Genomic DNA, 63275 nt, shown 5'->3' with positions numbered 1-63275 from the left:
AGGCAAAATACACCTTCAATAAGACAAAAAGGCCATCAATAGATTGGGAAAGGATCTTTACCTATCCTAAATCAGATAGGGGACTAATATCCAATATATAAAAAGAACTCAAGAAGGTGGACTCCAGAAAATAAAATAACCCCATTAACAAAATGAGGCTCAGAGCTAAACAAAGACTATCAAATGACTGAGAAGCACCTAAAAAAAAAACTGTTCAGCATCCTTAATCATCAGGGAAATGCAAATCAAAATAACCCTGAGATTCCATCTCACACCAGTCAGAATGGCTAAGATCAAAAATTCAGGTGACAGCAGATGCTGGCAAGGATATGGAGAAAGAGGAAGACTCCTCCATTGTTGGTGGGATTGCAAGCTTTTACAACCACTCTGGAAATTAGTCTGGCAGTTCCTCAGAAAATTGGACATAGTACTACCGGAGGATCCTGCAATACCTCTCCTGGGCATATATCCAGAAGATGTCCCAACCGGTAAGAAAGACACATGCTCCACTATGTTCATAGCAGCCTTATTTGTAATAGCCAGAAGCTGGAAAGAATCAAGGTGTCCTTCAACAGAGGAATGGATACAGAAATTGTGGTACATTTACACAATGGAGTACTACTCAGCTATTAAAAAGAATGAATTTATGAAATTCCTAGGAAAATGGATGGACCTGGAGGGCATCATCCTGAGTGAGGTGACCCAATCACAAAGGAACTCACACAAGATGTACTCACTGATAAGTGGATATTAGCCTAGAAACTTAGAATACCCAAGATACTAGATACAACTTGCAAAACACATGAAACTCAAGAAGAACAAAGACCAAAATGTGGACACTTGGCCCCTTCTTAGAACTGGGAACAAAACACCCATGGAAGGAGTTACAGAGACAAAGTTTGGAGCTGAGACGAAAGGATGGACCATCTAGAAACTGCCATACCCGGGGATCCATCTCATAATCAGCCTCCAAACGCTGACCCCATTGCATACATTAGCAAGATTTTGCTGAAAGGACCCAAATATAGCTGTCTCTTGTGAGGCTACTCCGGGGTCTAGCAAACACAGAAGTGGATGCTTACAGTCAGTTATTGGATGGATACCAATGGATGGGCCCCCAATGGAGGAGTGAGAGAATGTACCCAAGGAGCTAAAGGGGTCTGCAACCCCATAGGTGGAACAACAATATGAACTAACCAGTACCCCCCAGAGCTCATGTCTCTAGCTGCACATGTATCAGAAGTTGGTCTAGTTGGTCATCATTGGAAAGAGAGGCCCATTGGTCTTGCAAACTTTAGATGTTTCAGTACAGGGGAACTCCATGGCCAAGAAGTGGGAGTGGGTGGGTAGGGGAGAGGGGGGAGGGTATGGGGGACTTTTGGGATAGCATTGGAAATGTAAATGAGGAAAATACCTAATTAAAAAAATTTTTAAAAAGTGATATCATCACATTTCATCTGTAAACAACAGAGTATACATTCTTCTTAGCACTTCATGGTACATTCTCAAAAATCAACCATAGAATTTAACACAAAACAAACCTCAACACATACAAGAACACTGAATTAATCCTGTATATTCTGTCAGACCACCATGGACTTAGGTTGGTCTTTAATATCCACAAAAAGGAAATTAGTCTGAACAGGTTAGAGGGTGCGCCAGAGAACCGGACAGCTTCTGGGACAGGTAGAAGCACAGAGCCGCTGAGGCAGCACCCTTGGCGGGCCGCAGACAGCCGGCCACCGTCCGGACCAGAGGACAGGTGTCCGCCTGGCTTGGGAGGCAGCCTCAGCCTCAGCAGCAGCGGTCGCCATCTGGGTTCCGGGACTCAGCAGAACTTAGGAAATTAGTCTGAACAGGTTAGAGGGTGCGCCAGAGAACCAGACAGCTTCTGGGACAGGCAGAAGCACAGAGCCGCTGAGGCAGCACCCTTGGCGGGCCACAGACAGCCGGCCACCGTCCGGACCAGAGGACAGGTGTCTGCCTGGCTCGGGAGGCGGCCTCAGCCTCAGGAGCAGCGGTCGCCATCTTGGTTCCAGGACTCCCTGGAACTTAGGAATTTAGTCTGCACAGGTGAGAGTCTGCACCACAGAAGCTGACAGCTTCTGGAAACTGCCAAAGCAACACAGCCTCTGAGAAAGGCCCTGTTTTGGGACTTCCTCTTCGACCAGGAGGAGGTCCAAAAATAAGCGCACCTTCCCTGTAAGAGAGCTTGCCAGCAGAGACTGCTCTGAGCACTGAAACTCAGAGGAGAGAATCTGTCTCCCAGGTCTGCTGAGAGACGGTAACAGAATCACCAGAAGTACAATCTCTAAACAGAGTCAACTATAACTACTAACTCCAGAGATTACCAGATGGCGAAAGGTAAACGTAGGAATCCTACTAACAGGAACCAAGACCACTCACCATCATCAGAACCCAGCACTCCCACTTTGCCCAGTCCAGGGCACCCCAACACACCCGAAAAGCTAGACCTGGATTTAAAAGCATATCTCATGATGATGGTAGAGGACATCAAGAAGGACTTTAATAAATCACTTAAAGAAATACAGGAGAACACTGCTAAAGAGTTACAAGTCCTTAAAGAAAAACAGGAAAACACAATCAAACAGGTAGAAGTCCTTACAGAAAAAGAGGAAAAAACATACAAACAGGTGATGGAAATGAACAAAACCATACTAGACCTAAAAAGGGAAGTAGACACAATAAAGAAAACTCAAAGAGAGGCAACACTGGAGATAGAAACCCTAGGAAAGAAATCTGGAACCATAGATTTGAGCATCAGCAACAGAATACAAGAGATGGAAGAGAGAATCTCAGGTGCAGAAGATTCCATAGAGAACATAGGCACAACAATCAAAGAAAATGGAAAATGCAAAAAGATCCTAACTCAAAATATCCAGGAAGTCCAGGACACAATGAGAAGACCAAACCTACGGATAATAGGAGTGGATGAGAATGAAGATTTTCAACTCAAAGGACCAGAAAACATCTTCAACAAAATTATTGAAGAAAACTTCCCAAATATAAAGAAAGAGATACCTATGAACATACAAGAAGCCTACAGAACTCCAAATAGACTGGACCAGAAAAGAAATTCCTCCTGACACATAATAATCAGAACAACAAATGCACTAAATAAAGATAGAATACTAAAAGCAGTAAGGGAAAAAGGTCAAGTAACATACAAAGGCAAGCCTATCAGAATTACACCAGATTTTTCACCAGAGACTATGAAAACCAGAAGAGCCTGGACAGATGTTATACAGACACTAAGAGAACACAAATTCCATCCCAGGCTACTATACCCAGCCAAACTCTCAATTACCATAGATGGAGAAACCAAAGTATTCCACGACAAAACCAAATTCACACATTATCTCTCCACGAATCCAACCCTTCAAAGGTTAATAACAGAAAAAAACCAATACAAGAACAGGAACAATGCCCTAGAAAAAACAAGAAGGTAATCCCTCAACAAACCTAAAAGAAGACAGCCACAAGAACAGAATGCCAACTTTAACAACAAAAATAACAGGAAGCAACAATTACTTTTCCTTAATATCTCTTAACATCAATGGTCTCAACTCCCCAATAAAAAGACATAGACTAACAAACTGGCTACACAAACAAGACCCAACATTTTGCTGTTTACAGGAGACACATCTCAGAGAAAAAGATAGACACTACCTCAGAATAAAAGGCTGGAAAACAATTTTCCAAGCAAATGGTATGAAGAAACAAGCTGGAGTAGCCATCCTAATATCTGATAAGATTGACGTCCAACCCAAAGTCATCAAAAAAGACAAGGAGGGGCACTTCGTTCTCATCAAAGGTAAAATCCTCCAAGAGGAACTCTCAATTCTGAATATCTATGCTCCAAATACAAGGGCAGCCACATTCATTAAAGAAACTTTAGTAAAGCTCAAAGCACACATTGCACCTCACACAATAATATTGGGAGACTTCAACACACCACTTTCACCAATGGACAGATCATGGAAACAGAAACTAAACAGGGACACACTGAAACTAACAGAAGTGATGAAACAAATGGATCTGACAGATATCTACAGAACATTTTATCCTAAAACAAAAGGATATACCTTCTTCTCAGCACCTCATGATACCTTCTCCAAAATTGACCACATAATAGGTCACAAAACAGGCCTCAACAGATTCATAAATATTGAAATTGTCCCATGTATCCTATCAGATCACCATGCACTAAGGCTGATCTTCAATATCAAAAATAATAACAGAAAGCCAACACTCACGTGGAAACTGAACAACACTCTTCTCAATGATACCTTGGTCAAGGAAGGAATAAAGAAAGAAATTAAAGACTTTTTAGAGTTTAATGAAAATGAAGCCACAACGTACCCAAACCTTTGGGACACAATGAAAGCATTTCTAAGAGGGAAACTCATAGCTCTGAGTGCCTCCAAGAAGAAACGGGAGAGAGCACATACTAGCAGCTTGACAACAAATCTAAAAGCTCTAGAAATAAAGGAAGCAAATTCACCCAAGAGGAGTAGACGTCAGGAAATAATCAAACTCAGGGGTGAAATCAACCAAGTGGAAACAAGAAGAACTATTCAAAGAATTAACCAAACGAGGAGTTGGTTCTTTGAGAAAATCAACAAGATAGATAAACCCTTAGCTAGACTCACTAGAGGGCACAGAGACAAAATCCTAATTAACAAAATCAGAACTGAAAAGGGAGACATAACAACAGATCCTGAAGAAATCCAAAACACCATCAGATCCTTCTACAAAAGGCTATACTCAACAAAACTGGAAAACCTGGATGAAATGGACAAATTTCTGGACAGATACCAGGTACCAAAGTTGAATCAGGATCAAGTTGACCTTCTAAACAGTCCCATATCCCCTTAAGAAATAGAAGCAGTTATAAATAGTCTCCCAGCCAAAAAAAGCCCAGGACCAGACGGGTTTAGTGCAGAGTTCTATCAGACCTTCAAAGAAGATCTAATTCCAGTTCTGCACAAACTTTTTTACAAGATAGAAGTAGAAGGTACTCTACCCAACTCATTTTATGAAGCCACTATTACTCTGATACCTAAACCACAGAAAGATCCAACAAAGATAGAGAACTTCAGACCAATTTCTCTTATGAATATCGATGCAAAAATCCTCAATAAAATTCTCGCTAACCGAATCCAAGAACACATTAAAGCAATCATCCATCCTGACCAAGTAGGTTTTATTCCAGGGATGCAGGGATGGTTTAATATACGAAAATCCATCAATGTAATCCACTATATAAACAAACTCAAAGACAAAAACCACATGATCATCTCGTTAGATGCAGAAAAAGCATTTGACAAGATCCAACACCCATTCATGATAAAAGTTCTGGAAAGATCAGGAATTCAAGGCCCATACATGATAAAAGCAATCTACAGCAAACCAGTAGCCAACATCAAAGTAAATGGAGAGAAGCTGGAAGCAATCCCACTAAAATCAGGGACTAGACAAGGCTGCCCACTTTCTCCCTACCTTTTCAACATAGTACTTGAAGTATTAGCCAGAGAAATTCGACAACAAAAGGAGATCAAGGGGATACAAATTGGAAAGGAGGAAGTCAAAATATCACTTTTTGCAGATGATATGATAGTATATATAAGTGACCCTAAAAATTCTACCAGAGAACTCCTAAACCTGATAAACAGCTTCGGTGAAGTAGCTGGATATAAAATTAACTCAAACAAGTCAATGGCCTTTCTGTACATAAAGAATAAACAGGCTGAGAAAGAAATTAGGGAAACAACACCCTTCTCAATAGTCACAAATAATATAAAATATCTCGGCATGACTCTAACTAAGGAAGTGAAAGATCTGTATGATAAGAACTTCAAGTCTCTGAAGAAAGAAATTAAAGAAGATCTCAGAAGATGGAAAGATCTCCCATGCTCATGGATTGGCAGGATCAACATTGTAAAAATGGCTATCTTGCCAAAAGCAATCTACAGATTCAATGCAATCCCCATCAAAATTCCAACTCAATTCTTCAACGAATTAGAAGGAGCAATTTGCAAATTCATCTGGAATAACAAAAAACCTAGGATAGCAAAAACTCTTCTCAAGGATAAAAGAACCTGTGGTGGAATCACCATGCCTGACCTAAAGCTTTACTACAGAGCAATTGTGGTAAAAACTGCACGGTAGTAGTATAGAGACAGACAAGTAGACCAATGGAATAGAATTGAAGACCCAGAAATGAACCCACACACCTATGGTCACTTGATCTTCGACAAGGGAGCTAAAACCATCCAGTGGAAGAAAGACAGCATTTTCAACAATTGGTACTGGCACAACTGGTTGTTATCATGTAGAAGAATGTGAATCGATCCATACTTATCTCCTTGTACTAAGGTCAAATCTAAATGGATCAAAGAACTTCACATAAAACCAGAGACACTGAAACTTATAGAGGAGAAAGTGGGGAAAAGCCTTGAAGATATGGGCACAGGGGAAAAATTCCTGAACAGAACAGCAATGGCTTGTGCTGTAAGATCGAGAATTGACAAATGGGACCTAATGAAACTCCAAAGTTTCTGCAAGGCAAAAGACACCGTCAATAAGACAAAGAGACCACCAACAGTTTGGGAAAGGATCTTTACCTATCCTAAATCAGATAGGGGACTAATATCCAACATATATAAAGAACTCAAGAAGGTGGACTTCAGTAAATCAAATAAGCCCATTAAAAAATGGGGCTCAGAACTGAACAAAGAATTCTCACCTGAGGAATACCGAATGGCAGAGAAGCACCTGAAAAAATGTTCAACATCCTTAATCATCAGGGATATGCAAATCAAAACAACCCTGAGATTCCACCTCACACCAGTCAGAATGGCTAAGATCAAAAATTCAGGTGACAGCAGATGCTGGCGAGGATGTGGAGAAAGAGGAACACTCCTCCATTGTTGGTGGGATTGCAGGCTTTTACAACCACTCTGGAAATCCGTCTGTCGGTTCCTCAGAAAATTGGACATAGTACTACCGGAGGATCCAGAAATACCTCTCCTGGGCATATATCCAGAAGATGCCCCAACTGGTAAGAAGGACACATGCTCCACTATGTTCGTAGCAGCCTTATTTATAATAGCCAGAAGCTGGAAAGAACCCAGATGCCCCTCAACAGAGGAACGGATACAGAAAATGTGGTACATCTACACAATGGAGTACTTCTCAGCTATTAAAAAGAATGAATTTATGAAATTCCTAACCAAATGGATGGACCTTGAGGGCATCATCCTGAGTGAGGTAACACATTCACAAAAGAACTCACACAATATGTACTCACTGATAAGTGGATATTAGCCCAAAACCTAGTATACCCAAGATATAAGATACAATTTCCTAAACATATGATACTCAAGAAAAATGAAGACTGAAGTGTGGACACTATGCCCCTCCTTAGAAGTGGGAACAAAACACCCTTGGAAGGAGTTACAGAGACAAAGTTTGGAGCTGAGATGAAAGGATGGACCATGTAGAGACTGCCATATCCAGGGATCCACCCCATAATCAGCATCCAAACGCTGACACCATTGCATACACTAGCAAGATTTTATCGAAAGGACCCAGATGTAGCTGTCTCTTGTGAGACTATGCCGGGGCCTAGCAAACACAGAAGTGGATGCTCACAGTCAGCTAATGGATGGATCACAGGGCTCCCAATGGAGGAGCTAGAGAAAGTACCCAAGGAGCTAAAGGGATCTGCAACCCTATAGGTGGATCAACATTATGAACTAACCAGTACCCCGGAGCTCTTGACTCTAGCTGCATATGTATCAAAAGATGGCCTAGTCGGCCATCACTGGAAAGAGAGTCCCATTGGACACGCAAACTTTATATGCCCCAGAACAGGGGAATGCCAGGGCTAAAAAGGTGGAGTGGGCGGGTAGGGGAGTGGGGGTGGGTGGGTATGGGGGACTTTTGGTATAGCATTGGAAATGTAAATGAGCTAAATACCTAATAAAAAATGGAAAGAAGAAAAAAAAAAAAAGAAAGGCTTGAGAGAGTAAAACATAAAAAAAAAATATCCACAAAAAGAAGAGGAAACCAACACGCACATGGAACCTGAACAACTGTCTACTCAATGATAACTTTCTCAGGGAAGAAATAAAGAAACAAATTAAAGACTTCTTAGAATTTAATGAGAATGAAGGCACAACATATCCAAACTTGTGGGGCACAATGAAAGCAGTGAAAACAGGAAAACTCACAGCCCTGAGTGTCTTGATAAAAGAATAAACCAATTGAAGAGATTGTTGTACACTAGCAGTTTAAAAGCACATCTGAAAGCTCTGGAAAAAAAAAAGAAGAAAAATACACCCAAGAAGAGTAGAAGGCAGGAAATAATCAAACTCAGGGTTGAAATCTACCTAGTAGAAACAGAGAGAACTATACAAAGAATCAACAAAACTAGGATCTTGTCTTTGAGAAAATCAACAACATAGGAAAAACTTCACCAAACTAACTAGAGGGCACAGAAACAATATGCAAATTAACAAAATTAGAAATGAAAAGAGATACATAAAAACAGAAATAGGAAATTCAAAAACAATCTTATCCTACTACAAAAGTCTATATTCAACAGATTTTTCTAGAGCTAGTCCATGTACTAATTAAATCAGGATCAGATAAACCAACTATATAGTCCCTTAACCACTAAGGAAATAGAAGAAGTCATTAGAAGACTCCCAACCAAACAAAGCTCAGAGTCAGATGGTTTTAGAGCAGAATTCTATCAGAGCTTCAAAGAAGACCTAATATCAATACTTCTCAAACCATTCCACAAAATAGAAACAGAAGGAACACTACGCAATTCTTTCTATGAAGTAACAGTTACACTTATACCTAAACTACAAAAAGACCCAAAAAAGAAAGAGAACTTCAGACAAATTTACCATATGAGTATTGATGCAAAAATATGCAATAAAATTCTGGCAAACCAAATCCAAGAAAACATCAAAACAATTATTCACCATGATCAAGGTAACTTCATCCCAGGGATGCAGGGATGGTTGAATATAAGGAAATACAACAATGCAATCCATTATATAAAGAAACTCAAAGGAAAAAAAACACACACATGATCATCTCACATGATGCTGAAAAAGCCTTTGACAAAATGCAACACCCCTTCATACTAAAAATATTGGAGAGATTAGGAATTCAAGTTGCATCCCTAAATATAATAAGAGCAATATACAGCAAACGAGTAGGCAACATCAAACTAAATGGAGAGAAACTCAAAGCAATCCCATTAAAATTAGGGACAAGAGAAGGCTTCTAACTCTCTCCCTACCTATTCAATATAGCAGTAGAAGTGCTAGCCAGAGCAGTTAGAAAGCTAAAGATAAAAGGGATCAAAATCGGGAAGGAGGAAGTCAAGCTATCACTATTTGCACATGATATGCTAGTATACATAAGTGACCCCAAAAATTCTACCAGAGAGCTCCTGCTGTTGATAAACAACCCCAGCTACCTGACTGGATATAAAATCAACTCTAACAAATCAGTAGCATTCCTCAATTCAAAGAATAAATGGGCTGAGAAATAAGTTAGGGAAACAACACCATTCACAATTGACACAAATGATATAAAATATCTTGGTATGACTCTAACCAAGCAAGCGAAAGTTCTGTATGACATGAACTTCAAGTCCCTGAAGAAAGAAGTTGAAGAAGACCTCAGAAGATGGCAAAATCTCCCATGCTCATGGATTGGCAGTATTAATATAATAAAAATGGTCACCTTACCAAAAGCAATCTACAGATTTAATGCAATCCCCATCAAAACTCCAACACAGTTCTTCATAGAGTTTGAATGAACAATTCTCAAATTCATCTGGAATCACAAAAAACCCAGGATAGCAGAAAACTATTCTCAACAATAAAAGAACTTCTGGGACAATCACCATCCCTGAACTCAATAGATCAATAATGATAAAAACTGCAGGGTATTGGTACAGAAACACACAAGTAGATCAATAGAATAGAACTGAAGACCCAGAAATGAACCCACATACCTATGGTCACTCGATCTTTGACAAAGAGCTAAAATCATCCAGTGGAAAAAATACAGTATTTTCAACAAATTGGGCTGGTTCAACTGGGAGTCTGCATGTAGAAGAATGATCCATTCTTATCTCCTTGTGCAAAGCTCAAGTCTAAGTGGGTTAAGGACCGCCACATAAAATCAGATACACTGAAACTAATAGAAGAGAAAGTGGTGAAGAGCCTTGAACACATGGGCACAAGAGAAAAGTTTCTGAACAGAACACCGATGGCTTATGCCATCAACAATCGACAAATGGGACCTCATAAAGTGGAAAATCTTCTGTGAGTCAAAGGACATTATCAGTAGGACAAAAAGTCATAGATTGGGAAAAGATGTTTACCAACCCGACATTCAACAGAGGGCTAATATCCAAAATAGCCCTAGAACTCAAAAAAGAACTCAAGAAGTTTGACTCCAGAGAAACAGATAACCCTATTATAAATGGAGTCCAGAGCTGAACAGAGAATTCTCAACTGAGGAATCTTGAATGACTGAGAAGCACTTAAAGAAATGTTCAACATCTTTAGTCATCGAGGAAATGCAAATGCAAATGACCCTGAGATTCTTCCAAATACCAATAAGAATGGCTAATTTCAAAATGCAGGTGACAACAGATGCTGGTGAGAATGTGGAGAAAGAGGAACACTCCTCCATTGTCGGTGAGACTGCAAGCTGGCAAAGCCACTTTGGACATCAATCTGTCAGTTCCTGAGAAAATTGGAAATAGTTCTACATGATGACCCAGCTATACCAGTACTGGGCATATACCCCAAACTGCTCCAACATACAACAAGGACACATGCTCCACTATGTTTATAACAGCCCTATTTATAATATCCCGAAGCTGGAAACAACCCAGATGTCCCTCAACAGAAAAATGGATACAGAAAATGTGGTACATTTATACAGTGGTGTACTACTCAGTGATTAAAAACAATGACTTCACGGAATTCACAATCCAGTGGATGGAACTAGAAAATTTCATCCTGACTGAGGTAACCCAGACACAAAAGAACACATGTAGTATGTACTCAATGATAAGTGGTTATTATCCCCAAAACTCACAATTCCCATGATACAACCCACAAACCATATGGAGCTTAGGAGTAAGGAAGACCAGGGTGTGGGTGCATCAGTCCTGCACTGAGGAAGGAAACATGAGGATCACAGGAAGTGGAGGGATGGGGGATATGGGAAAGAAAGGGGCATGGGAGGAAATAAGAGGGGCAGTATCAGGTAATGGAGGAGATAGGAGAGAGGTAAAGAGTCAGGAAATAAAAAAAATATATATGAGTGTGGGGTTTGAGGAATTGCAAATAGCCACTGGAGGGTCCCAGATTCAAGGGAAACAAGAGGGTCCCATAACCCAGTGGGGGTGGCTTGAGCAGAGAAAAGGAGATAGAACCTGTAGAGACCACCTCCAGTGGATAGGCAAGAATTCTTAGTCCTGAAGATGGGGCCACACACCCATCTCAAAAATTTTAACCCAGAAATGTTCCTGTCCAAAGGAAGAACAGGGACAAAAAAATGGAGCAGAGACTGAAGGAAGGGCTGTCTAGGGACTGCCCCATCTGGGGATCATCCTGTCTGCAGACACCAAGCCCTATACTGCTGCTGTTGCCAAGAAGCACTTGCTGAAAGGAACCTTGTGTGGCTGCTCTTTGGGAGGTCCAGCCAGCAACTGACCAATGAAGATGTGGATGCCAACCATCAGACTGAGTTTAGGGACCCTGGTGGGAGAGCTGGTAGAGGGACTGAAGGAGCTGAGGGGGATTGCAACACCACATGAAGAACTACATCAGCTGGCTGGACCACCCAGGGATCCTAGGCACTAAGCTACTAACCAAGGAGAGTACAGGGAGGGATCCATGACTCCATATACATAGGTAGCAGAGCCTTGTCTGACATCAATGGGAGGTGAGATCCTTAGTCCTGTGGAGGTTTGATTCCCCAGCACAGGGGGATGCTGGATGGGTGGGGAGGGAGAGGGTAGGTCGTGGTGGAGCACCCTCATAGGGCAAAGGAGAGGGATGAGAGGAAGGTTGTGGAATAAAGGGCATGTGGAGGGGTAACCAGAAAGTGGGATATTATTTGAAATGTAAATGAATGGAATAATTCATAAAAATTTGCATACTATAATTAAAACAAATGTCTTTTCTAGTTTTTTTAAAAGAAAGAAATTAATCACCACCTTGATCACCAGTCTAGTTTTAGCAAGAAAGGCATGCCAGCTACTTCTAGTTGAGATAGTGTTGTTTTGTTCCCTGACCTCAAAAAAATCCTCACTCAGTGATCAAAAGTGTGCCTTCCTGAACTTTAAATTCTTCTCCAAGATTTTCTACATTAATCCACTAAACAAAACAAACAAACAAACAAAAACCCCTAGCAAACTAACTTTCATAACAATCTACAACTCTAAGTTCTTTCTGAGGGTGATGGTTGAATCATTAATCTGCTCCAGGTGCAATGATTAAAAAAGGCCAATCACAATTATTGTAAGTGACACTGACACTGCCAAGTGAGGGGCTAGAAATCCTCTTAGAATTTTCATACAACTCATAGGTTATGATAGATGTGATTATAATGATCACCATGAGGGCTACAAGCAGAGTGAAACTCCACAACAGCATGAGGTCCTTAGGAAACATAGTCCTCAGGGCTCTGCCTCTTAGAGGCACATACATTGTGCTTGTGCAAACCTGTGGGCTGCACTCCTTTAGTTCTAAAGCAGTTTTGCTGTTCCATTGACATGTCCCCTAGCAGAATAGAAATCTGCTCAATGCTGTGACTACATTTTCAGCAAGTGAAAATATAGGTACAGAAACCTGATGTTATAGGGAGCCCACCTAAAATGAACAGTTGATACAGTTTCTGGTCAATTGAAAGTCTTGATTCTAGCTGGCTACACTTAGGCTTTTGGTACCTACCTCCAGTCCTGATCATTTAGACCAAGAGGCTTTTAAAGGCTAAAACTATATCCTAGTATCTCACTCAGCATCTATATAAAGACGTTTGCAGAAGCAAGTAGTTGAACAGAACCCAAGATAAGTTAGCTGAGGTGTTTTAGCCTGAAGTCCTGAAATAGAGTTGGTAATTTTCCATAGCTTTCTTCACGAGAAGGAGATCAAATTCAAGTGAATCATAAAATGGCCTTATCAAGAATACAAGATGAAGAACCCTCTGCACTGGATTGCCCCCATCACTCTAAGGCATTCATTTAGTTGTACTTCCTATGAAAGGGAAACTCACTATTTGTGATTGCCATATTCCCCAGAATAATTACACATGCCTTTGTCACAAAGAGGCTCATGACACACCCCAGGTCCAGGAAAGAATCAAAGAGAAAGAAGAGGGTTTCTCATGGAGCTGAGTCCTGGTACACTGTACTTCTGCTAGCTCCAGAATGGGACCTGAGCTGCCCACAGAGACTGAGTCTGTCCTCATGGCCACTTCCACCAGAGCGCTGCACTGTACATATTCTCTCACTAAAGTGAGATGAGATTTGAATGCAACTGGGTGAAGAAGCAGCAACATCACCATTTCTCTTGTGTCAGCATACATGACTCACTGAAGAAAGCCATAACATTTTACAGAAGGTATGAGCTCTGTAGCCAGCAATACAACCTCCCCCCAGATGTGCAAATCCAGATAATAGGTAAAGCCTTTCCAAGAAACAGACAAATACTCAATTCCAAAGATGCAATGCCATGAAGCCGTTTATTTCATAACTGTCATTGCACATATGGATAAGATAAAGTGGGTCACAGGCAAACCATGTAGAGCGGTAAAATACTGACAGAAACACCTTTTCCTTAGGGAGAGGAGAACCTGCCAATGATCATAAAATCTTCGGTCATATGGGTAAAAATAAAGGGGTGGTCAGCACAGAAAGTGTGGGTAGTTGGTGATGCACCCATCATCACAATATCTGTGGCAGCTGCAACCTTTGTGCCCTTCTCAATCACTTCTATAAAGGCCTTATATATGACCTTGGACAGAAACAAGCCTTGCTTGGAAGATATTCCAGAAAAGTCTGCTCTGCCCTCCTCAAAGGCATCAGTCATGCCCATCTTGTAAAGAACATTGTTCATGTCATAGATCTCCTCCAGCTTAAAACGTGGGAGGAAAACCTCCACCTCTTCTTCATTCATCTTGTCCAGACTTGTCCACTCTACAAATTTCTCATAAGTCATTTTCTTTTCCAACTAGAAAAGAGTTCAAAAGTTTAGGACAGTTCTGTCATACACAGCATTCTGGAGATGACTGTGAATCTCTACAGTGCCCAGGGAAGTGTGACTTTAACTTAATTTGGTAATTGGGAAGGGCTGGGGAACAGCTCAGTGGTTATTGTTTGCCAAGCTTGCTCCAGGCCCTAGATTCCATCCCATCCACACAAATGAATATAAGATAACAACATGATCATGGGAGCCCAGGAGAGCTGCCCTGACAGAAACCCACTGCCATTCTTTCTCTCTTGAAGCTCTATCAAGGCCCCATGCTCCTTACCATTCTAAGTTCAACATGTTCATCTGGAAGCATGATGATCATGTTCAGCTTATTCCCAGCATAGGGAAGCAACAGAATCTTGGTGGATATCTCTTCTATATAGGTTATCTTAAAGGTAGACTTTTGAAACATCATTTGCACAGGTTTCACCACATTCTGTAACAGTAGATAAACACTAAGTTGGAAGACGACACAATTGGTAAATCCAACAGAAGAATAATGTCATGATCTCTGGGAGTACTTTTTTTAAAAAAATTTTACTTGTAGGACATTTTATCAGAACATGATCTCTAAATTTTTGAAAATGTTTGAACTTCACATGTCTTGATGAATATGAAGTGTACCTCTTTGTCTTTTTTGATAATTTAGGTAGAAATTCAATTTATTTGATATTAGAATGGCTACCTCAACATGTTTCTTGTGACCATTTGCTTGGAAAATTGTTTTCTAGCCTTTTACTCTGAGGTGGTGTCTGTCTTTGTCCATGAGATGGGTTTCCTGTATGCAGCAAAATGTTGGGTCCTGTTTATGTAGCCAGTCTGTTCTTTTCTGGTCTCATCTCTTTGGGTTCTGTAGGCTTCTTGTATGTTTATGTGTGTCTCTTTAGGTTACAGAAGTAACTTCTTCTTCAAGGATTGCCATGGGGGGAGGGGGGGCTTTGTCTTAAGGAGTCATGCCTAAATCTCCTGGAGAAGACCTGTCTTCCAGACCCTCTGTTGTTTTAGCATGTATTCAGAACCAAACTTGATTCCCCCCTTCCCAGGTTTAACCATCTCCTTCCTGCCTGATGCATAGGAAAAAAAAAAAACGGCCCAAGGACCACCATTCTCAATTCCTTGTGGTCCCCAGCAGCATCTCTGTACACAGGAGATAGAAAACCCCAGCAGTTTTCCCATCCCCCACTGTTTCTCATCCTGGGAATCATGGGTTGGGGACCCAATCTCAGATTGCATTCTACCTTCACTGAAGTACATGATAGCAGTGCTCTGGCATCCCACCTGCAAGGCAGGAATACAGAGGTCATCTGCTCATAACTGTTTTTCTAATAGGGTGAGAAAAGTTATTTTCCCTTCATATTGTTTTGTGGCAGCCTTCTGGAGACATGGTACTTCTAAAAGAGAGAGAAGACACAAGAGTGCCCTATTGGAAGACACTCTGAAAAGAAAGGTGTGTCCACTCTTGAAGTGAATTACTAGGAATGGGCTGCATTCAGGATCACAAGGAGCCTCATACAAATCTAGAGTTTACACTTCCATATCTCCAAAGTTCTATAAAAGACTGTTTAGAGGACACTACAGAGTTCTGACAACAGGTTTTCCTTTAATAACTACCATTGACAGCATAGCCCATGACAGAAGCAGGGCCAGCCTGATACCATGTACCCTGAATTCATCATTGCCAACTTTTGAAAGAAAAAAGGGAAGAGAGGGGCCCCCAGGCTGTAAGAGAGTCTTGGATGATAAGTTGCCCAGGAACATGGGAGGCACAGGTTCCGCAAGGAGACTCTTTATAGAAGCCAGTGTGAAAAGAGAACCTTGCCCAGTAGTATCCTTAGTTACTGCATTGTAGTTACCTTGCTGACTCTGAAAGGCATTTCCCTGGTGTCCTCTTTATTAAATGGCTTCTCCCAGTATCCTTTGAAGTAGAAGTCATTAACAAGGACCAGTCTAGTGTTTGAATTCACTGAACCTGGAGATAGCAGGTCTTTGATTTTTTCTAAAAAAAGAAATGAACAGAAACAACAATAAAAAAGTAATTAGATATGTGATGGTTTTAATGAGACTGGCCCACATAGATTCATAGATTTGAATGCTCAGTCGTCAGTTAAATTGTTTTGGAAGAACTAGTAGGTATAGCATTTTTTGGAGGAGGTGTATTGTTGGGGGTGGACATTAAGATTTAAAAACACACAGCAGGTTCACCTTGTCTCACTCACTGCCTGCTGCTTGTCAATCAAGATGTAAAGTTCTTAGCTACTAGTCCAGCACCATGTCTGACTGCTTCCTGGCATATTGATTATGATCTAAACATATAAGAACTATAAGCAAGCACCCAGTGTGATGCTTTCTTTTATAAAAGTTGCCTTGGTCATGGTATCTCTTCACAGCATTAGAACAGTAACAAAGAAAAGAACGAACCAAGTATCAAGCAGAGTAGGCTGATACATGCCAAGGAATCATCAGCAAGTTGTGCAACATCCTGCTCTGGTCAAGAGCATAGATAAGACCTTTCACTTCTCTCAATATAAAGGGACCCTTGTCTTTAAAGCAACAATACTGGCATCAACAACAAGAAAGCATGGGTTTGTGCCAGCATGGTCTACAGAGTGAATTTCAAGACTGCCAGGGCTACACAGAAAAATCCTGCAATAAGAAAAAGAGAGAGTTCTGATTCCTGATTTAGAGCTAAAGATGCAGATCAATGTTAGAGTACTTTACTCTGTGCTAGGCAAAATATTGCTTAGCATACTCAAATCTTTTGGTTCAGTATCAAGGCATGTCAAAAGAAGTCCAGATTTAAAGAACAAATGGTCATTAATGTTTACATTTGGGTCACATGTGAAGGAACTAACACAATGATTATTAAAAATAGACTAAAAAGCCAGGTACGGTGGCATGCACCTTTAATCCTAGGACTTGTGATACAGAGGCAGGCAAACCTCTGAGTTTGAGTTCAGCTTGTTCTACTTAGTGAGTTTCAGGACTGGGTATAGAGAGAGGCCCTGTCTCCAAAAACAAAAATAAAAAGAGGAGAGACAGGAATGGTTCGGCAAGTACAGTTGCTTGCTACCAAACCTGAAGAATTGAGTAGAATCCCTAGCAGCCAGTGGTAGAAAGAGAAAACCAACTCTTGTGTGTTGTCCTGACTATAGTTATGAATTGACATAAACAAACTTACAACCAACAAACAAACTAATGTACCACTTTTTAAAATGTATATTAACTGCTTAGAGGGATTGGGTGTGTCTCAGAGGCTGAGAAGATCCACTCAGCATTCTCAGGGTCCTGGATTCAAACCTCAGCACAAAAAAAAAAAAAAACCACACACACACACACACAAATAGAGTAACTCTGTGTTTACCGTCTGTGTTTTTGGTTACCCAGGTGTTGATGTGCTGTCGGGATTGCTCTGTATCACCCTTAAAGTCCAGTTCTTCTATCTCTGCTTTGTAGAACTTTTGGCTGGCATCTTTAAAAGACTGAAACATAGTAACATAATTACATGGTCATGAAAGTGTTTAGCACCAACAGGCTCCTTTCCTATGCACGGAAACAGAAAATCAGATATACAGATGTGATTTGCAAACAAATATACAAAACAGTTAAAAATCTAGCCTTCTTGTTTCTGGCTTTCTTCAACCTTAGTTTATAAATGAGGTAAGATGCTGGTTTGGATAAGAATCACTAAAAAACATGACAAATAGTTGGATCTTTAAGATAGTAGTAACTGAGGCTCAATGAGATAACTGGGAACACAGTCAAATGCAGTATCATACTGCTGTCACTGCAGCAGGCCATGAGACTGATAGAGTGAAGGTTAACTCCACAAATGCTATGGTACCTCTGTGCTGTTTGTGGGCTACACCTTTTATTGAAGCTTTCCATGATAACATGATACAAATTTCCCCCACTCAAAATAGTGTCACCTATAGCCACAGACATAACGGAAGTCACCAAGGAAACTATGAAATTGAGTATATCATACTAATTTATTTTACTTTACCATGTGGAATATGAATACCTATGTGTCACATGGTCATCATGTGAGCTCAGTTGCAGGGGATAAGAAATTCACAAAACACTGACCATTCTGGGGTGTGATTTTGTTGAACAGTAGTGAAGAATTGGTGTGGCATGAAAGGCCTTAAATGGAAATGATCAGCAGCACAATGCAAATTAATGAACAAGCCACTTGCTGATATAATCTAGAAAACACAATGTTACTGAGGACCACCCACACTCTGCCTTGTTACAACACAAAACTCAATACAGTATAAATGGTCTGAAACTTCCATTATGTTTATAGTATATATGGAATAGTTTTTCAATATTTCTATGAAACAGCTCATCTCATGGCTACATACTTAATTCTTCTTTGAGTGAACTGTTTTTAATTTTTCAATTGTGTCTTTATATGGGTAAGGCAAATGTACATTTCTTGTGGATCTGTGCCTATGTGTTGAAGGTATGTATATACCTGTGTATAAGCCTATACAATGGCTAGAAGATAACTTCAGCTTAATGTATCTGAGTACTACATGACACTTACTTTTTTAATATGGAATGTCTTTTCCACGAAGAGCCTGTTTTCTGTTTTGAGTATGATCCCAGGATCAGTCTTGTTCACTTCATTGAGAAGTAAATGGAAGTCCTGGTGGATATCTTCACATGGATCACTGCTGCATTTATCCAAAGAAAGTGTCTAAAACCAGAACAGATTCAAAATCACTTCATTAGGCCCAGCTATAGGAAATGAGTCACCACTAAACTTATCTTCAGAATTTCATAGATCCCTGCTGCCACTCAAAGAACAACCCAATTAAAGATGAAGATCTTGAAGTTTCTCTTTCTAGGGACCTCTACCATGCCCTGTCAGCACTGGTCTGAAAAGAGATGGCACTTCATGGTCACTAATGTTGCTCTTGCCGCAAGCAGGACTATCAACCAGAACTGCTATCATTCAAGGACAGGTGACTTCTGACCTTAGGCCATTCACTCTCTTCCCTGATCTTGGTCTAGGCTGTCTCCAGAACTATTTGACTGACAGAATTGATGGAGTAACATGTTTAAACCTGTGCTTTAAAAGGCCTGACAGCAGCTAGGTTTCATCTCTTGTTTTCAGCTACCTTGGTGGAAGGAAATCCAAGCTACATGGAAAATCCTAGAGTTAACGTCACCACACAAAGCTGCTTGAAAGAGAAGATCCCAGCCAAGAATGAACACCTGGAAGCCAGACCTTAGATAGAGTTCCTTAGACATTCCAAACCTGCTGAAAAGCTATATAAATAACTTCTCGTAGTCCCATTGTAAACATACGAATTGTCAATCACTAGATGTGATATTTTTGGAAATAAAAGAGAAAGAATGAGAGACAGTTTAAATTGAAGGCAAGCCTCTATCTTCTAACTCTCTCCAGTAGGGAAGCAGGCAAAGGAAGAAACAAACACATATGTCTTATAAAAAGCTTTTGGATTAGCAAGAGGTAATCCAAAATTACAATTTATAGCTTAAGTTGCCCATCAATAAGAAAGACTTGCATCAAACACAACTAGAAATAAATGAAGATATCCCTAGCCTTGGAATATAGGAGGCTGTAGACATGCCCACTTGACTGTGAATCAGAATTATTACAGTTCAGAGGCTGCAATGTGTCCTTCCTCCCATGTTCTGAATGTATTGCCCCACATTGGCATATTGACATCTGACACACGGTTCCTCAGTATATGACTGTATTTGGAGATAAGGTTTTATAAGGTACAATGAAGTTAAAAGGAAGTTGTTAGTGTAAGGTAAACCCAATCTATATTCCTAGAAAAAAAAAGTTGAACATGACCTAGACATCCATGGGGAAAAAGATGCCATATAAGCCATAGAAAACCAGATTTTCACCTACTGGATTTATAATACCCTGTTAGGAGTGACCTTGCTTGCATGTTAATTTCCTTGTCATCCATAAGTGCTTACTGGCACAAATTCCTGGCCTCTCTGGGAAAGTACTAGCCCAGTTGAGAACAAATAGCTCTAGATCTTGAGAACAGGTACCTAGCAACCCATTCTGTTCTGTTTTTCCTGTTATTTACCCAGCCAATATCCTATTCTTGAGAACAGATGTATTCACACACACACCCCTTACCCCATATCCTGTTTCTATGAGTATATAACCTGTGTGGGAACAATACAAATTTGTCAGCTTGATCAGACCTCCTGATTTGCTGTTCATTCTTCACCATCTCTTGACCTCCCATTCTCTCCACAGATTCCCCCCACCCTCCAAGTCCCTGTTGACTGTCCCATGGGCCGGGACAATACCCAGCATCTAGAGTTATCAGAAAGTACTCTGTTATTTAACCCTCCCAACCTGTTGTCTTTGTTACATAGTCCTAGGTGGTACTTCATGGAGTGTGGACTGTACTTATCCCTACCTTATCATGGGGCAGCCTGTCGTTAAAGTTCATATACTTCTGCAAACAAATTACTGCATTTAACAAGATTCCCAAAATTCTATTTCTGGTTTTCCAGATGAGGGTGATGCCATTTGGAGACAAAAGTCAAGATACTATGCGGAGAACCTATTTGTAAGAGGGTTGAAACCTAATAGCACCAGACAATACACAGTGGAGGGTCTAGGGCCTTGGTGCCATGCCCTTGTTATTTTTGCCCCAAATTAACCCTCACATACAGTCACCTCCAGTGCATCTGGATGTTACAGCTGGGGTTCAGCATGGAAATGCATCCTGCCCATCACATCTTCAGTCACACCCCTATGTCATATTGGAGTATGGAAGTTAGCTCAACTGACAGTTCAAATTATTTATCTGCTGTGAAATGATGCTCCTTACCTGCCTTATCTGCCTTGCAGTGTTTTCCTTTGCTCCCAATAAGGTCATGGCCAGGGATGAAGCAATGCTCGGGGGTGATAAAAATATATTTTTTGAGGTGTCGTCATCCAGTGCTTTCAAAAGTTTGAAGGCAAATTTAGTATTTAATTTCGGCAGAGGATCCATGATGGTGAGACTGGAATGAGGGATTACAATAAATATCACATAAACACAGGCTGATATATAGGTTTGCTCTTCATTCCCACCAATACTATCATACCCCAGTGAACAAGGGGCACACACATACACACACACACACACACACACACACACACACACACACACACACACACACCACAGAAAGTACATTTCACATACAGAAAGTGTCCATCCTGGTCTACGTAGCAAGTTCCAGGCCAGCCAATGCTACATAGTGAGACCCTGTCTCAAAACAACTAACCAACCAAACACACACACACACACACACACACACACACACACACACACACTAAACAAACAAATAAAAATAAGAACTTTACATGCATACTCAATTTTTCTAGTCCAATGGCATAATAGCTAACATCTTGTTTCTTTCAGGAGGGGATTTGTGAAGTAAAACATCTGAATGCTTGGAGAACAGAACTCATCCTCATAGAGAAGCCTCAGATATCCTAATGTCTTGTTGTTCTCTATTCACAGCTCATCCATGTTGCTGAAATGAGCATTTCAATTGCCTATCCATTTTAAAGGACACAGGAGGATCTAGCAATTCAAGTGTATGCCCTTTTTACTCAGGCAGTAATTTTGGAAGTACTGTTGGTTTATCACAGACTAACTCTGCTCTCTTCTTCTTCTCCTTTCTTCCTTCCTTCCTTCCTTCCTTCCTTCCTTCCTTCCTTCCTTCCTTCCTTCCTTCCTTCCTTCCTTCCTTCCTTCCTTCCTTCCTTCCTTTCTTTCTTCTCTCTATCTGTGCCCTCTGTCCCTTCTTCCTGATCCTCCACTTCTTTCTCTGCATTACCCATTTGTCAGCTGGTAAAACTCTTAGACTTCTTTCATCTGGGACTTGCTTTCTGGCTTAGCTCCTTTCCCCATTGCTGTGATAAAATACACTGGAAAAAAAAGCAACTCCAGTGAGAGTTTTGGCTCCTGGTTCCTCATGGCAAAGACATTCGGGAGACAGCACATAAAGGGAACAGTTCACACTGCATCCATAGTCAGGGCCATGGTCAGGAAATGGTGCTGTCCACTTTGGGTGGATCTGTTGACATTGTTCCAATTCCTTCTACTGTAACAGAATTCTATCCTAATTAAAATAATAATATCCATGGGTAGGGGGAGTAAAAAGCAACCCATAGTGTGCTTAGATGACCATTTCCTAGGTAATTCTATATTCTGCCAATCTGACAGATAACACTACCACATCAAACTTCTCCATTTCCCAGCACACACAGAGAACTGTGTGGCAATTTGGAGCATGCCTGCTGGGCTCTAAAGTGCTGACTTAGCATTAGCTAAGTTATAGGGAAACAGTCTCTTGACCCATTTGTTCTCTGTTTACAAGAACAATGGACCAGTACACAGATAGAAGGTCTACAAAGACTGGCTACCCAATCTAACCCAGATCCAGCAAACTTGAGAACAGAGCTGTTGATCTATGTGATCCTACAGCATCTGCTTGCCATTTTAGCCAGAGAGTGGTTAGGGGTAGAGGATTCTGTTGACACTATTCCAATCCCTTCTAGTGTTACAAGTCTGAGTTAGCTGTAATTAATTTAACTGTAAAAGATACTTTGGGCCAGGCCTGGTGTTATATGCCTTTATTCCCAGAGGCAGGAGGCAGAGGCAGGGGGACCTCTGAGTTTGAGGCCACCATAGTCTCCAGAGCAAGTTCCAGGACAGCCAGGGCTACAGAGAGAAATCCTGCAAAAACAAAAATCAACTAACCAAGCAAGCAAGCAAACAAACAAACAAACAAACAAACAAAAAAACAAAGGAATCTAAAAATCTTTAGAAGAAAACCCCTATTTTTCTAGAAATAGGTGATACTCCAGGTAGGGTTTCCTATAATTTCCAGTATTATTGATACCATGGCAATGCTCATTTTCTGTACATTTAATTATCAAAACAATTATAAGAGAAAAAGTAGTTGCAGGCCAGTTATTAATTGGCAGAGCACTTCCTCAACAGAACACACTTTGCCTAACATGAGTTTAATAGCAAACACATCAAAATGATCTCAGAAGCTCCTCATGAGTATCCATCTTCTCCCATAGAGAGTCTCCAAAGAGCTGGGTTTGAGCCTAGCTTTCCAGGTTAGAACAACACAACTCACAAAGACCTAGACACATTCCAGAGAACCTCCAGGAAAATAAGTCCAACACCCTTGTCAATTATTCCCAGGTGTCTCTGGCCCAAGACCGTTGAGATACTGAAGCCTGTCTCTTGTGTCAGGAGTTCAGGATCTCAATATCTGGGCAAGCAGAGTCACATTTGGCTCCGGTTCTGCTCTCGGACCCCATAGTGCATAAGCCCCCTTTTCAATGGGTGCTCAGCAGATGCTCCTGGCAACTGAGCCAGGGGAGGGACCACTAGCTGGTCAGGCTCACAAGGCAACTCACACCTTCTGTGGAGTGTCCCTGAAGCAACCTGGCAGTTTAGGAAAGAAACACTAGTCCTGATCACAGAGCTCTAGCGGCGCACCACACCTGTCCTTGCCCTCCTGAGTCCCCAGTGTCAGGCATGTCAGGCACCAAAGGTGACCCACTGCAGCAAAGGCTGCAGCAGAGGATACCTGGACCTTAGCCTCACCCTTGAATATGGAGCTCAGCAGAGATCTGAAGGCTCTAACTGTGCCCCTGGCTTCAAATACTGGCTGGGCAGAGAGGTGGGTGGAGTCTGAAGCCCAGGGCAGGTACTGGGCTCTGGTGTTAGGAAAGGCAAAGGTCAGAGTCTGGTGACCTGAGCCCAACAATGCACCCCATCCTTTGGCTGTGGGCCACACCACCTGCCATTAGGCAGCTAATCCTTTGGTTCCTGGATGCCTTTACTAACTACAGACTCTAGAAAAAAACAGGGAGAAGATCAAACCCAGGCTGAACTCCCTGGGTGGTTTCCTACAGAGGACTCGAGTGCAGTCTCTTCAGCCTATTCACTCTGCCATTTTCTAGACTTAGTGACAGACAACTTTAGCAACATTGGAAGTGTGCCAGGACTTAGTGGGCACAAATGGGATAAAGCAGAACAGAATTTGAAAATGTGAGAGAGGGTCGAAGACTTTTACTACTGGGGCTGGAGAGAGTATTTGTCTAGCACTCACAGATAAAGAAACAAATACATGAAATGAATCAATGAAATAAGAAACACAAGTAAGTGTCCCAAGACTCTAATACTCTTCTGTTCCAAAGTAATTATACTCAGAAAAACATAATTAGTTGAAATAAATCCAAAGTACAGGAATATAATGGTCTGCATTTTCTACTCATAAATAACATAAATAACATTCCTGGTAAAAAGACAGAGTCTTTCTGTCTATTTTCTTTCTCATTCATTTGTGTATGGTTTTTACCTAATGTATATACAAGTATATGAAGTCTGTACATATGTATAAACAAGTATATGCAATCTGTGCTTGTGTGTGTGTGTGTCTTTTATATTCAAGTTATAATACTATTGATAGATAACAAAATTCTATTCTTTGGTAGGAAAGGCAGAAATTAGAGCTATATATAGATTTCTAGTACAAACACATACAGCGTGTGTTTCCTCAGACACACTGCAAGGAGGATGTTGTATTTTATCAAATTAGTATGAAAATCCTGTTTACCATCTCATGGTGGTCTTGAGGGGAAACATGACCTGGTGGGTTGATCAATGACAGGTTTAAGTGTCAGGCCAACTCTGCTAACTTTGTCTCACCCTAAACCAAGAATTCCCAGCAAAGACCTTACTGACATTTGAATTGGTTGCCTCTTGGTTGTAGAGACTGCCTTGACCTTATAGATGTGACAATCCTCTTTTTAAGAATCCACATGTGACCTACTTGCCCAGAGAGTAAGATCCTGGGTTCTTGACATATACAACATGCTTGGTGATCTCAGAAAGCTGATGCCAAAATGGAGCCTGGTAGTCAGTCTTAGACCTGCCTTTCTGGAGCCTCTTTTGGAATGTGTCTAGGTCTGTGTGAATTGTGTGCAGGGGCGGAAGAGTGAGGATCAAAGCATTGACCTTTTTACAACCCTAGTCTCCCAATTCTATGAAAATAGATACTTTTGTGAGGAATCTTTCAGATTAGCTTCTTGGATCCTTGCCTCTTTAGCTTAATGTTTCTGACTAATTCTTCCAGCTTTTCATGAAAAACACACTCTGTATGTAATTATTACAGAATTATATGTCTAGTTGTAATTTCTGCCTTTCCTGACAATGAATAGTATTTTGTTATCTTAGTTTCATAAGTTGAATTAAGCAATCACACACACACAAATTCACACACAATCACAGATTGAACATGCTTGTATATTCATTAGGTACATATACTATACTATACTATACACACACACACACACACACACACACACACACACATGAGAAAGAAATGGAGAGGAAAAGGCACAGGTTTACTGTGAATGTTATTTATAAATAAAAATCACAGTTCATTTTACTCATATGTTTTAAGTATTTTTTCATCAAAGTGTGCTTAACGTGTTTTATTTTTGGTATTCTGTCTTCCTAGGAATCCATCTCATGGCTTTGCTCATGTAAAGCACACACTCTGTCACTTAGTTCTATCCCCAGCATATTCTGTGCTCTATATACAAAAACACTCCTCTTAAAGTGTTGGGGAAAACAAACTGACAAAAACATATTCAAAATGAATATTGCTATACACACACACGTCACTGAACATATCCTAGAACAACAACCAAGAAGTCATTCTGCATGAATATGTCCACTCCTGAGGCCCAAGAAGAGAAAGCATACTCTCACATCTATGGATTTTCACCCTGATGCACATTTTGTAACATTAGTTAAGGATCCTGTTCTATGTGTGAAATTTTCAGTTCCTTGGATTAGCTAATTGATGAAATATGAACAGCCCTTACACCTGGAGGCCAGTGGTGGAGGTGGGTTTGTATTGATTTAGTAATACTTCCTGGAAACCAGAACACAGTCAGTGGAACTATAGAAGGCTATGTATCTAGTCAACTGGAACTTTAGAAGAGTACAAATCCACCTATGGAGTATGACACCCACAATTGTCAATAGCATGGCTAACTCAATTGGATTAAATGTGTAGTGGCCACATACCTATAGTACAAAACTGAGTCTTTTACACAGGTAGAGTCCATGTACATACATGTGAGGAGCTGCCCTTGCAATCGCCATTACAAGATGGCGCTGATATCCGGTGTTCTAACTGGTAAACAAGTAGTCTGCGCATGTGCTGGGGTATTTTTCCATTCCTTGTGCCCTGCCTGTCCCGTTGCGTCATCTGGGCTGATGGTGAGCAACCAGTCAGGGTGAAATATGTCTCCAACCGCTCTTGTGGTCTATTTAAGGACCGAGTTTCCTGTGTTCTGGGTCTCCTCCCCAGAAGCTGATCATCTTTCTCTCGAGATGCATTAAAGCTTTGCTGCAGAAGGATCTGAGTGTGTCCTGTGTGTGTGTCCTCGTTGGTGAGACTCCTTATCACACAGGGACACATACACCTCAAACCATGCCTGTGTCATTTTCTATGTGCAGTGTCTTTTCCCATGTACAACAAAGTTGTTAAAATGTCATATGGGAAACCATGTCATGTTGCCTTCTAGATCTTCATGTCAAGTATTCCAAGAATTTTTCCAATGAACTACCAGCAATAGTAACCTCTAGTGACTCACCTATGAATTATATTGTCACTTCTAAAAGACAGATCAGCCAAGACTATTTCAAGACCATGAACATAGACGAAATGTTTTACCTTACTCTAGTTAAAGCCAATCAGTAGGAAAGGTTTTTTTTTAAAGCTCTTGCACACAGTAGACATGGACTGTAATCATGAAGACTTTCATGTCTATGATTAACCACTTTGGGAATAAACTTACAATGCAAAATTTTTTTCTCAGTGATTGGTTTCCTGAAGGACCTGGTTCCATGTCATGCTTCTCTATGTCTTTTTTTTCCATAGTAAAAGAAACTCATCTTCTGATTTACTGGGGCATGAGTGTTCTACTTCAAAACACAAATGAGGAGGCAGCAGAGAAGGTATCTACCTTGCTAGGACAGGGTACAGCTGACCAGTAGCCTCTACCTGAGATCACAGATCAATGCTGAAAAATACTATTCATTCTTCATGAGGAGAAACATGGTAGTGTTCTCTGGAGACATTTAGAAAGTTCACCCATGTGGAAGTCATGAGGGCCCTATAAATGAAGTTCTTAAAATTAAAAATACAGAATATGTAAAAATAAAGCAAAAAGGTGGCAGTAAACCTGTGATGAGTGAGACTTGAGGGATATGAGGCTAATGTCAGGTAACCTTTGATTGGCATCTAGGAACAATGTGGCCCTCCAGACTCTACCACCCCTGTCTCTGGGAAACAGGTGTTATCATTAGGGCTTATACTGCAGACAAGTGGTCTTGGAAACCCAAGTGTTTCCTTGCTGGCCATACTTAATAGTCATCTGGAAATAATCTATTGAAGACCCATTTGGATTCCACATATAGGGACTACCCTGGGTAGTCTAGAGAGAAAGTGAGGGTGGTATGAGATGAATATGCCGCTGTTCAACCTTGATAACAATTTCTGAGTATTTAAATGAAGGTACAGAACTTCCCTTTGCCATGCCTATCTGTCTTAGCTCATTTTCTTTGGCTATTACTAAACTTCAGACTGCATATTTTGTAAAGAGAAGGGGTATATTTAACTTCTGATTTTAGAAGCTGAGAGGCCCAAGGTTGAGAGACTGCATCTTAATGAAAATCTTTTTGCTGGTAGAGAATATCTGTAGATTACTGTTGTCCTGCAGGTCTTGACACTCTCAAAGGAGTACATATAAGTGATAATGGTAATTGGGCTCCATATTAGACACATTCAAGATATCCCAAAGACATAAGCTCAAGGAAAAATGGATTGGCTTTAACAGATGTCTATTGTCTAGTTTTCACTGCAGCATTCCTTCAAACACACACACTGCCTCTCCTATTTTCCATGGCCATCTGTGTGTCTCAAAATAACATAAGACCTTTACAAGGATAGTGGTACCACCCAGACTTTGAGATAACTATGTAACTTCATAGGTAACATCCTTCAGAACAGTTACAATCTTGTCTTTTAGATAGTTAGATAGCAGCCACTTAGAGATGGAAACGGGGACAATACAGCATTGGACTAAGTACACACTTGCCAGCGGATGAAATATGTTGTGGTATGGGCAGTATTGTTGATGAATATAGGTGCAAGAAAAAGTAGAAACAATAAGTTTGTGTGTTGTAGTTGTTATGATTTTGGGAGTTTTCTACATTTTATTGCTGCCTTTAAATATCTATTAGGTGGTATTACCCCACTTCAGACCATATAGTTTCCAAATAAAAGACACAAAAACTTTTACATTTATAAGTTTAAAGCATTTGGAATTGGCAAATTTTGTTTTTTCACATGTGGTGATACCCAAGATCTCACTTGCTATGTTCTACCCGGGCCACTCCTATTCCACCAGGCCTTCACTTACGCCCATGAGTTCACAGTGCATGCCACTGATGTTGAGTTCTTCCTCCTTGACTCCCCTTGCTGTCCCTATCTTAGACCTCAAGCACAGGAACCTTCACTTCACTCCCCTCTGTTCTACCCATACTTAGCTGTAGGCATTTTTATTAACCAATCAAGGATAACTTTGGGGAGAAGATTTATATAGCACCATTTGGTGTACATGAGGATAGCCTTATCTTGTCCCAGTTCTTAACATTGGAATACATAGCAGCACCAGATAAACTTCTTACATTGCTCACTTTTGTCTAAATAAAAAGGCCCTTTCTTTTGCAATAATAAACTACATGCAGTCAGGACAACTATGAAGCAATTATGAAGTCTGTGGTATAAAAATTATATTCATAATGTCCAGTCTATTTGTATCTGGCAACTTAGAAGAAATTATTCTATAATATATCTCTAATTTTCAAAACTTGTAAATATCAATTTAAAAAATCTGTTCATAATTTCCTCCAGCCTTCATAAAACATCTTCTAGACCCTCTAAACCTCATTTACCAACCTTAAAATTCCTTCTTATAACAAACCTTAATATCCTCCAACAATCATAACTTGCATTTACCATCCTGAAGGCATTTCTTTAGACCATAAAATATTTTCTTAGATCCCTTGGAATGTAAGTTTAATTGTGAGACTATTACTACCTAGTCTTCATCCCACCTGAAACCTGAGAAGGAATAAATATTATCTGAGTATATAGAAAATACAGGTGAACAGATTTCAAGGTTATAGAAGAAAACAGAGAATTGTCTGCCTGAAAAGTTCTCCTGAGTTGTCTCTATAATGTAGCATCCATCTTCAGCCTTTTCATCCAGTATATTTGACAGATATATTTCTGAAGTAGGAAATATGAGGGACTTACTTACTCTGTCTAGGCAATTCAGCAGTCAACTTTATCTGCATTTACGTTTGTACATTTCAGAAAACATTTTGTCTATAGAGGCAATAGAATATTTTTTGGCCCACTATTAGCTTACCACATTAGAAGCCATTTTCTTCTCTCTTCTTCTTCTTCTTCTTCTTCTTCTTCTTCTTCTTCTTCTTCTTCTTCTTCTTCTTCTTCTTCTTCTTCTTCTTCTCCTTCTCCTTCTCCTTCTCCTTCTCCTTCTCCTTCTCTCCTTCTCCTTCTCCTTCTCCTTCTCCTTCTCCTTCTCCTTCTCCTTCTCCTTCTCCTTCTCCTTCTCCTTCTCCTTCTCCTTCTCCTTCTCCTTCTCCTTCTCCTTCTCCTTCTCCTTCTCCTTCTCCTTCTCCTTCTCCTTCTCCTTCTCCTTCTCCTTCTCCTTCTCCTTCTCCTTCTCCTTCTCCTTCTCCTTCTTCTTCTTCTTCTTCTTCTTCTTCTTCTTCTTCTTTTTTGAAGATTTATTTATTTATTTATTTATTATGTACTTTATTTACATTTCAAATGTTATCCCCTTTCCTGTTTTCCTCTTTGAAAACCCTCTGTTCCCTCCCTCCTACCCTTGCTCACCAACATACCCACACCCTCTTCCTAGCCCTGGTATTCTCCTACACCTGGGGCATACCATTGGCCTGAGCACAGCGTCCCCAATGAAGGAGCTAGAGATTTATTTATTATTATACATAAGCACACTGTAGCTGACTACAAACGCACCAGAAAAGGGTGTCAGATCTCATTATGGGTGGTTGTGAGCCATCACGTGGTTGCTAGGATTTGAACCCAGAACCTTCAGAAGAGCACTCAGTACTTACCTGCTGAGCCATCTCAACAGCCCTAGAAGCCATCTTCTAATGGAGAACTTTCTAATATCTTCCAAGTAAAATGTGTGCTTCTAGGACCTGACATGTATAAATGTCAAAAGGCCTTAAATTAATTTTAAAAACATTAAATGCCATATTTTGTGAGCTCTGAGATTTGAGAAGGCTGTCTATCTATTTATAGCATATCTAAACAGGCAAATGTTGTTTTTTTCTACCTATCTATAATCTATTCAACATAGGATGTATATTTTTGTGATAATAAAGACTATCATCTGCTACGACCATGAGTATTCTTGTCTATTGTACTTTTAGCCATACCTAACTGTAAGAGCAGCTATTAAAAGGACTAGAGATAAACCTTTTATTTTTACATGAGTTGCATTGGCACAGTATCTATGCAAGAGTTCAAACTTACATATATTATGTTGTATCAAAATTAACCTCCAACTTTGAATCAACATACAAAGATTTGTACCAATGAAAAGCTTAAATTTCTATCAATATACAATAATCTCTATCAATTTAAACAAAAAACCTTATTTGATATCAGTAGCTCTAAATTGAAGAGTAAATTCAAATAATCTACCATTTTATTCTATTATTCCTATATTATATTTCTATATCCCCCTTTTCTTCTCAACCTCCTTCCCTTTATCCAAGAAAGAAAGAAGGAAAGGGAAAAAGAAAGGGAAGAGAAATTCCTGAATCTAAGCTCCCTATTTAATTTCCTCCCTATATAAGACCATAACTACTTGTAACCATCCCCTTAAATGATAACATATCCATAACTCAAAAAATGATTGAACACATTCACCACAACTTAATGGATTGGTTTTCATGAAATTGCTTTCTGTTTATTGGGGCATAGGATTTCATTTTGGAGACCCAAAGGAAAACTCAGAAAATGGTTAACTCCAGGGAAATTTAGCTGTGGCAATTGTTTTCCAGTCTCTGTATGCTGATAAAGTTCAGAATTAAGTGAATTCCTGGCTGCATCAGTCTGTAAGGCTGGATGAATTGTGGTCATCTAGGGTCAGCAGCTCTCTTTGAAGCAGTTTTGGAAGTAAGTCTTTTGAGGAGACATTATTGAGGTAGTCTGAGACTGGCTGAGGTAGCATCTGGCATCTCAGTATTCCTGTAGGATAATCTTTTCTGGGCTGCCGTTTTTGGTTGTCATCTCCTATGAATACATAAGTTTTCACAAGTAATACATAGTTCTTTACCAGCAATGTATGGAATGTGCAATGCATATAGATCAGACAAAGATGATTATTTGTTGTTTGAGCAGATGAAAGACATCTTAAGTTCATTTAGACTGTAACCTAAACTTCAATATAAAAGTTTATCTATTCCACATGAAAGAATGGTGTGATGATCCTTGAGGACTCTAGCCAACAAGATGTATTGGCTCTGTGTATTTGAATTCTGGCTAGATATGTATACATATCCCAGTCAGTTTCAGAGTTGTTTCCATAAAACTTTAGCATTATCCATTATACATTCAGTCCTTTTGATTTTTCTTTTCCTCTTCCCTATAGCCATGATATCCAGGGAGTTGCCCTCTATCAAATCCATTCCTTAGTATTTTAGATGAATTCCAAAGCCTTTCTCCTTTTCTGTTGACACAAACAGAAAACATCTTTTCCCACCTAACATGCATTTGTTCAGCAGTTTGAAGTCATTATTATTATAGCCTGATCTAATCTAGCAGCCACAATTTTATCCAGGTATGCTCCATTTGACCTTTCACATAGACAATGTACAATATCACCATTACCATTGAACACGTAACCATTTTCATGTTGATAAATCAAAAAAAAAAAGATTGTATGAAGTCAAAACATCTTCCTTTACAATGTTGTATAATTAATATTATTTATTGAGGCAGGGTTTCTCTCTTTAGCCCAGACTGTCCTGGATTTTCTCTGCAGATCAGGCTGGCCTTGAAATCACAAGCAACCCATCTGTCTTTGTTTTTGTTTCCTTTATAAGATCCTACTTATTTTATTGGGATATTATTTGTTTTTTATTTAATTTAAATTTTTGGTTATTCTTTTTACCTCTGGCTCACTGTCTCCTCACAGATTCCCCCTCCTAAAATACTTTCCTATCCCAACTCCCTTTCTCCTCTGAGCTGGTGGAGAGCCCTAGGTATACCCCTACCTGGCACTTCAACTGTCTGTGAATCTAGGCATTTCCTCTCCCACTGGGACTAGACAAGGTAGCCTAGCTAGGAAATCATATCCCATATACAGGCTGAAGCTTTTGGGATAGCCCCAGGTTCAGTTACTTAGGACCTACATGAACACCAAGCTGAACATCTGCTACATATTTGTGGGGAGTCCTGGGTCTCACCTGTGTTTGTTCTTTGGTTGGTGGTTCAGACTCTAAGAGCCTCGACGGTCCAGATTAGTTGACTCCCCAGGTCTTCTTGAGGAGTTCCTATCCACTTTTGGGGCCTGTAATCTTTCCTCCTAGTCTTCCATAAGATTCCTCAAACTTCTTCCATTATTTGGCTGTAGGTATCCTTATTTGCATGATGGAGATGTTGGCTGAAGCTTTTCAGAGGGCAACATGCTCCTGTCTGGAAGCATAGCAGAGTATCATTAACATAGTCAAGGATTGGTGTTTGTCCATGGAATGGGTCTCATGTTTGGCAAGTTATTATTTGGCCTACCCCTAAGTTTCTGCTTCATTCCCATGTCTGTATTTCTTGTAGAAAATATCAATTTTGTGTTGAAAGTTTTGAGTGTGCGTTTTTTTTTTTTCTCTATTACTTCACTTGGGTTCTTGCCTGACTACAGAAGGTGGCCTCTTCCAGTATGGAGATAAATTGAGAATTCCCAACAGAGGAATCTCAAATGGTTCAGAAGTAGAAATGTTCAAAGTTCTTAGTCATCAGGAAAATGTAAATCAAAACAACTCTGAAGTTCCATCTTACAACCATTTGAATTGCTAAAATGAAAAACTGAAGAGATATCACTTGTAGGTGAGGATGTGCAGCAAGCTAGACATTTATTCATTGCTGGTAGGTGTGCAAATTTGTACAATTACTTTGGAAAACAATTTGATAGTTTCTCAGGAAAATGGGAATAGTTCTAATTCAAGACCCAGCTATGCCACTCTAGTGCATATACTCAAAGATGCTCCAACATCTCATAAAGATGCCTGCTCAACAATGTTCCTAGCAGCTTTATTTGTAATAGCCACAAATTCAAATAACTTAGATGTCCCTCAACTGAAGAATGGATAAAAAAGATGTGGTACATCAACACAAAGGAATAATATTCAGCTATTAAAATCAAAGACATCATGAATTTTGTAGGCAAATGGATGGAACTAGAAAATATCCTGAGTGAAGGAAGCCAGTCCAAAAAGGACATGCATGATATGTACTAGCATATAAGTGGATATTATCCATAAAAGACAGGTACCATGTTACACTCCACAGACTGGAGGAAGATAATCAACTATATTTTTAGGTATATTGTGCCTGTATAGAGGTTTGTGTCCAGTATTTTGTGCTAGGCTTAGATGCTGTCAGTTCTACCATGGCAGCTCCAGGTTACAAGGAGACTGGCTGCTCAGAGCAGTGTGACTCACTAGTTCATATTACTTTCATGAAGTCTTGGTTGCAGGAAGGATACAGCTTGCATGCTCACTTCTAGTCTTTCATGTGTAGTTGTACTCCCAGTGTCAACCCTCCGCTCTGGGAGGCATGCTACCTATTACCTTAATGGAGACTTCCAAGACCTCACCAGCACAACTAGTTTTGTATATTTCTGGCTCAAGGGCTGTTTTCCAGTTCTGGGAGGAAATGCAGCATAGCCTGATATGTGGTCAGCTTGGGGATCACAGCTGTACTTTAGCTCATATTCTGACCTTGTGGGGGAAAATGTACCAAACTAGCATGACTTCTGATTCTATCTGGAAATGCACAAGGCTTGGAAAAAACAAAACATTTCTAAGGAACCTCTGTCCACCCCTCCCAGCATCGTTACAGCTTCTGTCTTAAATGGACAGCCTGTTTTTTACCTGGCATATATGAAATTTCAACTTGGGTTACAAGTAAGTTCTTGCCTCATATTGGTTTTCCAATTCTTTTTAGTTATTATTATTTCCAGGTTGTTAAACCCTTGTTGCCTTTAAATATCTCTTTGAGGTTCCTACCCCGCTTTAGACCACATAGTTCTCAAATAAAAGACACAAAACCCTTTAGATTTATAATAAGTTTAAAAGTACTAGAGATGGGGAGATGTCAGGCCTCCATGCTATTTTGTTTACTTTCTTGTGGTGATTCCTGATATATTGTTTGTCATGTTTGGCCTCGGCAATGCTTACCCAATCAGGCCATTCCTCTTGGCCAAATACTTATGATCCATGATATCCTATAGCAACATCCTTCTTCTTATTCCTCTCTCTGCATGGTCCTTGACTCAGGCAGAAAGCCAAGGAACCTTGGCTCTGGTCCTCTTTCTTCTGCCCAACAACGGCATCTTTATTAACCAGTCAGGGATAACTTGGGGGACAAGATTTATGTAGATAGCATCATTCGAAATACATGCGGATCTCCTCCCCATTGGGGACAAGATCTTGGGGGCTACTATGCATTTGAATACACAAGGGTACCAGATCAAACCTCTACAAGTTTGCCTTTATGGATATGGACTAAAAAGGGTATCTGCGTCCTTAACACTAGAACTGAGACTGAAGACTGAGGATGAGCTCAGTAAATGGCGCACAAGAGGGAACGCTCTCACTGACTGGGAAACAAGGAAGTATGTATACCCCAGGAAACCTGTACCTCACTACTGTATTATTAAATAGAAGGAAATTTATCTTAGATATCAAACTGTTTTATGTTCATGATGTCATGCCAGTGGGTTTACAGACTTCTGAGCGTGTAGTAATATCCTCAAAATTAATATAGGAAAGCCTGCTTCACAGCAGTGTGGAAGCATGGCAGGAGTGGGAATCAGGCAGGGGAATCAATGCTGCCAATTTTTCAGATAAAAAAGCACTAACAGGAACCAGACAGGTGCTTACAGAAGAGGACAGGCAGTACTAGGTGCACTGCCTTAATCCCAGCACTAGAAAAGAAGAGGCAGGAAGATCTCTGCAAGTTCCACATCAGCCAGGGATACATAGTGAGTTCCTGTATGTAAATAAATAAACACAATCAATAAAAAATCCTTGTGTTGTTCACATTAGTTGGGTAAGGAGGGAGGAAGCATACATGATCCAGGTGGATGACCTGGCACAGCAGGCTAGAGGCTGTGACAAGAAGCAAAATGGGAAACCAGAAATTAGAGGAATTTAAGGAAACATGGTTTGCTTATTTTCTTTAATATTATCAGTATTTGTGTATGTGCGCATGCACATGTGCATGTGTGTGATGTGAGTAACTGTGGCAGCCAACCAGTGGAGATTGGAAGCTAATTTTGTGGAAGTTAACTTAGTTCCACCTTTATCTGGGTTTTAAGGAACAAACTTAGGTCAGTAGGCTTGACTGATGAGCATTTACCCATTTTGCTCTAACACCATACCCTATTTACTTTTTCCCCTCTGTGGTGCTAGGAACTGAACCAGGGTCTCCTGAATGCTAGATGAGTATTGTAGCACTGAGATACATGCCCAGCCCTCTTTTTACTTTGAGACAGTGTCTCAGCAAGTCACCTGGGTTGGCCTTAAATCCTATGTTTAGTCCAGGATAGACTTGAACTCTTTCAGTACCCCACATAGCTGCAATAACAGGCCTGGGACATTAGGTGCAGAATCAATTTCAATTTTGACACAGAAAGATTAAAGTTCCATGAGACGTGCAGCAAAGGTCTAGGAACCAAGTGTCAATGTTATGTCCAATAGATAGAGCTTGAGGTCATAGGCCTCAGTGTGGTGAGGTTTTTCCCAAGGAGGAGAAAGAATTTGTAGGAATACCAGTACACAAAGGTGAATATAGAGGAAAGAGCCAGCAGCTGACTAAGAGAGGGCAGAGGGACCTGAAAAGACTGAGGGATGAGTTATTAAAGACAAAGAGAAGGAGCTAGTTCTAAATAAGGAACTGCATGATTTGGGGCCATGAAGATTCCCTGCTGAACAAAATCAGTGGTCATGGTTGAGGATAGTGAACTTCAAAAGGAGGAGGATTGGGTAGGGAAAGAGGATAGTTTGGTCTTCTTTGAGGACAGCCAAGAGGCAGAGGTATGAGTAGATTTTACTGGAGTGATAAATGTCAGGGGTCTTTATGAACAGGCCTGAAGCACTAGGGTTGGAAACAGAGAGAGTTTAGGGTAGCCTTGCCTACAGGCTTATGTGCTGAAGAACTCAGGCTGAACATCCCCAGGAGCGTCTGGAGGGATAAGCAGAGCATTTGAAAATATTCAACAAAGGTGGTGTCAGAAAAGACAGGGACTGGCCCTGACACACCTGGAGGATTATACAGGTAGGGACAGAGTGAGTTAACTCATCATGATGACCTCAAAATTAGCCAGGGAAAGGCCAATTCAGATAATGAGATAGCATGGTAGGGCCACTGGAGTCAAAGTGCACTTGACAGTGGCCTATTGCTATGGAAATCTAGTTGTCCTGAGCTTCATTAGCATTTGCCCTGAGGTGCAGAACTTTGGGAAGAGTTCAGGCTTTCAGCTGCTGCCCATTCCCAGAATGTCAGTTCCTTCCAGGGAACAGGTACAGAGTCCAGCATGGCAGGGAGAGCCTCAGCTTGAAGGGGATTCACAACCCAGGAGTACTGATGACCAGACCTCAAAGCTGAGCCTCAGGTAGGACCCCTCACATACCAGTTGTCTAAGACCAGAAAACCTGGGACTCAGGATCTCCAGCTCACCAATGGCATTAATTGTGAAGCAACGGGACTGTGGTTACCCAAGCCCTGGCTTAAGCCTGGTGCACTCCAACCAGCTGATAAGGTTGGAGGTTAGAGACTCAGGAGATCTGAGACCAAATAGGACAAACCTGTAAAGATGGGCAGGAACTGGGAATCACGCAAAGGTGCTGAGACTCCATTTGTGAGAAAAGAGGATCCTCAGTTATTCAGCCTTGGGGCAATTTGAGAGGGGTTGGAAAAAGATGGGTTTTGAAAACAGTCAAGAGACACCTGTCATACATGGAAGTAACCTATCTGCTAATTGTTATTCCAACAACTTCTTTATTTCTACTCCATTCCTACAGGGATGTAGCATTATCCATTGGTTCTGTTTCCATGAGAGAGTACCTAAGAGCACAAAAATACAAGGCTCCTACCATCAGTCACCCAGCACTGGAGCAGTAACTCATCTGAGGCAGGTGGGATGAAGGACGGGACCAAGAAACTCAAAAACCCAGGAGGAGCCATGGCTTGTGCTTAGGGAGAAGGGGCTTACTGTCCACACATCCCAGGTCATGCTATTTGGGTACTATGATGGACTGAGTCTATGACCCAGAAGGACAGGAACCTAATTCCATCACATCTTATCTGTTGGTGTACCTGATGACACTCAAATCATTTCTAAGAGCCTATGGGTTTTGCCAAGGTATCACTAACAGGCATAAGACATAGTAAATGGCTTTTGTTTAGGCTGCACTGTCATAGCTCTGTAGGCTAGTCTTCAGCTGTCTCTTCACTGGATCTTAGAACATTTTATAAACATTTATAAAGAAGAGTGGTTGGGGAATGATTCTCAAAATCAGTAGAATGTGTGTTTCCATACAGTAGGCCCCATATTTGATCTCTAGTAATTCATAAAACCTGATGGAATGGTTAGTATTAATTTCTAAGTATATAAATTATAGAATTATCTATAGAGACACTCAATGAGAGATTGGCTAAATTAGGTTGACCTGTGGATATGACCTGTTAGGAAATGTCTCAATTAACTAATGTGGATATACCCAGCCCACTGAGAACAGCACTATTCTCTAGGCAAAGGTTTCTGACCTATGTTAGAATGAAGGAATTGCATGAGAACAAGCAATATGGTGGCACAGGTATAAATGATTTATTAGATTAAAACTGAATAAAGGTTTAATAAAGAATGTGTATTACAGGAGAAACAGAAACAGAAAATTCTCAGAGAATCTCCAACCTGAAGTGGAAGGGGCAACATTTTAAATCAAGGAAGTTGCCCAGTTTTAGCTCACAGGATATTTATATGATATCATATCTGTATAGACAGAGAATGCACATTTCATTATCCTGGTAAGTAATACATTTTTAGTAGTCATGGCAGCATCCTATAAACCATCAGGCATTACAGGATCAGACTTACTGCAAGTCAGGTTCTTCTGTTGAAGGAGGTGGAGTGGGAAGGTATTTTTCTTTTGGGCCTTTTTGTTTCTACAATTCCCTACACACAGATCAGCAAGGTCAAGTCCCTGAAACTAGATCAAGGTCTTCTTTTTACTGAGACTGCTTTAGAGCTGACAATAGATGCTGAGGGCCTTACTGGGAATGTTGTTCTGCCATACTGGTTTAGGACCTTAAGGCATGAAAAGTTTGAGCAGCATCTTAGAGCAGGGAAGGGGTGGTTACCACAGACAGCACTGTGGCATGCTATCAGGGGTGTAGGCTGGCACTGAAGCTCATGATTAACAGATGATATTCCTAACACCGTGCCATCTGAAACTTAATGGCCTGCAATCTGGAAAATAGCAATCAAAGTAAAAGATTAAGGAAGCAAAGATTTTCCGGTTTGTAATAATACATATATTTTTATTTTTTTAATAGGATATTTTATTTATTTACCTTTCAAATGTTATCACCTTTCTCAGTTTCTCCCCTGAAAACCTCCTATCCAATCCACCCTTACACTGCTTATATGAGGGTGCTCCCCCATCCACCTACTTAGTCCTGCCTCACCACCCTAGCATTCGTCTATGCTGGGGCATCAAGCCTTCACAGGACCAAGGGCCTCCCCTGAAAAGGCCTGTTCAGCTCGTTTAGTCCTTCCCCAAAATTCTCCATTGGAATTCCCAGGATACTGTTGCCTGTGAGCATCCACCTCTGTACTTGCCAGGCTCTGGCAAAGCCTCTCAGGAGACAGCCATACCAGGCTGCAATTTGCAAGCACTCCTTACATCTGCAATATCTTCTGGGTTTGGCAACTGTATATGGGAAAGATCCCCAAGTGGGGCAGTGTCTGCATGGCCTTTCCAGCAGACTTGGTTCCACACATTGTGTGGAGAGCCTCTTGGGGTGCAGTTTGGCAGGAGTCTGACATTGGACAAGGACAAGGAAATGGGCTTCCGGCAGGAATCTGCCATTGGCCATGACAAGGAAGTAAGGTCAGGCAGCTAGGCCATAGCAAAGAAGTAAATCCAGACAGGGACCTGACATTAGGCCATAACAAGGAAGAATCTGCTTTTAGGGTAGAACAAAGAAGTAGGCTCAGATATCTTAATCATCCTTAGAAACAGCTATTAGCAGAGTGATCATGGGGCTTTGTGTTGTCTTGCTTGTTCCTTGACTATTGTCTTTTTAGTTCTTTATTGTACTGCTCGTCCTTAATACTTGCAAGTAATTAAAATGGTATAAAAGGCACACTGGGAAAATTAAATTTAACTTCAGTCTCAGAATTGATTGAGGTCATGCTACAATGTTGTCTAACTATCTTTTTTTCTTTTTAATTCTCACTCCCATGCTGGAGAACCTGTTGACTGACTGAGAGGGCTTGGTAAACATTGTCCCATATTACCTCCAGTGAGTATATTGTTACCCCTTTTAAGAAGCATTGAAGCATGCACACTTTGGTCTTCCTCTTAAGCTTCATATGGTTTGTGAATTGTATCATGGATATTACGAGCATTTGGACAATTATCCATTTATCAGTGAGTGCATCATTCAGGATGATATTTTCAAGTTCCATCCATTTGACTAAGAATTTCATGAAGTCATTTTTTAATGGCTGAGTAGGATTCCATTGTGTAAATTTACCACATTTTTTGTATCCATTCTTCTGTTGAGGGACATCTGGGTTGTTTACAGCTTCTAGCTATTATAAATAAGGCTGCTACGAACATAGTGGAGCATGTGTCCTTATTACATGTTGGAACATCTTCTGGGCATATTTCAGGAGTGGTAATGCTGGGTCCTCATGAAGTACTTTGTCCACTTTTCTGAGTAACCACTAGACTGATTTGCACAGTGGTTGTACCAGCTTGCAATCTCACCAACAATGGAGGAATTTTCCTCTTTCTCTACATCCTTGTCAGTATCAGCTGTCACCTGAGTTTTCGATCTTAGTCATTCACACAGGTATGAGGTAGAATCTCAGAGTTGTTTTGATTTGCATTTCCCCGATGACTGGGGATTTTGAACATTTCTTTAAGTGCTTCTTAGACATTCAAGATTCTTCATTGAGAATTCTCTGTTTAGCTCTGTACCCCATTTTTAATAGGGTTATTTGGTTCTCTGGAGTCTAACTTGTTTGTATATATTGGATATTAGCACTCTATCAGATGTAGGATTGGTAAAGATCTTTTCCCAATCTGTTGGTTGCCACTTTGTCTTGTTGACAGTGTCCCTTCTCTTATAGAAGATTTGAAAATGTATTCCATTTGTCTGATTCTCAATCTTAGAGCATAAGCCATTGGTGTTCTGTTCAGGAAATTTTCCCCTGTGCCCAGTGAATTTGAGTATATCAATTTAATTTATTTTACTTCTTGATATGCAATTTGAATAGCTATGTACCTATGGTCACCATGTCAGGCAGGTCAGCTTCAAGGATTTAGCAATTCATAAAGATATGGTCAATTCTGGGGTGTGGTTTAGAGGTTCTGCAAAGGAGTGAAAGACAGGCCTGGAATGAACAAGGCCTTAAAGCAAAATAATCAGCAGCACAAGACAAATAAATGTACAAGACATCAATGAAATGACAATGGCATTGAAGACCACCCACATTCTGTCATGTTCAAGAGAAAACTCAACACAGTGTTAATGGGCTGAAAATTCCTTTATGGTGGCAGTGGGCATGGAGCCATTTCTTAATATTTCTATGAAACTACCATCTCATGACTACATACTTAATTCCTCTCGGAAAGAACTGCTTTTATTTTTAATTTGTGTCTTTATGTGTATAAGCTAAACATGCATTTCAAGTGGATCTTTGCCTATGTGTTGAAGGTGTGCCTATGTAATGACTAGAAGGTAACTTCATCTTACTTCTTGCTCAGATATGAAATGCCTTTTCCCTGAAGACCTTGTTAACTGTTTTGAGTATGTGTCATACATATATCAGTCTTGTTCACTTTGGCACCAAGTTAAATACAGCATCCAACTTCATTAATGCTGTATTTATCCACAGACAGTGCCTGAAATTAAAATAGATTAGAAAAAAATCTTTACCAATCCAACTATAGAAAAATTCAACTCTAAATTCATTCTTAGAATTTTGCAGATCCCTGCTTTATACTCCGTCAGCTCTGTTCTGGAGAGAAACGGCCTTTCATAAACTCAGTTCTTCATGGTCACTAATGATGTTCTGGCTTCAAGCATGGCTACCAACTACACCTGCTGTCATTCCATTGTACTTGGCTCCTGAGCAAGGACATGCAGTCTCCTCTCTGCTTTTGGTCTGAGCTAGCTCCAGACAAACAGAATTCAGGAAAGTGACCCTGTTCTTGGCCTATGTTTCAAAAGCTGCTGCATTTGTGCTCTTGCTTCTAGCCATGCCTGTGGAAGAAAAGCTAAGCCACATCGAAAATTCTAGAGTAATTTTCACCACATATAGCTGTTTGAAAGGGAAACAGGACCCTATCCAAAACATGAACACCTAGGCACTAGATCAGAGATATACCCCCTTAGACTTTCCAAGCCTCATGAAGATTACTTCATCTGATCCCATATAAAACAGATGAACTACTGTTCAGTATTTGCAATATCTTGAAATTAGAAGAGAGAGATAGGCAGTTCACGTTGAAGGTAAACTTATAGGCCTTAACTCTCTTCGGTAAGGAAGGAGGCAGAGGTAAAACAAACATGTGTGTCTTATAAAGATCAAATTGTGCTACCAAGAGCTAATCCAAAATGAAATATCCTGGCATTGCCTAAGATGGTCACAGATTATGAAAGACTAGCTTCAAACACCATGAAGGTGAATCAAGATATTTCTAATCTTGGAGTTGGGACACACACACTTGGCTGTGAATCAGAATTGCTACAGTTCAGAGGCTACAATGTGTCCTTCCTCCCATGCTCTGAATGTACTCCAACCCCAATACACATATTGTCAGATGGCACCCAGTTCTTCAAATATGACTCTATTTGTATCTAATCTTTTATAGGGACAATGAAGCTAATGGGAAGTCATTAGAGTGAGTTTAACACAGGAGATCATGATGTACATGTCCAGGACAAAGAAAAATGCCATTTACAATCCATAGAAATCTAGATTTCACACAGAGAAACCCTGTCTCGAAAACAAAACAAAACAAAACAAAACAAAACAAAACAAACAAGAAATCTGGATTTCCAATTTCTGGATTTTTAATATTCAGCCTCTAAATCTATAAAAAAATTTCTGTGTTACTTAATCCAGTCATTCTGTATTGTCTGTAACACAGTCCTAGCTGACTAATACTTCAGAGAGCATGTACAATACAGGCCTCCACCTTTGGGCAGCCTGCCTCTGATGTTCATATACATCTGTACAAAAAGCAGTTCACTCAACAAGATCCCCCAAATTGTATTCCTTGTCTTCCAGCCTAGGATGACACAATTTGGGAATAAAGGTAAAGATCCTAGGAGGAGACCTTATATGTAGAAGGGTTGAGATCTATTAAAGTCAGACAACAGACAGTGTAAGTCATGGGGGCTGTGATGCCATGCTCCAATTAATCCTCCCATATACAGTCTGCACCAGTCAACCAGAATGCTACAGGCACATTCTGCCTATCACCTCTCTACTCACAGCCCTCTGCAAGAGTAATTTGGAGTAGGAGGGCCAGATCAACTGAGAGTCCATTATATTTATGTGCTGTGAAATGGTGCTGATGACATGAATTATCTGGCTTGCTGAGGATCCATTAGCTTGCAGTGAGATCAAGGTCATGGATGAAGAAATGCTCATGGGTGAGATAAATACATTTTTTGAGCTGCCTTTGCCCAGTATTTTCAAAATGTTTGAAGCAAAGGTAGCATTTCTTTTCAGAAGAGTATCCATGATAGCTAGCTTGGAATGAAGGATTAAAATCAACATCACATAAGCAGAGGTTGATGTGTAAGATGCAGCTCCACACTCACCAACATTGTGAGGCTGTGGTTTAGTGAGCAAAATGACATACACAGCCTGGAAAATAAAGGTCATATGCAGAACATGGACATCCTGGTCATTATAACATGTTACAGGTCAGCCAAAGCTACATAGAGAGACCCTGTATCAAAACAAACAAGCAAGCAAATAAAAATAAAGACCTTATATACATGCTATGTTTTCTAATCTAAGGGTGTAATACCTAACATCTGCTGATTTCTTTCAGGAGATTTGTGCAAAGTCCAAATGCTTCGAGCACAGACATGGTATTCAGGCCTTTATTCTCAGTACTTGGGAGACTAAGCCAGAAGAATTGCTAATTGAGCTTGAGGCCAGACTTGTCTATAAATCAAACTCCAGGACAGCTTACAAACTCTATCTCAACAAGTGGAAACACACACACACACACACACACACACACACACACACACTCACTCACAACCTGCTAAACTTGACTGAGCCTTCATTTACAGTTCTTCACACCTGTTTCTGAGGATAAGGTAAGGAACTTACTGGACTTGAGGAACCCCATCAGTATCAGTTCCAGTAATGTCCCTGGATCCCTAGCAAGTTTAAAGTGAGGGAGAGGAAAAATGACTTCCTTTTTAAAATATTTTTATTAGGTATTTTCCTCATTTACATTTCCAATGCTATCCCAAAAGTCCCCCATACCCTCCCCCCCACTTCCCTACCCACCCACTCCTACTTTTTGGCTCTGGAGTTCCCCTGTACTGGGGCATATAAAGTTTACATGTCCAATGGGCCGCTCTTTCCAGTGATGGCCGACTAGGCCATCTTTTGATACATATGCAGCTAGAGTCAAGAGCTCTGGGGTACTGGTTAGTACATAATGTTGTTCCACCTATAGGGTTGCAGACCCCTTTAGCTCCTTGGGTACTTTCTCTAGCTCCTCCATTAGGGGCCCTATGATCCATCCAATAGCTGACTGTGAGCATCCACTTCTGTATTTTTTAGGCCCCGGCATAGTCTCACAAGAGACAGCTATATCAGGGCCCTTTCAGCAAAATCTTGCTAGTGTATGCAATGGTGTCGGGGTTTGGAAGCTGATTATGGAATGGATCCCTGGATATGGCAATCACTAGATGGTCCATCCTTTTGACACAGCTCCAAACTGTGTCTCTGTAAGTCCTTCCATGGGTTTTTTTGTTCTCATTTCTAAGAAGGGGCAAAGTGTCCACACTTCTGTCTTCGTTCTTCTTGAGTTTCATGTGTTTTGCACATTGTATCTTATATCTTGGGTATTCTAAGTTTCTGGGCTAATATCCACTAATCAGTGAGTACATATCATTTGAGTTCTTTTGTGATTTGGTTACCTCACTCAGGATGATGCCCTCCAGATCCAACCATTTGCCTAGGAATTTCATAAATTAATTCTTTTTAATAGCTGAGTAGTACTCCATTGTGTAAATGTACCACATTTTTTGTATCCATTCCTCTGTTGAGGGGCATCTGGGTTCTTTCCAGCTTCTGGCTATTATAAATAAGGCTGCTCTGAAGAAGAATGCGAATTGATCCATTCCTATCTCCTTATACTAAGGTCAAATCTAAGTGGATCAAGGAACTCCACATAAAACCAGAGACACTGAAACTTATAGAGGAGAATGTGGGGAAAAGCCTCGAAGATATGGGCACAGGGGAAAAATTCCTGAATAGAACAGCAATTGCTTGTGTGTAAGATCGAGAATTGACAAATGGGACTTCATGAAACTTCAAAGCTTCTGTAAGGCAAAAGACACCGTCAATAAGACAAAAAGGACACCAACAGATTGGGAAAGGATCTTTACTTATCCTAAATCAGGTAGGGGACTAATATCCAATATATATAAAGAACTCAAGACGATGGACTCCAGAAAATCAAATAACCCCATTTAAAAATGGGGCTCAGAGCTAAACAAAGAATTCTCACCTGAGGAATACCGAGTGGCTGAGAAGTACCTGAAAAAATGTTCAGCATTGTCAGAGACCATCCCGTGAGAAAGTAAGCCCTTCCAATCTCCCTAACAGGCCAAATGGCCTCATGCTAGGAGCTGGTTATCACCCCCTTCCTCCCTATTCCCTTCCTGGCACCTAAGGCTGTAAAAGCTGAATTATAGTCCCCTCTTCCCTATCTCTTCCTGAGTTCCCATGCCATCCAAGGACATGAGTTACGCCTGAGCCCAGCCAGACACCCAAGGCTGTCAAGGAGGATTGATGTTCCAGAGATAAGATCCAGAGTGCCCACTGCCTGGCGCCTGACTTTGGCCCCCATGTCAGCAGATGCCCACTTCTTTGTTCTTTGTATAATTCTCCCTCGACCCCTCCCATATTCCCCGTGATGTATGCTTTAAAAAGAAGGTACCTCAGCCTAATAAACGAGACCTCGATAGGTATCCTTCCTGGTCTCCTATTCCTCTTTTTCTCCCTTCCATCTCCTTCCAGGTTTTCGATCTCCCTTGCACCCACGAATAACTGAATCCCGCGGGACGGGATTCAGCATCCTTAATCATCAGGGTAATGCAAATCAAAACAACCCTGAGATTCCATCTCATACCAGTCAGAATGGCTAAGATCAAAAATTCAGGTGACAGCAGATGCTGTCAAGAATGTGGAGAAAGAGGAACACTCCTCCATTGTTGGTGGGATTGCAAACTTGTACAACCACTCTGGAAATCAGTCTGGCAGTTCCTCAGAAAATTGGACATAGTACTACCGGAGGATCCCACAATACCTCTCCTGGGCATATACCCAGAAGATGCTCCAAATAGTAAGAAAAATGACTTCCTAATGAGGCTGCAAAAAACAATTGTCTAGTGTGCACAGATGAACAAATAAAATAAATAAATGAATGAAGTAAAGGACAGAAAGACAGACACACACACATACACACATACACACACACACACACACACACACACACACACATACACACACACACACACACACACACACACAGAGAGAGAGAGAGAGAGAGAGAGAGAGAGAGAGAGAGAGAGAGAGCAAAAACCAGGTAAGAATCTCAAGACTCCATTATTCTTTTGTTCCAAAATAATTAGGTACCGAAGAATTGGTATTTTATTCAAATGAAGATAAAAACTCCATTGCCATTTCACAGCAGTCATTAGGAGAAAGATGTCCTCATGGGTACAATGATGGTTAGATTTAAAGGTCAGATAAACACTGCACCCTTTGCCTCACCCTAAACCAAGAATTCCCAGCAAAGACCCTACTGACATTTGAGTCTTTGTTGTACAGACTGCCCTGACCGTATAGAATATGACAATCCTCCTTTTAGGAATCCACATGTGACCTCACATACCCAGACAGTTGGATCCTGGGTTCCTGACATATGCAATGTCCTTTTGGATTTCAGAGAGCTAAAGCCAGAGAGAAGCCTGGCAGTCAGTGGCAAAGTTCTTGAACCTGCCTTCCTGGAGGATCTTTTGGAATGTGTCTGGGTTTGAGAGTTGTCTGCAGTTGCTGTAAAGGGAGGATAAAATCACTGAATTTTGGAGAATCTCAATCTCTGCAATCTTTGAAGATAGACACTTTTGTGAGGTAATTTCTAGGTCTCTTACCAGGATCCCCACCCCTCTACCTAGCAGATGTTAGTTGCAAACCTGGCCTCCAGCCTAGACTGGACCAACCAGAACCTCGCACCACATAAAAATCAAAACACAAAATGTATAAGACAAATAAAGATTATTAAAAAAAGCAAGAAAAAAAAAGGCTACATATCATACAAAGGCAGACCTACCAGAATTACACCAGAGTTTTCAATAGAGACTTCAAAAGATAGTAGAGCCTTGACAGTTATCTTGCAACCTCTTAAAAAAAAACAAAACAAACAACCAAAACCCATAGATGCCAACCTAGACAAAACTGCTATAGCCTGCAATATTCTCAATCATCATGAATGGCATATCATCTGAACAAAAGCTAAACAGAGAAATAACAAAACTAACAGACATCGTGAATTGAATGAACCTAATAGACATTTATAGAATATTTCACCCAAACACAAAAGAATATATCTTCTCCTCAGCACAACATGGATCCTTCTCCAAAACTGACCATATGGTCAGTTACAAAGCAAGCCACAATAGATAGAAAAATTGAAATAATGCCTTGTATCTTATCAGCAGACTATGGATTAAAGATGGATTTCAACAGCCCGAATTGTATAATAAAGGCATATTAATGTAAGCATAAGAGTTAAAACAGAAGAAGCTACTTAAGAAAAATTGTAAGATGAAGACAATGAAGCAGGGTCAGGGGAAGAAATAAGGAGGGTATCATTTTAGAATTCATCCTTAATTTTGATCTAACTCTAAAATCTGTTAATTTTTATTTCAGTATCTAATTTAACTCAAATGTATTTTTTCAAAAAGATCTTTATTATTACTAATTACTAATTTTATCAGGTTTTTTTACACATTATTTTGTATTTTAAATAAAAAAGGATTCCTAGTTGTGAGTTTAATTTTTTTTTTTAGAACTTGATTAAGTGTATAAGATATAGGTATATGGAGGAGTAATATTAAGGTTATTGGAATGCCCAAAATTAACCTGTAAGCCCCATCTGCTCAAGAAATGGGTAACTTTCTGCAATGCTGAAAATTGTCTTCTTAGCATATGACAAGGGCCCATGGGAAAGTATTAGTGGCCTATAGGTTTTTACTTATAAGCCCAGCAGAACATGGCTTAGGCCATTCTCAGGTAGGAAATTCTGGAGAATGGTCCTGACCAAATTCTATCTCTAAGTCAGTATTTAATATTTTAAAAAGCTTGCATCAAATTTGGCCCAAAATGGTAGAGTGATTTTTTTTTGTTTGCTTCTTTCAAGCATGTTGCAAGATTAACAAGGAATCACATGGTTTGATACAAGGCACCATTTGGGCCCTTGTGCCAAACAGTTCAGTCTTGTTTGCCCAGGTGGATATTGATGTGTTCTTTCTGGTTCAATTGTTTATGTAAATGGTTTGTGAGTTTAATATATTCTGCATATTTTTGTTTCCAAAGTTTTTAGTTTATCACTTTATTTTATCAGGTTTTTTCCATGCCAATTCTGTAATGCCTTAAGGCATTATAGCTTCTATTTACATTCCAGTTTGCCATATGGGTGATAATTATGCTAATTAAATTAGAAGTATTATTAATTGCATGATATGATTAAAGTATCCTAAATGAATTTTGTACATGATATAAGGTCATAAGCTAGCTAATGCTTTCAAATCCTTAGCCCAAGACACTTGTATAAGATCTTCTAAATATAAGACCTATCACTTCTCAAGTATACTCATTAGCTTCTAAAAGAGTACTGAACAACCCATAAAATCAAATAAAATCTATATCCACCAACTCTCTGAGAAAGAATGACCTTTAAACATGGTAACAATTCAGAAGTGGTTACAGATTCTTCCCACAGTGAGCTTCTGAAAAAGGAGACACTAAAGAAGTAAAGACTTAAAAGTAGTTGATCTTACATACTAGCAAAAGAAGCCCCACCAAAGACTTCTTTCCACATGGAGGGAAAAGATGATCCTTTATGATGATATGATCATGACCAACTCCTACACTATCAGATTTTAGAAGACACACTCATAGACTTATATGTTTAAAAGTTATTCACTTTATATTTTGAAATTATAATATAATCACATCATCTTACATTTCCTGCTCCTCCCTCCAAACACTCTGAAACACTCCCTGTAATCTTTCAAATTCATAGCTCCTCCTCATGTGTGTGTGTGTGCTTGCATGTGCATGGAAATTCCTAAATACATGAACACAACCTGCTCAGTCTGTATACTATTGTATGTATATATTTTCAGGACTGACCATTAAATATTTGCATAACTAATTGGTGTGCTGACCTCTGGAGAAACCTATTTCTCTCACTCTCAGCATTTCTTGGTTGTCTACATTTTTTTTTGTTTGTTTGCTTGTTTGTATTTAGGTTTGGATAGTTTTGAGACATCATAGGCTTTCCCCTATTTAGCTTTATATTTTACTTGGAATCTTATTACACTTATTTCACTCTGCGTGTGTGTGTGTGTGTGTGTGTGTAATTATGTGTATGTGTATGTGTGTGTGTATGTGTGCAAGAACTCATGTATATGATGCCAAGTCTTGAGAACAGAGATATTTTGGATTGTCTCTTTTCTATCCTGGGACAATAAGCATTCATCCTGCACCCCGAGAAAGTACCTGAGGTATGTTTCCTCCCTTCGACAGAGCTGTGCCTTCTTTGCAGACACACCAAGATCCCATCTGGTCAAGCTTTCAGAGCAAGGCGATAGCACATGATAGATATCTCCATCTGGGGCAGTTATAGGGAGGTCATCAAAGTATTGTAAAAAGGTTATTTGGTAGTGGGCCCAGGACTTCATGAAGTGTGTACTGGCTGGTTTTGTGTCAACTTGACACAAGCTGGAGTTATCACAGAGAAAGAAGCTTCAGGTGAGGAAATGCCTTCATGAGATCCAACTGTAAGGCATTTTCTCAATTAGTGATCAAGGGGGGGTGGGGGCGGGCTCCTTGTGGGTGGTACCATCTCTGGGATGGTAATCTTGGGTTCTATAAGAAAGCATACTGAGCAATCCAGGGGAAGCAAGCCAGTAAGTAACATCCCTCAATGGCCTCTGTATGAGCTCCTGATTTCCTGACCTGCTTGAGTTCCAGTCCTGACTTCCTTTGGTGATAAACAACAGTGTGGAAATGTAAGCTGAATAAACCCTTTCCTCCCCAACTTGCATCTTGATCATGATATCTTGTGCAGGAATAGAAACCCTGACTAAGACAAGTTGGTACCAGCATAGTGGGGTATTCCCGTGACAACCTGACCATGTTTTGGGGAGAACTGTGGAAGGACTTTGGAACTTGGGGCTAGAGGACCCATTTGGTGTTAAGAACTCTGTGGTGTGTTGTGTAGGAGCTTGGAAGATAATATTGAAAACAGTAAAAACGATGGGGGCCTGGCTTGTGAAATTTCAGAAGGAAGATTAAAAATTTGTATCAAGGCCTTATTTTGATTGTAAAGATTCCATGGTTTTGGTTAGCTAGGGCTGAAGAATCAGCTGTGATTAACAAGATGCTAGAAGTGCTAAAGTGAACCTTTGTGTTACTGGGACTCTTGAGACTGGTTAGCTGCAGCTAAGAAATTAGTGTGATTAAGAAAAGACTATAATCACTGAGATGAAATCTTCTGGGAAATCTTTTCTAAGAGCACAGAGACTGTGTTCCAGAGATAGCCAAGGTTGTACCTTGTGCTTTTCCTGGATTTGGTAATATATGAGTCACCCAGGTGATTCTGGTTTTGAAGGCATGAAGTGGTCATGAAGAACATTTAAGCCTTGGCACTGTGAGAAGCCTTAAAAGGACATTGGTAAAGGCACATTCTCAGTTGCAATTGATGGCCCAGGACTGAAGGGGCCTTGCAAAGGAGTTGAGGCCTAATTATAGTGGAATACAGCAGAGTTTTGGAGATGTCAGTATCATGAGAAGATCACCAAGAACAGCAGCAGCATTGGAGTACAGGCAGCTGTAGCCCAGAAGAAAAGGTATGTTCTACAAAGGGCAGTGCTGTAGAAGTGACAAAAGCCCTTGGAGGAGCCCAGATCATGACCTGGATCCCAGACTTTGGGAGGTTGGAGTTTGATTTTGCTTTTGATTGTGATTGTGCTCTGATATTTTTCCCTCTTGAAGGAAGAAAGTATTTTAGTCGAGCCCACTTTGAATTTGTAAAAGACTTTGAATTTTAAAAGATATTGGGTATTTTAAAAGGATTGAACTTTTAAGAATATGTAAAGACTGTGGGACTTTTAAAGTTATTTAGATCTTGGGGATGAATAAGAAAGTAAGGGTTGAGGATCAATAGTGATGTGTTTGTGTGTCAAGTTGACAAGGGGTCAATTGTACTGACAGATTTTGTGTCAACTTGACACAAGCTGGAGTTATCACAGAGAAAGGAGCTTCAGGTGAGGGAATGTCTCCATGAGATCCAACTGTAAGGCATTTTCCCAATTAGTGATCAAGGCGGGAGGGCCCCTTGTGGGTGGTACCATCTCTGGGTTGGTATTCTTGGGTTCTATAATAAAGCAAGCTGAGCAAGCCAGGGGAAGCAAGCCAGTAAGTAACATGCCTCCATGGCCTCTGCAACAGCTCCTGTTTTCTGACCTGCTTGAGTTCCAGTCCTGACTTCCTCTGTTGATGAACAGCATTGTGGAAGTGTAAGCAGAATAAACCCTTTCCTCTCCAACTTGCATCTTGGTCATAATGTTTTGTTTAGGAATAGAAACCCTGTCTAAGACAGTGTTTCATCAAAAATAGTAGGCAAGTTTTAAATCCTTAAGTAGCCTTGTCCATGTTATCTGCCCATTGAATATGCACTCTGGATAGCTTCATTGGAAACTAAACAAAGACAGAGGGCTAGTGGCAGGCTAATGTAAGCAATCTTGGGGTCAAATACAGTGTAGACATCTTGTTCATGAGGTAGGCATCTCAGCAAGGTATAGGGGTTGGGCACAATCGGATGAATGTATTCTACCCTTTTGTTGACTCTCCTCAAGTGTTCTACAGGGTGGTGGTCATTGGAGTGGGTTTCCTTACCAGCAGAAAAGTGTGTACCAAGATGATTGGAAAGGGACCAACATCCCTTTTTCCCAGAGTCAACTTATGTGTGGTGTTATGCCCAATCTTGCCTCTCGGTATGTGATATCTGGGGACTCTGGCAAGGATGGAATAGGCTTACAGTTGCACTATGATTGGGGCATGATATTTTTCTGGCCCCATTAGACATTTCTTTCCCATACACCTGGAATTTCCTCCCATAACTTCTCCAGGTTTGAGTCTTTGTCAAGGTTTGGGAAAAAGTTGTAGAGAGCTTACAGTCTTCCTCCAATAACACAGTCAGTACATGTATAGGACCATCTTTATTTAGGACCTATACTCCTCAAGGACAAAGTGGATTTGTGCCCCCATTTTTGCTTAGAGGTCTCACATATGAGTGCATATGGGCATCCAGGAATGACCCTTAAAGTATGGATTTTGACTCCAATTCTAAGTCCATCTTTCTTTGCATACTCTGTGGGTATTGATTGGTCCCAGTATCCCCTAGACCTAATTTTTTTGTGTGTGAAATTGGCCCCATAGGCTGTTTCAGGTTTTAGTTCTGTGCTCTAGTGTCCACTACAAAGTCTATAGATTTCCTCACATGGAGAGGATATGAACCCTGACTTCCCCTGTCACTATGTTCCTCTATTTATAAGACTGTAGTTTCCCTCTCTCTTTGTATTTTGGCACAATCACTTTTCCAGTGTTCCATCTCTTTTCAATAAGATGTATAAGATGGGGATTTTCTTCATGACATTGCAGTCTTCTACTTTTGGGGATGGCTTGTCTTCTCACTCCTTTTCCTTGTTATACATTGCACTAGTAGAGAAGGGAATGTGGATCTGGTATTCAGTACAGTGCTCTTCATGGGGCAGAGGGAGCAGGGTCAGCACAATCCTGGTGGAGACAGCCTGAATCTTCCAGATGGATGGTAGGAACTTGGAAGGTACAACCTTCTAGCCATTTTATATTAAAAGCTGGCCATTCATTTCTGCAAAGAAAAGTTAGTTTCCTTAGTCCTACAATCAAGTTCAAGGTCTCTGACAGAATTCTGGTGCCCTTGGAGGGTGAATGGACCAGATCCAGTGGGGTGGAGCTGATTGTCTGCTTCACGTTGATTTTCAAGGTAATACATAAGAGAAAACAATCCACAAGCACACAGAACACACAGTAAGGAGTGTGAAAAAGAAACATAACTAAAGCTGATGAAGCCTATCCCTCTCTTGGGAACCATTTGTCAGGAATTACTTGGTAACCTCCATTAAAATCAGCATTTGTCTGGAGTTCTTCAGCTCCCAAGGCCACTGGCAACTGTCTGGAGATGGTGGTATATCTGACTCTCAGACCCTCATATGATGTTTGCCCTTTCAGCTCCTACCAAATCCTGGTAAAGTCTGGAGCCCTGCATCTCCAATATAAATAGTTCTAGAGTGTGGACTCCCCTCAGCCTTGAGATGGCTGAACAAGTCTGGCACACTGGAGCCATGTGTCTGGCCTGGATACATTTACATCTTCCTGCCAGAGAACTGAGAAATGCCAGCATGATGAGCTGCTCAAGAGCCTACTTTGCAACTCAATCCAGCTGAAACAAGCAACAGAACTGAGTTGAAACAAAGGGGGTCCTTGGGTTTTCCCATATATATTCAGTGTTGTACATTAAAATATCAGCCTTGATCAGAGAACTGTGTCTTGACTCTCGCTGCCCTTTCCATCCATCCCCAGCTTTCCTTTCAGGAACCCAGTAACCAGTGGCTGCTAGTGGCTACACTGTAGTGTTCTTGGAAACTCTCAGCCAGGAGGGAGTTCTAGGAACAGTTAGCCTGCCTCTTGTGGTATTCAATGCTGTACAAACCAAAGAAACAGCAAAGAAAAAGAATCAGCCGCAGGGCGTGGTGGCATATGCCTTTAATCCCAGCACTCAGGATGCAGAGGCAGAGGCAGGTGGATTTCTGAGTTCGAGTCCAGCCTGATCTACAAAGTCAGTTCCAGGACAGCCAGGGCTACACAGAGAAACACTGTCTCGAAAAAACCAAAAAAAAAAAAAAAAAAAAAAAAAAAAAAAAAAAAAAAAAAGAATCAGCCTATGCTTAACAAGCAGACTCCAAACAAGAAAGGAAAAGAGGCAAAGACATACAGCACATAGAATTTTGCTTCAACTCACTGATTCACTGAGAAACAGTTTATCTCTTAAAATTCCTCTAGTATGTTTGGTTGGGGAAACAAAGTGACATTAGGACAATCTTCGTTGGCTACAACGTCAATGTCATTATATTTAGTGTGACCTTTGAGAGTTCCAGTAACCAGCTTTATTGTGGCCTTGTTATTTCCTCTAGCCAGGTGTCTCAGTAGCTGACTCAGAGCTTCAGACTAATCCTCTCTTGCAATGGAATTTTCTAGTTTCTTTGGAGACTCAGTTGTGTCATGTGATGTTTTTCTGGAAACTGTCTTATGAGAGGATGTTTTTCTTTTTTTTTTCCATTTTTATTAGGTATTTAGCTCATTTACATTTCCAATGCTATACCAAAAGTCCCCCATACCCACCCACCCCCACTCCCCTACCCACCCACTCCCCCTTTTTGGCCCTGGCGTTCCCCTGTACTGGGGCATATAAAGTTTGCGTGTCCAATGGGCCTCTCTTTACAGTGATGGCCAACTAGGTCATCTTTTGATACATATGCAGCTAGAGTCAAGAGCTCCGGGGTACTGGTTAGTTCATGATGTTGTTCCACCTATAGGGTTGCAGATCACTTTAGCTCCTTGGGTACTTTCTCTAGCTCCTCCATTGGGAGCCCTGTGATCCATCCATTAGCTGACTGTGAGCATCCACTTCTGTGTTTGCTAGGCCCCGGCATAGTCTCACAAGAGACAGCTACATCTGGGTCCTTTCGATAAAATCTTGCTAGTGTACGCAATGGTGTCAGGGTTTGGATGCTGATTATGGGGTGGATCCCTGGGTATGGCAGTCTCTACATGGTCCATCCTTTCATCTCAGCTCCAAACTTTGTCTCTGTAACTCCTTCCAAGGGTGTTTTGTTCCCACTTCTAAGGAGGGGCATAGTGTCCACGATACAGTCTTCATTTTTCTTGAGTTTCATGTGTTTAGGAAATTATATCTTATATCTTGGGTATCCTAGGTTTTGGGCTAATATCCACTTATCAGTGAGTACATATTGTGTGAATTCCTTTGTGAATGTGTTACCTCCCTCAGGATGATGCCCTCCAGGTCCATCTATTTGGCTAGGAATTTCATAAATTCATTCTTTTTAATAGCTGAGTAGTACTCCATTGTGTAGATGTACCACATTATCTGTATCCATTCCTCTGTTGAGGGGCATCTGGGTTCTTTCCAGCTTCTGGCTATTATAAATAAGGCTGCTATGAACATAGTGGAGCATGTGTCCTTCTTACCAGTTGGGGCAACTTCTGGATATATGCCCAGGAGAGGTATTGCTGGATCCTCAAGTAGTACTATGTCCAATTTTCTGAGGAACCGCCAGACTGATTTCCAGAGTGGTTGTGCAAGCTTGCAATCCCACCAACAATGGAGGAGTGTTCCTCTTTCTCCACATCCACGCCAGCATCTGCTGTCACCTGAATTTTTGATCTTAGCCATTCTGACTGGTGTGAGGTGGAATCTCAGGGTTGTTTTGATTTGCATTTCCCTGATGATTAAGGATGCTGAACATTTTTTCAGGTGCTTCTCTGCCATTCGGTATTTTTCAGGTGAGAATTCTTTGTTCAGTTCTGAGCCCCATTTTTTAATGGGGTTATTTGATTTTCTGAAGTCTACCTTCTTGAGTTCTTTATATATGTTGGATATTAGTCCTATATCTGATTTAGGATAGGTAAAGATCCTTTCCCAATCTGTTGGTGGTCTTTTTGTCTTATTGATAGTGTCTTTTGCCTTGCAGAATCTTTGGAGGTTCATTAGGTCCCATTTGTCAATTCTCGATCTTACAGCACAAGTCATTGCTGTTCTGTTCAGGAATTTTTCCCCTGTGCCCATATCTTCATGGCTTTTCCCCACATTCTCCTCTATAAGTTTCAGTGTCTCTGGTTTTATGTGAAGTTCCTTGATGCACTTAGATTTGACCTTAGTACAAGGAGATAAGTATGGATCTATTCGCATTCTTCTACATGATAACAACCAGTTGTGCCAGCACCAATTGTTGAAAATGCTGTCTTTTTTCCACTGGATGGTTTTAGCTCCCTTGTTGAAGATCAAGTGATCATAGGTGTGTGGGTTCATTTCTGGGTCTTCAATTCTATTCCATTGGTCTACTTGTCTGTCTCTATACCAGGACCATGCAGTTTTTATCACAATTGCTCTGTAGCAACGTTTTAGGTCAGGCATGGTGATTCCACCACAGGTTCTTTTATCCTTGAGAAGAGTTTTTGCTATCCTAGGTTTTTTGTTATTCCAGATGAATTTGCAAATTGCTCCTTCTAATTCGTTGAAGAATTGAGTTGGAATTTTGATGGGGATTGCATTGAATCTGTAGATTGCTTTTGGCAAGATAGCCATTTTTACAATGTTGATCCTGCCAATCCATGAGCATGGGAGATCTTTCCATCTTGTGAGATCTTCTTTAATTTCTTTCTTCAGAGACTTGAAGTTTTTATCATACAGATCTTTCACTTTCTTAGTTAGAGTCACGCCGAGATATTTTATATTATTTGTGACTATTGAGAAGGGTGTTGTTTCCCTAATTTCTTTCTCAGCCTGTTTATTCTTTGTGTAGAGAAAGGCCTTTGACTCGTTTGAGTTAATTTTATATCCAGCTACTTCACCAAAGCTGTTTATCAGGTTTAGGAGTTCTCTGGTGGAATTTTTAGGGTCACTTATATATACTATTATATCATCTGCAAAAAGTGATATTTTGACTTCATCTTTTCCAATTTGTATCCCCTTGATCTCCTTTTGTTGCCGAATTGCTCTGGCTAATACTTCAAGTACTATGTTGAAAAGGTAGGGAGAAAGTGGCAGCCTTGTCTAGTCCCTGATTTTAGTGGGATTGCTTTAAGCTTCTCTCCATTTACTTTGATGTTGGCTACTGGTTTGCTGTAGATTGCTTTTATCATGTTTAGGTATGGGCCTTGAATTCCTGATCTTTCCAGAACTTTTATCATGAATGGGTGTTGGATCTTGTCAAATGCTTTTTCTGCATCTAACGAGATGATCATGTAGTTTTTGTCTTTGAGTTTGTTTATATAATGGATTACATTGAGGGATTTTCATATATTAAACCATCCCTGCATCCCTGAAATAAAACCTACTTGGTCAGGATGGATGATTGCTTTAATGTGTTCTTGGATTCGGTTAGCGAGAATTTTATTGAGGATTTTTGCATCGATATTCATAAGAGAAATTGGTCTGAAGTTCTCTATCTTTGTTGGGTCTTTCTGTGCTTTAGGTATCAGAGTAATAGTGGCTTCATAAAATGAGTTGGGTAGAGTACCTTCTACTTCTATCTTGTAAAAAAGTTTGTGCAGAACTGGAATTAGATCTTCTTTGAAGGTCTGATAGAACTCTGCACTAAACCCGTCTGGTCCTGGGCTTTTTTGGCTGGGAGACTATTAATAACTGCTTCTATTTCTTTAGGGGATATGGGACTGTTTAGAAGGTCAACTTGATCCTGATTCAACTTTGGTACCTGGTATCTGTCCAGAAATTTGTCCATTTCGTCCAGGTTTTCCAGTTTTGTTGAGTATAGCCTTTTGTAGAAAGATCTGATGGTGTTTTGCATTTCTTCAGGATCTGTTGTTATGTCTCCCTTTTCATTTCTGATTTTGTTAATTAGGATTTTGTCCCTGTGCCCATTAATGAGTCTAGCTAAGGGTTTATCTATCTTGTTGATTTTCTCAAAGAACCAACTCCTCGTTCGGTTAATTCTTTGAATAGTTCTTGTTTCCACTTGGTTGATTTCACCCCTGAGTTTGATTATTTCCTGCCGTCTACTCCTCTTGGGTGAATTTGCTTCCTTTTTTTCTAGAGCTTTTAGATGTGTTGTCAAGCTGCTAGTATGTGCTCTCTCCCGTTTCTTCTTGGAGGCACTCAGAGCTATGAGTTTCCCTCTTAGAAATGCTTTCATTGTGTCCCAAAGGTTTGGGTACGTTGTGGCTTCATTTTCATTAAACTCTAAAAAGTCTTTAATTTCTTTCTTTATTCCTTCCTTGACCAAGGTATCATTGAGAAGAGTGTTGTTCATTTTCCACGTGAATGTTGGCTTTCTGTTATTTATTTTGTTATTGAAGATCAGCCTTAGTGCATGGTGATCTGATAGGATACATGGGAAAATTTCAATATTTTTGAATCTGTTGAGGCCTGTTTTGTGACCTATTATGTGGTCAATTTTGGAGAAGGTACCATGAGGTGCTGATAAGAAGGTATATCCTTTTGTTTTAGGATAAAATCTTCTGTAGATATCTGTCAGATACATTTGTTTCATCACTTCTGTTAGTTTCAGTGTGTCCCTGTTTAGTTTCTGTTTCCATGATCTGTCCATTGGTAAAAGTGGTGTGTTGAAGTCTCCCACTATTATTGTGTGAGGTACAATGTGTGCTTTGAGCTTTACTAAAGTTTCTTTAATGAATGTGGCTGCCCTTGTATTTGGAGCATAGATATTCAGAATTGAGAGTTCCTCTTGGAGGATTTTACCTTTGATGAGAATGACGTGCCCCTCCTTGTCTTTTTTGATGACTTTGGGTTGGAAGTCAATCTTATCAGATATTAGGATGGCTACTCCAGCTTGTTTCTTCATACCATTTGCTTGGAAAATTGTTTTCCAGCCTTTCATTCTGAGGTAGTGTCTATCTTTTTCTCTGAGATGTGTTTCCTGTAAGCAGCAAAATGTTGGGTCTTGTTTGTGTAGCCAGTTTGTTAGTCTATGTCTTTTTATAAGGGAGTTGAGACCATTGATGTTAAGAGATATTAAGGAAAAGTAATTGTTGCTTCCTGTTATTTTTGTTGTTAATGTTGGCATTCTGTTCTTGTGGCTGTCTTCTTTTAGGTTTGTTTTTTCTAGGGCGTTGTTCCCGTTCTTGTATTGGTTTTTTTCTGTTATTATCCTTTGAAGGGCTGGATTCGTGGAGAGATAATGTGTGAATTTGGTTTTGTTGTGGAATACTTTGGTTTCTCCATCTATGGTAATTGAGAGTTTGGCTGGGTATAGTAGCCTGGGCTGGAATTTGTGTCTCTTAGTGTCTGTATAACATCTGTCCAGGCTCTTCTGGCTTTCATAGTCTCTGGTGAAAAATCTGGTGTAATTCTGATAGGCTTGCCTTTATATGTTACTTGACCTTTTTCCCTTACTGCTTTTAGTATTCTATCTTTATTTAGTGCATTTGTTGTTCTGATTATTATGTGTCGGGAGGAATTTCTTTTCTGGTCCAGTCTATTTGGAGTTCTGTACGCTTCTTGTGTGTTCATAGGCATCTCTTTCTTTAGATTTGGGAAGTTTTCTTCAATAATTTTGTTGAAGATGTTTTCTGGTCCTTTGAGTTGAAAATCTTCATTCTCATCCACTCCTATTATCCGTAGGTTTGGTCTTCTCATTGTGTCCTGGATTTCCTGGATATTTTGAGTTAGGATCTTTTTGCATTTTCCATTTTCTTTGATTGTTTTGCTGATGTTCTCTATGGAATCTTCTGCACCTGAGATTCTCTCTTCCATCTCTTGTATTCTGTTGCTGATGCTCAAATCTATGGTTCCAGATTTCTTTCCTAGGGTTTCTATCTCCAGTGTTGCCTCACTTTGAGTTTTCTTTATTGTGTCTACTTCCCTTTTTAGGTCTAGTATGGTTTTGTTCATTTCCATCACCTGTTTGTATGTTTTTTCCTCTTTTTCTGTAAGGACTTCTACCTGTTTGATTGTGTTTTCCTGTTTTTCTTTAAGGACTTGTAACTCTTTAGCAGTGTTCTCCTGTATTTCTTTAAGTGAGTCATTAACGTCCTTCTTGATGTCCTCTACCATCATCATGAGATATGCTTTTAAATCTAGGTCTAGGTTTTTGGGTGTGTTGGGGTGCCCTGGACTGGGCATAGTGGGAGTGCTGGGTTCTGATGATGGTGAGTGGTCTTGGTTCCTGTTACTAAGATTCCTAGGTTTACCTTTCACCATCTGGTAATCTCTGGAGTTAGTAGTTATAGTTGACTCTGTTTAGAGATTGTTCTTCTGGTGATTCTGTTACTGTCTATCAGCAGACCTGGGAGACAGATTCTCTCCTCTGAGTTTCAGTGCTCAGAGCACTCTCTGTTGGCAAGCTCTCTTAGAGGGAAGGTGCACAGATATCTTGTGTTTGCACCTCCTCCTGGCCGAAGAAGAAGGCCCAAAACAGGACCTTTCTCAGAAGCTGTGTTGCTTTGGCAGTTCCCAGAAGCTGTCAGCTTCTGTGGTGCAGAATCTCACCTGTGCAGACTAAATTCCTAAGCTCCAGGGAGTCCCGGAACCAAGATGGCGACCGCTGCTCCTGAGGCTGAGGCCACCTCCCGAGCCAGGCAGACACCTGTCCTCTTGTCCGGACGGTGGCCGGCTGTCTGAGGCCCGCAAAGGGTGCTGCCTCAGCCAAATCTGAGAGTTTTATATCCTGATCCACAGCCATCAGGCAGTAAGAGAGACTGTGCCTGCTGTGGATTTTTGAAATACCAAACTCCACTCTGAGCAACACGTGTCCTCCTAAAAGGCAAGACCTAATCCTACTCACTGCCAGAGATCCTAGTAAAAGGTATCCTGTAAGTCAGCCAAACACTTAGTTCTGAAGGTGGGATGCCATAAAGCACTTCATTTCATAACTCTCATTGTACATATGGATAAGGTCACTTGGGTCACAGGCAAACCATAGAGAATAGGTAACAAAATGACAGAAAAATCTTTTCCAGAGGAAGTTCCCTATAGTCTCATATATTTGAATGCTCAGTCCCCTTTTTCTAGGATCTCTGATAACCTGGGTTTGATTCCCAAGTACACATAGTAGAAAAAGATGACCGACTCCTAATAGTGGTCTTCTGACTTCTACACAATTCTAATGTAATTGCATAACATTAGCATATGCAAAGCAAAATAAGTGTAATAAAAATTTAATTAAAATATAAATCTAAACAGTGGAAAGTCTATATCTCAAACCTCCCCTCCAAAATTATAGACAACCATGAAATTCTGAGAGTAGGATAAATAGTCTTCCCCAGAGGTGAGCATAACAATTAGATATTCAAATATTAAATGGACAGTCCTGAAAACATAGAAGTACAATATTATACAGCCTGAACAAGTTGTGTTCATATATTTAGAAATTCCCTTGTACACACATGTATGTAACAACAAAAAAGAAGGGCCTGTACATTTGAAAGAGGGCAGGAGGCAAGTGGGTTGGAATGTTTGAAGAGAGGAACAGCAAAAGGAACTGATTTAGAAGGGTTTGTCTCCTAAAATCTGATAGTGTAGGAGCTGGTCAGAATAATCTCATCATAAAATCTTTTCCTTCCATATGGAAAGGAGTCTCTTTTTCCAATACTTTTCATTACACTGTTTTCTGTGTTGTTGAATAAATAGGGACTTTGTTCAGGACTATTAGATTAGTACAGGAAGAAACAAAATTCTTCTGAAGAAATCAGTCCCTGGTAGCTCTGGGAAGACATAATGGGGTTGGCTCTTTGCATCATTGTCCAGCCTGAATCTACTCACTGGCATAAGTCTTCTTTGATTTCTTAATCCTTTAGTTTGATTGCAGTCTTTCAGATTACAGGTCATTAATTTCTACATGGCATGATTTTTGAAATATCATGTTACCATCATCTTTAGTGTCTTCATAACACCCCTGAAGCCATGTCATTGTGCTGTCTGTGAAAACCACCTCTTCCCAGCTCCCAAGTGCAGTTCAAACCTTTCATACCTTAAGGTGCTCAACCTGTATGACACAACCAGCATTGCCAATCAGGTCCCAGCATCCATTGTTAGCTCTGAAACAGTCTCGGTAGAAACGAACCTTGTCCTAGTATCAGTGACCTGACCTTGCTGATCTGTCACGGGAAAACTATAGAAATAAAAAGGCCCATAATGAAAGTACCTTGCCCTTCCAACGTCAACAGCAGAACCTTACTTTCTGTATGTCTAATTCTGTAACTCGTGATGCTGTATGCATCATGGGAACCATAATGACCCCTAAGATTTATTCCTTGTCAGGATAATGAGATGGGTATTCTCTGTCTATACAGATATGATATCACAAAAAATGGCCCATGAGCTAAGATTGAGCAACTTCCCCTCTGATACAAAAGGACTCCCTTTCTATCTCAGGACGGATATTCTTTGAGAATTTTCAGTATTTCTTTTTCTCCTGTAATACAGTTTTTAAATTAGAGCTATCACTTCTAATCCGGTAAGCTCCTTTATACTTTTTCCAGCATCTTGTTTATTCTCATGTAATTTCTTCATTCCTACATAGTTAAGGAACCCATGCCTTGAGAATGGTGCTGTATTCAGTGGGCTTTGTCTGCCCACATTAATTAATGAAGACATCTCCAAAAAGACATACCCATAGGCCAATCTAATTTGGACAATCTCTCATTGAGAGTCTCTTTGTAGGTAACTATAAATTGTGTCAAGTTGGAATTTAAAGTTAACCATCCTATCAGGTTTTATGCACTGCTGGGGAATCAAATATGGGGTCTATGATATGGAAACAAACCCTTTACCCACTGACATTTATTCCTAGACCAGTCTTCTTTATGTCTATAAAAATGTCTTAATGTCCAGTGAAGGACTCAAGTCCAATAAAGAGACAGCAGAAAGAGAGCCTACAAGGCTCTACCACTACAGACTA

At 40.4% G+C, this 63275-nt stretch overlaps 1 protein-coding gene across 2 annotated transcripts; it reads right to left on the bottom strand.

Moving 5' to 3' along the window:
• Nucleotides 1-13797: 13797 nt before the first annotated feature.
• On the bottom strand, nucleotides 13798-23978 carry Serpinb6d (serine (or cysteine) peptidase inhibitor, clade B, member 6d). Of its 2 annotated transcripts, none has more exons than NM_001076790.2 (7): nucleotides 23763-23978; nucleotides 21164-21338; nucleotides 18874-19026; nucleotides 17686-17803; nucleotides 16178-16320; nucleotides 14605-14760; nucleotides 13798-14303 (listed from the first exon to the last, which is right to left on the bottom strand). In NM_001076790.2, the coding sequence occupies exons 2-7, from the start codon at nucleotides 21326-21328 to the stop codon at nucleotides 13911-13913; spliced, it is 1128 nt and encodes a 375-aa protein (NP_001070258.1). In that variant the 5' UTR covers nucleotides 21329-21338; nucleotides 23763-23978; the 3' UTR covers nucleotides 13798-13910. The 2 variants fall into 2 exon arrangements, with proteins under 2 accessions (NP_001070258.1, NP_001287821.1); NM_001300892.1 differs by having other exon boundaries at nucleotides 23848-23908.
• Nucleotides 23979-63275: the final 39297 nt, after the last annotated feature.

This window comes from Mus musculus, chromosome 13 (assembly GCF_000001635.26).
Source record: "Mus musculus strain C57BL/6J chromosome 13, GRCm38.p6 C57BL/6J".
NCBI lineage: Eukaryota > Metazoa > Chordata > Mammalia > Rodentia > Muridae > Mus > Mus musculus.
Note: the sequence above shows the minus strand (reverse complement) of the source record. Positions and strands in the feature narration are given on the sequence as shown.

Bases quoted from the DNA above. Each gene is read 5' to 3' on its own strand.
- Serpinb6d (NM_001076790.2), bottom strand. From the start codon at position 21,328: ATGGATCCTCTGCCGAAATTAAATACTAAATTTGCCTTCAAACTTTTG. The intron at 17,804-18,873 runs GTAAGTGTCATG...ACTATGTTTCAG, and splicing joins AGACATTCCATATTAAAAAA to TCTTTTAAAGATGCCAGCCA. The intron at 14,304-14,604 runs GTAAGGAGCATG...ACTCTTTTCTAG, and splicing joins AACATGTTGAACTTAGAATG to TTGGAAAAGAAAATGACTTA.